This window comes from Helianthus annuus, chromosome 1 (assembly GCF_002127325.2).
Source record: "Helianthus annuus cultivar XRQ/B chromosome 1, HanXRQr2.0-SUNRISE, whole genome shotgun sequence".
NCBI classification, from domain to species: domain Eukaryota; kingdom Viridiplantae; phylum Streptophyta; class Magnoliopsida; order Asterales; family Asteraceae; genus Helianthus; species Helianthus annuus.
Window position 1 is genome coordinate 58,211,898 of NC_035433.2, and position 72,089 is coordinate 58,283,986.

At 37.7% G+C, this 72,089-nt stretch overlaps 1 protein-coding gene, 2 long non-coding RNA genes and 1 pseudogene across 3 annotated transcripts; 1 reads left to right on the forward strand and 3 right to left on the reverse strand.

The window, feature by feature from the left end:
• Positions 1-25,887: 25,887 nt before the first annotated feature.
• Positions 25,888-30,646, reverse strand: LOC110867038 (increased DNA methylation 1). The gene is made up of 2 exons (XM_022116186.2): positions 30,362-30,646; positions 25,888-27,802 (listed from the first exon to the last, which is right to left on the reverse strand). The coding sequence occupies exons 1-2, from the start codon at positions 30,446-30,448 to the stop codon at positions 25,907-25,909; spliced, it is 1,983 nt and encodes a 660-aa protein (XP_021971878.1). The 5' UTR covers positions 30,449-30,646; the 3' UTR covers positions 25,888-25,906.
• A 4,787-nt stretch (positions 30,647-35,433) lies between these two features.
• Positions 35,434-38,352, forward strand: LOC110867031. Its single transcript, XR_002551453.2, has 5 exons — positions 35,434-35,606; positions 35,969-36,147; positions 36,217-36,401; positions 37,458-37,531; positions 38,006-38,352. It is a non-coding gene; the product is annotated as an uncharacterized LOC110867031 (long non-coding RNA).
• Positions 38,353-51,645: 13,293 nt separating this feature from the next.
• LOC110867024 lies at positions 51,646-54,209 on the reverse strand (annotated as a pseudogene).
• On the reverse strand, positions 51,711-54,616 carry LOC118481253. The gene is made up of 2 exons (XR_004865079.1): positions 54,305-54,616; positions 51,711-52,629 (listed from the first exon to the last, which is right to left on the reverse strand). It is a non-coding gene; the product is annotated as an uncharacterized LOC118481253 (long non-coding RNA).
• Between the last annotated feature and the right edge of the window lie 17,473 nt (positions 54,617-72,089).

A 72,089-nucleotide genomic window follows, 5' to 3' on the forward strand; every position in this document is an offset into this window, starting at 1 on the left:
ATGTGCAATGTATGTCCTTTTATAGTGAATTTCCAAGCACAAGATCATTACAACTCAACCTACAAGGGAGTATGGATGATCAGCAGGTGGCCCTTGGTGCTAGGAGGCAAGTAGAGGGCGCCCATGCTTCATTTATTGCACTTTTGATCGTTCACAACTCCAAACAACAAGTCTGTCCAAAGTTTCTGCATCTGGGTGGTTCACGCGGCCCGCAATAGATTTCATGCAGCTTGTACGCGAGCCGCATGAATCTTCATGTCAAACGCGTATCCACAGGTGGCTCGCGGCCCGCTTCAACTTATTGTTTCACTCAGGCGGGCCGCCTGAGGCCTGTTTTCAAAGATTTTTAAATCTTTTGTAATGATTAACCGAATCTTTGTAATTAATAACCTGACCTTTCGGGTTTGAAGGGGTAACTTTGCGATTTGGCCCTCGGTTAATTACAGTTAAGGGCCTCGTGCCATTTACCCGCACTGTCAAGTCCCCGGTTAATTTAATTACTATCCGGAAAGCCTTAACTTTCATTGTTGACGCTTTTAACCCTTCTCGTACGAATTTAATCATAACTTTCTCGTTTTAAAATAGAACTTCGCGGAATTTATACAGTACATTCTAGTGAGCGTATTTTACTGTTACAAAGCCTCGGGTTCGTCAAAGGGTCACTCAGAGGTATAATTAAACATGTTGACACAGTTAACCCCTGCAGCTTTGTAATCTCTCACTTTCTTCCGCGTTTCGCTTCCGTACGATCCATGATTTATTCGTTTGAAGGTACGAGCATCGTTTAGGGTTACTATACAGTATATTTACCCTTTGTTGACATTTATAACTCTCGAATTTACATACTTTCAAGGTTTGCCAACTTTAGTCCTTTATTTAATATCTAATGCCACGTGTAAACTAATGACACGTGTTAACACATTATTGGACACAAAATTTCGAGGTGTTACATCCTCACCCCCTTAAAATAAATCTCGACCCGAGATTTACTCAAACAAATAAGGGTATTTCTCTTTCATCAAACAAATAAGGGTATTTCTCTTTCATCCTGGCTAGGTTTCACTCTTAAGATTCTTTATTTAGGCAGATTTAAATTTAAAAGGAATGATTTCGATTTATTTCATATATAGTAATAACAAAATGAAATTTATAACATAACATTTCATAACTTCAAATACGATTACACGATGCCCTAAATGGGACTTTTAAACAAGTACATACCTACATAGAGGTTAATAAAGAGACAAGTCCACGCAGGGACCAATACAAGATAGGTGTCTGCGTAGGGGCTAAAAGATAAGTCCACGTAGGGACTGAAATACGATAAATGTCCACGCAGGGACTAAATTGCAAGTACAACATTGCATAAGGAGACTAATGGTCTCGTTTCTTCTTCTTGCCCTTCAACAGGTTCGCTAGACCCTTAAGGAATCCCCTGTTGTTCTTTCGTTCTTCCTTGAAATCTTGTTCCACACGACTTAATCAGTGGAGGATCTCTTCTTGTTCAGGAGGAGAGAAACGTGGTTGTGGTGCCGGTTGCGGAACTGGAGGTCTAGGAGGTGCTGGATACCCATGAGCTGAGTAGTCCGGTATCCCTAGGTTTCCAAAAGCTCCGTCGGGATAGCGGGCATTATACCTAGCCGCTATCACATATGGGTCGCGATCATAGTTGTAATTGTAATGCGTGTGCGACGACGGTTCGAACGGGTTGTATGCCGTTGGACCCGTGTATGCAGGTATTGGGTGGTCATACCCAAATGGTGGCGAAGATGGTGCAACTGGTGCGTAGTTCGCCTCTTGTACTGGACTTGAAGGTCCTTCTTCAGGTACTGACGGAAAGTGACTAGCACTCGAGTGGCGAGGGGTGCTGAAATGGAATTCCCCTCCTCGGGTAGACATCCGTGCTCCTGATCTTCTACGCCTTGGCGGATCTGTAATTACTGGTTGAACCTGTGGCGGTGGTGGTGGCGTAACGGCCACGAACCGCGAATCCTCAGAAGGATCCTGTTGTTGCTGTTGATCATGAGGCGAGTAAATATGTGAAGGTGTAAAGTACCAATTACATTGGTCAAACCTCGCCTGGTAGCTATCGGGACCTTGATAGGGTGTTCCATGGAAGGATGACCCATCCGAGATCTCGATTGGATGAGTGGGAGTTCCCCTTGCAGGCTCGACGGGGTCTGTATCCTCGTCCATATCCACTGCATTATCTTCAGAAAAGTGATCCTCTGGTCCTATAGGGTTATACCCTATAGGCTCTTGGACATAATCCGCCGGGTTAAACTGTCCTACGAAGAAAGGTGATGGATCGCCGTAAGAATGGTGCGAAGCAGATCGCTGCGAACCAGATCGCTATAGAGGTAAAAAGGATGGTTGAGGGTTATTGGGATTATTTTCCGAATCTGGTCCAAACGAATGATGGTATGAGGGTGTTGAGCTATGCGAGGTAGAATGTCTCGCATGTTCAAAAAGGTTTCTTCGTCTCTGTGGTTCTTCACTCCTTGTACTGGAAGGAGCTCGCGTGTTCGAAGGTCCAGCTTCGTGATCATTGTGATTAATGATCGTTCCTCTGCCTCTTCGTCCTCTTCCTCGTCTGATTGCAGGTGGCATATTCCTGCTTTCAAAACTTTAAATAACAATAACAATAAAAAGACAAACTGGAATAACAAATTCGAATTTGTCCTATGTTCTTGTCTAGACTCAAGTATGTGCAATTGTGTAACTGAGATTAAACACAAAGGCTAGTGTTTAATTCGCTCAGTGTTGGCTCTGATACCAACCTGTCACACCCCGATTTCCACGTGTCTCACCGGTGGGCCCGGTAGGGGATTACCGTGACGTAGTTGGCAACATTATAGTCAAACCACACAATATAAATGAATGCACAGCGGAAGCAATTAGATAATATATTTCAACTTAAGTGTAATATCAATGTATCACCATTGTTGAAATAATAATCCATAGGGGATCAAATAGAAATAACAAAAAGTATTGTTCAACAGACTTCAGGCATCTTAAGCTTGCGAGACTTCTAATGATGCTAAGGAGAAATCCCAGCCAATTACGCCTAGTACCTGCATTTAGTCTTTTTGGGGAAAATACGTCAGTTTACACTGGTAAATACATTCAACCGACACTTTTGTAAAATGTTTTAATAAAATTGATTTGAATGCACAAGGCACAAATTCTTTTATAACATGGGAGAATTATTTAAATATATAATCTTGTAAAGAATTACATGTTTACTATGCGTTCGGTCGCCCGGATCTAGTCCGGGTTAAAGATTAATAGACACACCACATAGCATACAACCGTAGCGGGTAACCAATGGTTATACCTTTAAATCATAGACACAATGCCGGGTGTACGCCTACACCCGGATGTCAAGGTCGTGGCCATTTTATACAATGATGCCAAGGATATCCGGGACATGGTCATTAAGCCCCCAAAGGCTTTAAGCCAAGAAAACAGTTTTTAAACGGGTCACATTGATAATACCCAACTACTAATGAGTTGGGGTCAATTACCCAACCAAGCGGTATTTTAGATACCGTAACCCAAGCCCGTATAACGGAAAATAAGTTAAAGTATTTACCTTTGCAAGTATAATCCTTAATTGAATAAATCACAGATAGCTTTTACTGGTCTCCTATTCTGGAACGAAGGTTTTAAAATAACCTATTAGAATCCTAACGGGTCTTTATATTTGCCGTAGCTTAGACCGGTTAGTTTCAAAGGATAGTTACGGTTTAATCGCGTGAAAGGCGAAAACCGTGAATGGAGTGTGATTTTGACCCAACAAGTTTGAAGACTTGTTTTATTTGGGTATAATAATCATACTCTGGATTTTGGGGTCAAAACACTTAGGTTTGACCCGTTTCGGCTAACTTATGTAAACTAGTTACATAAGCCGAACCGTGCGCGCAATAGGCGCAACGGGTAACCGTAAGAGTCCTACACTGTTTTCCTAAGTCAACATGCCTTAAAGAGGTTGTGGTATCAGTAGGATACCTTTCGTAATGCCCGTAACGAGTTTAAGTTCATATTATGCCCCGTAGGGGTATTTTGGTCTTTTTAAAGATTATAAAAGAGGTTTTAGAGTTCTACAGGAAATCAGAGTTTCCTGAACAGTTTATAAAGTCTAAAATACTTTATTTATTATTTAAAATCAGTAGCAACTGGAATCGGGTCAAAAGACCTTGTAGAACTCAAGTTATGGCCGAAAAGGGCATATTCGGTATTTACCGAACCGTTGCCATAACCGCAGGTTATGAGCAGGTTAAAAATAATTAAAATCTTTAAAAATCCCAAAATATTATTTTACAACAGTGAGTAAAAGGTTTGGTGTCGAAATCCGGGTTTAGATAGGCGTTATGCTAATTGCGCTATTTAATTACTAAAGTTTCGTAATTTGCGATATTTAGCATAACTCCTATTCTGGACCTCGGATTGACATGAAATTTTAGGGACATGCTTAGAAATCAGTAACCAAGGTCATGATCCTTTCATGTGTCCGAAATTCTCGTTTTAAATTAAAAAGGGCGTTACGGTCAACTTTTAAGCATTTAACGGAAATGTGTAAAAGACTCGGACAAACAATGAACCGGTCACAGAGGGTTATACCATCATGTAACCTGGTCCTAAGAGAGTCCTAAGGCATATCTAAATAAAATTTTAACGGGTCAGAACTGAAGTCAATGCAAAAGTCAAACTTTTGCGACTTTCGGCTCCGAACCGGGTCAAAACAATAAATGGTCGGATCAAACAAGCTTAGACTAGTTTATATACTTATTACCATGTTTTATGAGTGTTCAAACAGGTTACATATCATCTACATTACAGATTATGCAAGAAATCGCAAAATGACATTTCTGTTGACTTTTTCTAAGCACGTTTGACTCGACATTTGGTCTAGTTAGAGTGGGAATCAGAGGGTGCCCTTTTAGGGGTTTAATGCCCACATGATTACCATTATATAACTATCTTTGATTCGACAAACCACTGGACCATTCGTGATTTATCGCAAAGTCAATCGTTAATTACGACGGATTGACTTTTAGGCTAAAACTATTGAAAAATGAAACCACAAAGGGTTAGGCAACTTACAGAAGCTTAGTGCACGACTAAGAATGATAGAGGAAAGCTTAGGAGCTCCAGAAGTGAGTTAGAATGCAGGTTTGAGTGTGATTTCACTTATGTGCAATGTATGTCCTTTTATAGTGAATTTCCAAGCACAAGATCATTACAACTCAACCTACAAGGGAGTATGGATGATCAGCAGGTGGCCCTTGGTGCTAGGAGGCAAGTAGAGGGCGCCCATGCTTCATTTATTGCACTTTTGATCGTTCACAACTCCAAACTACAAGTCTGTCCAAAGTTTCTGCATCTGGGTGGTTCACGCGGCCCGCATTAGATTTCATGCAGCTTGTACGCGGGCCGCATGAATCTTCATGTCAAACGCGTATCCACAGGTGGCTCGCGGCCCGCTTCAACTTATTGTTTCACTCAGGCGGGCCGCCTGAGGCCTGTTTTCAAAGATTTTTAAATCTTTTGTAATGATTAACCGAATCTTTGTAATTAATAACCTGACCTTTCGGGTTTGAAGGGGTAACTTTGCGATTTGGCCCTCGGTTAATTACAGTTAAGGGCCTCGTGCCATTTACCCGCACTGTCAAGTCCCCGGTTAATTTAATTACTATCCGGAAATCCTTAACTTTCATTGTTGACGCTTTTAACCCTTCTCGTACGAATTTGATCATAACTTTCTCGTTTTAAAACGGAACTTCGCGGAATTTATACAGTACATTCTAGTGAGCGTATTTTACTGTTACAAAGCCTCGGGTTCGTCAAAGGGTCACTCAGAGGTATAATTAAACATGTTGACACAGTTAACCCCTGCAGCTTTGTAATCTCTCACTTTCTTCCGCGTTTCGCTTCCGTACGATCCATGATTTATTCGTTTGAAGGTACGAGCATCGTTTAGGGTTACTATACAGTATATTTACCCTTTGTTAACATTTATAACCCTCGAATTTACATACTTTCAAGGTTTGCCAACTTTAGTCCTTTATTTAATATCTAATGCCACGTGTAAACTAATGACACGTGTTAAGACATTATTGGACACAAAATTTCGAGGTGTTACATCTCAGCTTTGAATTTCTCAATCATCTAAAAAAGTGTGGAATAGTTTCACAACCCTCTCCACCTAGCACACCCCAACTTAATGGCGTGGGTGAAAGGTGAAATCGAACTCTACTTGATATGGTTCGATCGATGATATGTAGAACTAACTTGCCTCACTCCTTTTGGATCATGCTCTTATGACCGCTACCCGCATTGTCATTTTGACTCCGACTAAAAGATAAACAAAACCGCCATATGATATATGGCATAAGAGTAAACCGGATTTGGAATACCTTAGAGTATGGGGATGTGATGCATACATCACAAGTGATTCTGATGATAAGCTCGATCCTCGAGGCGAAAAGGTTGTTTTCGTCGGATACTATAAATGAAGAGGACATTATTTCTACCATCCTGATGCAGATGTGATTTCCATCAAACGGAAGGGACACTTTCTTGAGGAAGAGCTTCTTAATCGAGAAACTGTAAAATAATGTGGTTGATCTTGAAGAAATTCAAGAACCACAAACAACCGCTGATGTAGTCGGACTGTCTGATCAATAAGTAGTTGTTTCCAATGAATCAGACATAAAACACAAGCGTTTGTAGAAGTAGTAGAATTCGCAAGAATCTGGTAGATGTCTATGGCGTCTAAAAGGTCCCGAAGTCTTATTAGTAGCTGAGTCTAATGACGAACCTGCTAACTACAAATCTGCAATCTTAGATTCGGAATCTGAGAAGTGGCAAGAAGCCATGAATGTCGAGATGCAATATATGCATAACAATCAAGTATGGGACTTGGTTGAGCTACCCCCCGAATCTCGGGCAGTAGGGAGCAAATGGATTTTCAAGAGAAAAAACAATATGCATGGAAATTTACACACCTATAAAGCACGGCTAGATGCGAAGAGTTTCATTCAAACTCAAAGTATTGACTATAATGAGACCTTCTCGCCTGTTGCGATGATTAAATCAATCAGGATATTGCTTGCCATAATTGCGTATTGCGATTATGAAATATGGCAAATGGATGTCAAACCCACCCTACTTATTAGACATATCTCTGAAGATGTCTATATGGTTAGGCCTAAAGGTTTCGTCAATCCTAAATATCCAACTAAGGTGTGTAAACCCAATAAGTCCATTTATGGACTCAAGCAAGCATCTCGTAGCAGAAATCTTCATTTTGACCAGAAGATCAAAGAGTTTGGTTTTGTCAAGAATGAAGATGAGGCTTGTGTTTACAGAAAGGTTAGTGGGAGCACCATATCATTCCTCATCTTGTATGTGGATGATATAACTGATCATTGGAAATAACATTCCTATGCTTAACGAAGTTAAACACTTTTGGGATCTTGCTTCGCAATGAAAGATCTTGGAGAAGTTGCTTACATTCTAGGAATGAAGATTTATAGCGATAGATCTAAGCGGCTTCTAGGGCTAAGTCAAAGAACGTACATACACAAATGATGACACGCTTCAAGATGGAAAACTCCAAGAATGGAGGTGTTCCTATGACTAAAGGAACCGTGTTGAACAAATCGCAATCTCCTTTAACGGACATTGAAACCAAGCAGATGGAAGCAGTTCCATATGCTTCAGCGATTGGTTCAATCATGTATGCTATGTACTAGACTTAACGTCTCGTATGCTTTAAGCATGACCAGTCGTTTTCAGCACAGTCCTGGCATTGCCCATTGGACTGTAGTAAAGAACATTCTAATGTACTTAAGAAGAACTAAAGATATGTTCTTGGTGTTTGGAGGAGTGGAAGAGGAGCTCACTATAAGGTGTTACACTGATGCTGGCTTCCAAAGTGACCGAGACGATTCTTGCTCACGATTAGGATTCGTATTCACTCTCAATGAAGGAGCTATCTATTTGAAAAGCTCCAAACAGAGTGTAGTGGCGGATTCAGCCATCGAATCTGAAAGAATAGCTGCATCAGATGCTGCGAAGGAATCTGCTTGGATGAAGTAGTTCATCAACAACCTCGATGTGGTTTCAAGTATTCTGAAACCGATCTAGGTATTCTGTGATAACACAGGAACCGTTGCTCAAACCAAGGAGCCTAGATCACAGGGTTAAGAACATTCTAAGAAAGTTCCACTATATACGGGAGATACTGGAATGAGGAGACATCTTAATAAGCAAAATAGACACAGATCAAAACCTAGCAGACCCGTTCTCTAAACCGATGACTCAGGACAAGCTATCGGTCTTAGATTGGATAACAATTTGTTTTTGATTTAGTATTTGGATGTACGAACATTCAAACAGTTGTACCTTTGAATTCACCGTTGATTTACTAGCTGAATGCAAAGTTTGAATCTTACAACTGTGTTCGATTTTTGTACGTTTAATCCATGAATCTTGTATTCTAAATTATTCGTAGTCGGTCAGACTCGTGGGAACGACTCTGAATTAAGACTATTCTGACTTTGGACTCAAGGAGTTGACTTCCAAACTTACAAACCTCATTATGAATGACGTTGGATGTAACTCGCATCAAATCATCTTCATGGATCATGGTCATAAGATGTATTTGATTTAGGTATACTCATTTAGTATCCTCTGACCTGAGATACATACTAGAACTTTCGTTTACTAAAGACTATTCTTTGATCAGTGTCCAACGCTGTCGCGTAACTGCCAGTCATAAAGGCATTGGTTGGGAGTGGTTCTGAAGTTCAGTGGGAGTTGTATGTAGTCAAGATGGGATTCTGTACTCTTACACCTTGGGCAACGAACTAAAAATCCACTTAACCCGTTTAACTGGTAATTACGAACAACATACGAGACATATCATAATTATTTATGATCATAAGCGGGTATTAACGGAGAGACGGGTACGTGGACCGGGTGAGACAAGAACACTCTTGCATTGCCACTTGTCGCGCACCTAAATCTCGGCCAATGGTGTCACACCCCAACCGATGGCGGAATCATCGGGGCATGGCACTGAGCGAAACAGATTGTTCAGAAGTTTCCATAACAACTATTTATATAATCCAGTTAAAGATACGTCCCATACCGTAACCCGAATAAACAAACATGTCATTACAGATAATCATCCAAACAAGAAATTCCATTCCGACAACTCAGATTCAAATATTATTACAGCAATTGTTTATCTGATTCTAGACCCCTATTCTGTTGATTTTCTGGCTGTATTGCCAGAGGACAAGATCTACAGACAACTATGCCCCAGACACTTGTTCTTGGCAGACAACCATTTGTTGGGGGCTTCTAGAAACTTATTCTAGCCTCGCTTTCCAAGCAATTAAGCATCCTAAATACATGTCACATACGTTAAAATAAAGTCAATACATATAATGTAAAGGTGAGCATACAAGTTTGATAATAGCATATAGAGTTTGAATAGTTTACGCATAACCAACACATACACAGAGGAAAACGAAGCATGTTAATTATCGACATGGATCTATCGATACCAATGACCGTGGGTTGACCGTCCGAGACGGTTCGCAATACATGATTACCACCATAATCCATGAAAGTAATTGTCCTTAACAACCCCCGTGTGAACGGGTGCTGAGTCCAAACTATAGTACTACGTCGTTAAGGCAGGTAGACAGCATTCCACGTGTAAACACAATCAACAGGCATTCATTAAGTCACGTAATACATGCATATTGGTTAGCGTTCAAATAGTTTGAGTAGTATGATCGTTTGTGTTTTGATATAAGCAACGTATGTAACACCCAAAAGTGCTAAAAGCAAAAAGGGATCGAGTATACTCACAGTGATTGATTATGGATTGAAGGGAGCGCTGAGCGTAGGGTTAACCTGAATAGTTCGATAGCACAACAATGAGTAACGTGGAAATGTAAACAAATGTGGATGGATCGAATAGGCTGGTCGATCGAACGGCAGGTTCGATCGAACGGGCTGTTCGATCGGCTGGTATGTCCGTTTGGACAGTCCTGTTCGATCGGCCGGTAGGCTCGATCGGCTAGGCCATTCGAGTGGATTGTTTCTTCCTCTGGTGTGTTTGTGTTTGAGGATTTGAACTTTTGAAGTTTTCGTTGTAGTATATGAGAACACTAAGGTGTTCTTACCTTTCAGGTCGATCGATCGAACGGTCCGTTCGATCGGCCGGCTTAACCGATCGGCTGGGAACTTTTGAAGTGGTTCTCAACAGGATGTCGCTCGATCGAACAGACTGTTCGATCGGCTGGCATTCTTTACTACGAACGAGTTGTAAAATCAATCAAGTGTTGAAGCATAGTATCTCATGATCCGAAGAGTAATGTTCAACAATCGAGTAACATATTCGATCGAACACCACTTCGTCAATACCATACCTCAGGAAGTTTGAAAAGTGAGACGCCATGTGCTAGCCGATCGGCTGGCCCGGTCGATCGGCTGGCATGTCCGATCGGCTGGGCTGTTCGAACAGCCTAGCCGTTCGGCCAACAAGTCTGACACGGTCGGCCTTTCGTCTAACTCTTGGCTGTTTAATTACTTGTTGTCATATCGAGGTAGTTTGATAACGAGTTGAACTATGATATCCTCCGTTCCTGCTCGTTTCTTCGGCTCGGGCAGGAATCACCCAGGTCCGGCCGGTGAACGGTTCGGAACGTCGGTTTAGAGTTTAACCCATCGTCGGCGAACCTTGTATACAGAATCCGAATCTTGAACCTCTTAATTGTTAGAATGATTAGTTAGCCGGTTCAAGCTCCGTTTCTACTGGTTTTAAGGTTTCGAGTGTAAAAGGTTGAAGAAAGTTAGAAATTATTCATAAAAATGTTAAGATTCTTACAAATCTTAGTTTGTTTATGTGGAAACCGGTCAGATCTAAGCTATTCATGGTTGGATGAGGCCAAAGTTTGGTGTTCTTCAAGAACACCATGATGACATCACCCAAGAACACTTAGATCTTGGTGATTTCACGGTTGGAAATCCAGTTTTGAAAGATAGAAAGGTGTAGAATCATGCAATGATCAAAATCGTACAAGAATTAGAGTGAAAACTTACCGGAGTTGAAAGAAATCTGAGAAGAGGTGAAGAAGAAGGCTGGTTCGGTCAGAGCTTTCCAAAAATAGAAAGTGTGACAATGACAGCCCTATTTATAGGCTCCAAAAGAGGAAAGTGGCAGCCGATCGGCCAGGAGCTCCGATCGAATGGGCTGCTCGATCGGCTAGGAAGATGCTAGCCGATCGGCTGGTCTGTTCGATCAGGGTGCCTCCTGTTCGATCCGCGACCCACTTTGAGTATTTCGCGACGATTTTCGAGGTTTCGATTTCGATGGACGACGATATGAATACGATAGAGTTCCTTGTCAAATTACTTTCAGTAATTGGGACTATATCTAACATAAAATCATATATAAGTCACGCTTCGATGTCGGTTTCGATTGAGTTCGATTGTTTTTCGAGTTTCGATTCGATTTTCGATTGATTCACTTGAATACCACACCAAACATATAAGTAAAACACGCACAAGTAACACATAAAGCACACACACACGTAATACAATACCAAAGTTCACATAATTCGAGTCTCGAGCTTGATTGATGAATCGATTAGCTTGATTATTGATTGATTAACTTTATCGCATTGTTACTTCCTACTATTCACAGTCGCAAATCGGTCGCATTGATTAAACATTCGATTACTTCGGTTCTTTCTGATTACAACACTTACTCCACAGAATACAACCAAAACATAATATAGACTATCTATAGTCAAAGAAAGTCAAAGTTGACTTGGACTTTGACTTTGACTTTGACATTCGAAAACACGGGGTGTTACAAATGGCATTGCATGCAAAGAATCTTACACCACTTGTCATGCACCACCCTTTTGCCCAATCAGAATACATGCAATTTTGCATGTCTTGACACTTGGCAATCATGCAAAAGAGGTCCATGTCTATTTAAATAGTGGGTCTTGCAATTTGAGAGATAAGAGAGTTGGATGAACACAAGGTTGCAAAAACTCTCTCAAGAACACCCACATACAACCGGCCACCAAGCCAGCCGCGGGCCGCCACCGTCGCCGCCCCGCTGCCTCTGTCGCCTGCTGCCGCTGCTGATTGCCGCCGGCTGTCGCTGCTTAGCGCCGCCCCCTTTGTCGCGTCTCGTTGGTTCGTTTACTAGCACTTGTTCATTGAACCTCGGTGTCTCGACCGGTTAGTTATTAACCGAGGTATATCTTTCTCATCGATAGTTAAATATTTTTTTTACCGTGCTCGTATTTGCATATAACCGGATCCTGTCGGGTTTCGTTCTGTTGATCATTAGTTTTTTTCCGCTGCGTTTTATTAATTAACTCGTTTAATTAATTAACTATTATTTATTGAACCGGGTTTTTGATAAATAAAGTTTTGACCGATCACCACGGAAACCCAACACTAATTATGCTTTCTTTAGGGAAGGAAAAGTTGGAGACCGGAGGAAACATCTAACAAAATTAGTCAGATGTTGGATCAAATTACGAAAGAAAAGTTTGATGGTTTGGATCTCGTACTAACTGATTGATTGTGACAAATTGGGGTCACACAAAAAATCCACTGTTAGAAACAAATTATGATTTCAGTAAGTCTTATAATTGTTCCAGAATAAAAGTTGAGTGAGAATGTAATAATAAATTTGTAAATTGAGTGAGAATGTAATAATAAGTTTGTAAATTATATTATTGTGGTGTATGAAACTATAAATACATGCTTTTAAAGATGTTAAAGGGAGAAGTTATATAACCAAACGTAAACATCAATTAGAAATTTTTTTAGTAATGCAATATCAACTGAATAAAGGAAAAGAAGGTTTTCCGAAACACCCTGCGAAACCAACATCCACATCTGCCGTTACACATCCTATGGACCACCGAGGAGCATCGTCACATAACGTAGCATTTTTTACGGCAATTGTTTATTCTTTTGATCTTCTTGGCTGGCCAACGAAACGTCAAGGCAGTGATGGACCCAGAATTATGTTTTCTTTGGGAGGGGGCAATCGAGGAGTTTTACCAATTTTTTAGGAGGGATCGGGAGTAATATGGGGACTTGACCAAATTTCTAGTCCAGAACGTCTTTGATGTTAATTACAACTGTTCCATGAATGGTAAAAAAAATCTAAAACCCTACAAATCTGATGACTGAGATATTTTCTCAATTGAAAAAGATGGTGTTGCAACGTTAAACGTAAAAAACTAGTTAAATTCCCCCGCACGTTGCGGCGGGTATTCATTTGGTATGGGTTCGATTGATTACGACATTGGTACGGTATCGCCACTCGGTATATCAAGCGAAAGATAAAACCCAAAAAATAAAGTCATGATATGACCAAAATAATATTGATATGTGTTTTACATTGGTCAAAAACCATAAATTTGAATATCAGTAACGGTTCTGATAATAAGAATACCGATATCGACGTTATACCGTCAAGATCGCCAGGGCATCAATGTTGCTAAGACATTATCTTAAATGTTATATGAGGAAACTTAAAATAATAAAATAATGGAAACTTAAAAAACTATAACATTATATGAGAAAACTTAAAATAATAAGATAAGGAAACAATAAAATAATAAATTAATGTAGTAAAATAATAAAATAATGAAAACTTAAAAAACTATAATATTAAAAAAATCTTGAAGTACTGTTCATCATCACTTACTATTAGTAATATGTATAAGTGTATAACTAGGGTTTCACCCGCGTTGCGGGGCGTAGGTCATAAAACCGTGCTATGTAGTAAGCAAACAATGACCAAAAACAGAAAAATTGTAAAACACAAACGCAAATTTATACCGCTGCGTGACGTCATATGTAAGCAAAGACAAACGCAAACTTATGTGATAAGTTGACGTAAAATGTATATAAACTCAAATTTATAGCAATAAAATTTTAGTTTAAAAATAAAACAAAACTTACATCGCCCAAAACTAAACATAGAAATATGAGTGTGTGAAAATGTAAGACCATAAAAAGACAAAAATGAAAGTGTGAAAATGAAATCATAAGGAGAAAAAGAAATCACCCTTCACGATTCTCCGTGGAGATAGTAAAATAAAGTGGTATTATGGTAATTAAGTGTGAAAGAAGGGCTTGTTTTTGTACTGTAGCTAAGAGCTACTAAAAATGTTTATAAACTAGCTAGTTTTAAGCCCCGCGTTACGGGTAGGGGTGTAAACCGTGCTACCAACATTTAGAGGTAGAACCGTGCTAAGTGGCAAGTGAAAAACAATCAAAACCGGGAAAAACGTTAAAGAAAAACACAGATTTATCAAATCAAGTAACTCACATGATGTAAAACGTAGATGAATTCGAAATTATACCGACAAGTATTAGAAAGTCGAGGGGTCAAAAGAAACTTTTAGAAAATGAAGGGAAAAAGGTGACAATTTTAAAACTTAAAAGAGGTAGAGCAAATTACTTTTTGAGTCATATGTGTTAGTGCTTTTAACCACCTGAATCCAAAATCAAAAAGTTTAACGCCCTGAGTCTCTAACCGCTTATTTTATAACATTTTGAGTCCAATATTTTTTAACACTTGTACTTTGATTTTGGACTTAAGTGGTTAAAACAAATAAAACACAAGGACTCAAAACGTTATAAAATGAACGGTTAAGTTTTTGATTTTGAACTCAAATAGTTTAAAGTTTAAACTACTAAAACACAGAGACTTAAAAAGGAATCAAGAAGGTAAAATAAACTTTAAGTAAAAAAGAAAAGAGTAAACTGCCATTTTGGTCCCTGTGGTTTGGCCAGTTTTGCGACTTTACTCAAAATCTCAAACTTTTTACATCTGGGTCCCTGTGGTTTGCATTTTGTTGCCATTTTAGTCCAAAAGTGATATTTGACCAGAATCCTCAAATTAAAACCTCCTGTTTTGTCCTTACCCTCAGGGGTATTTTGGTCATATCAGAAAAAATAATAACTAAATATTGATAAATTAAATCTGCCTCTCTCTCTAATATTTGTGTGTTTCAGCTCAACCTAGAATCCCCAAATTAAATCTGCCTCTCTCTCTTCTCTCTCTCTCTCTCTCTTCTCTGAACTACTACCACCACCACACCACCATCATCCACCAGGTAACCCACCATGACCACCACAACCCCCACGTTACAAATTGGCTCTACAAACTCCTCCTTTTGATTCAAACATGCTGATAAACACCATTCCAAAACTCAATTTAAAAAAATCATTTAAAAACCCAACATATTAGCACCACACTATACAAACAAACGAGCATCAGATTGAAACAAATTATTCAGATCCGGAACAAATTCAACAAACAACGAAATCGAGCATCAAAAATCCCAACAATTTCAACAAACAAAGAATTTTAGAAATGGAGAAAATCAGATCTAGAACAACCCGATTGCTCATCTTCACAAAACTTGCCGGTGGTTACATCTGGAGCATTCTTCACCTCCGTCTTCTTCTCCGTCTCCGTCACCAAAACCACCCTGTCTCCACCAAAAAAACCCACCAAAATTCTGGAGGCGGTGGTGTTGAAGAGGCCAAAAAACCGTCGTTGTGGAGGCGGTGGTGTTGAAGAGGCCAAAAAACCCACCAAAATTCTGGCGATTCGCAGCGAGGTTTGGTGGAGGAGACGATTTAGAAGGTGGAGTAGGGTGGAGATTGGTTGTAGGTGGTGGTTACTGGTGAACGAAGATCTATGTCGTCGCCGTTCTCATCAACTGCAACTCAATCCGGTGAACCACCACCTCCTTCACCTGCTCCGCCGGTTCTCATCACGGTGGTGGTGGTGGTGTTCGACAGAGAGGAGAGAGAGAAGAGAGAGATGGGTGTTTGGAGAGAGAAAGATGGGTGTCGTTTTCCGATGTCCGTTCTCATCACGGTAGTGGTGGTGTTGGCGGCAGTGGGATGGTGGTGGTGGGGATGATGCGGTGGTGGGGGTGGGGGTGGTGGTAGTTCAGAGAAGAGAGAGAGAGAGAGCTGGTGATGATGAAGATGAACTCAGATGATGTGTGTATATTAATATATATATATATATATACATATATATATATATATATATATTAATTTTTGAATTAAGAAAATGTTAAATGAAAATCAAAATGACCAAAATGCCCCTGTACTAAAGGACAAAATAGAAGGTTGTAACAGTAAAAAAGTAGGGTTTTTAAATTTTGGACTAAAATGGCAACAAAATGCAAACCACAGGGACCCAGATGTAATAAGTTTGAGATTTTGACTAAAGTGGCAAAACTGGCCAAACCACAGGGACCAAAATAGCAGTTTACTCAAAAAAAAAACTTAAAGTTTGATGGTGGCCAAAATTGGTTAGGTGAGGTGATAAAATATTAGTGGCAAACTTGTAAATAACATTCTATTTTTGTCTTAATAATACATAGTGGTGCACAAATCGGGTTTTTTTAAAAAACCGGGTTTCGGGTAGGATCGGGTTCAGGTAGGATCGGGTTTTACAAAATCGGGTTTTTTAAAAACCGGGTCGGGTCCGGGTCCGGGTTCTCTACCAAAAATGTATACCCTATATACCCGGGTTCGGGTAGGGTTCGGGTCGGGTTTTATAAAACCCGGGTATTATAATACCCTATTTCCGGGTTCGGGTCCGGTTCGGGTATTCATCGGGTAGGGTTCGGGTATGCATCGGGTTGGGAAAAAACCCGCACCGGGTATTAGAAAAACCCGACCGGAACTATGCTTATAAAATGTATCAAACATAACTCTCACACATAGACATCAAATCTATTGATAAACAGAGGCACAATTTATAGTTCTTCATGTGGTTATTCTTGAACTTTATAAACAGATGCACAATTTATTAAATACAAAAACTAATAATGATATTAAACAAACAAAGAAAATAGAAGGGCCAACATATATTGGCATATTTGTTTCCACTTGTAATGAAATATACTAAATAATTAAGTAGCGGTGGCAAATATCATTAGAAACCTAATAATTAAACAAGATTACATCAAAGTGCATACATAATTTTGTTAAATCATAAGAACTAGAAGTCTTAATGCATACATAATTAAACAAGATTACATCAAAATCGGGTTTTTTTAAAAACCGGTTCTGGGTATTTATAAAACCCGGTTCCGGGTTCGGGTTCGGGTATTTATAAAACCGGGTTTCGGGTATAAACCGGGTATAAAAAAACCCGGTTCCGGGTTCGGGTTTTAGATCAAATATGCATACCCGGTCCCTACCCTACGGGTAGGGTCAGGTTCGGGTTCGGGTATAAAAAACCCGGGTTTTATAATACCCGGTTCCGGGTTTTTTTTTTCGGGTCCGGGTCCGGGTTCGGGTTTTTTGTGCACCACTAATAATACACTGTAGACAAGAGTCTACCACAAATGTTATATTTAGTAAAGTAAAGTAATAGTAATGTAACTAGATTTAAAACTTAAAAGGTCTTAGACCATGTTCACAGCCCAATCTATTTGCCATCCGAGCCCACTTATGTTATGTTTTTGTTTTGGTTTTGTAACCTTTGGCCCAGAATCACAAATCCTTATTAGAACAAAACGGATCCATTTTATCAAAGGGACATGCTTCAGCTTTTGGTTAAATAAGGTTATGGATCAATTAAGTTTATCTTGGGAATGAATAATTAAGTAGTAACGTTAACTATATTAACAGATTTAGAATATAAAAAAAACTAGGTTAGAACCCAGTGTATTACACGGGTCGAATAAATATAATTTTATATACCAAATAATATATATATATATATATATATATATATATATATATATATATATATATATATATATATATATATATATATATATATATATCTTTAAAAACCTCGTTTATTACACGGGTTGAATAAATGTAATTTTATATATTAAATAATTAAACAATATATATTTAAAAATCTCGTTAAATAAATGTAATTTTATATATTAAATAATAAAAAAATGTTGTATTTTTAAGAACCTCGTGTATTGTACGGGTTGAGTAATTTAATTTTATATATTAAATAATAAAAAAACTTACATTTTTAAGAAACTCATGTGTTATACGGGTTGAGCACATGTAATTTTATATATCAAACAATAAAAAAGTTATATCTTTTAAACCCTATGTATTATATGGATTGAATAAATCTGATTTTATATATTACATAATAAAAAGTTAAATTTTTAAAAACCCCGTGTATTACACGAGTTACATAAATGTAATTTTGTATAGTAAAAAATAAAAATGTTATATCTTTAAAAAATGTCGTTTATCACACGGGTTGAATGAATCTAATAAAAATTTATATCTTAAAAAAAACTAACGGATATACTTGATATACGATGGATGGGGTGATTGTGGTGATGGTTCTTATAAATGTCACGTAAACATAGTGATTACCGTATTTGAGTTGAGAGTTGAACATGAAAATAAAAGTATAGAACCGATAAACATTGATTAATATTTTTGTTTACCCCTTATAAACATTTTTTTAAATAGGTTCTACCATTAACTACTTTAGTTTAATAAAATAAAGAGTTAATTATATAGTTAGTCCCTTCTAGGGTATTAACTTTTCATTTTGTAACGTTTGGAGGTATTAACGTTAATTGTTTGTTAACTATTAGTACTTAAGTATGTTATTTTGTGCAAACCACATGGACTAACTATGTTAATACCCTAGAAGTTAATACCTCCAAATGTTACAAAATGAAAAGTTAATACTCTAGAAGGTGATTTTAAACTATTAGTACCTAAGTATGTTATTTTGTGCAAACTACAGGGACTAACTATGTAATTAACTCTAAAATAAAAAAAATCGTTTACATTATAAATTATTTTGAAATCTGATAAATATTTTAAAATATTAGATTATCTCCTATACGAATTGTTTGAATTTATATTAAACTAGTTATTTTCCGCTCGCGCGTTGCGGCGATACCCAATAACTACAAAAGGCGTGTCAGCAACGGCAAACAGATACCGAATATCAAAACATAAATAAAATGACATGGTAGGATAGTCACTCCGTCATAAAAAACGATTTTAAATAACCTAATATATAATAATAGGACTCACACGCCCTACACGTTGGAAATTCGGTTGTTTTCAGTTCAGTTATTACGGTGCTAACACGTTAAAATATGGATGAGCTCGGTACCGGTAATGGCAGTGAAAGTACCGATCAAGAAAATCATCGAAATTAGGTACCGGCATCGAAAATGCTCGGTACAATACGGTATGATATTTGAAGGTAAAAATCAATAAATACAGGTATGGTGCTAGACCGGTGTCGAACCGAAAGTAACGATTTTGAAAACGCCAAAAGGTGGGTACCAAATTGGTACCGAAAATGATTTGGTATAGTAAATTTGGTACCGATACGATACCGGTTCGTTTACAGGATTTGATACGATTTGCTCATCAATATTCTAAATATCCAAGTTAATTTACATGCTAGAATTCATTCATTACAGAAAAAGACAAACAAGAAAGCAAAAATAAGTTGTTGTGTATATAAAACCTCATTCAAACGAAATACAGTTTACTTACTGTGTGTATGAAAAGTTATCTAAACGGTGCAATTACTTGCATTGCTGCGTTGCTACAGGATTTGATGAGCTCGTTACCAACCGGTACCGAAAATACTGGTACCGAAATCCCCAAAAGTGGGTACCGGTACCGAATATACCTAGTATGGCACGGTTCGGTACAGGTCGGTATTGGTACGGCACCGGTATTTGAGGGTAAAAACCGGTGAATACCTGTGCGGAACCGGTACCAAAAATACACCGATTTGGTAAATTTGAGACCGGTACCTATACCCAATACCATTTGCTACTTGCATTGCTGCGTTGCTACAGGATTTGATGAGCTCGTTACCAACCGGTACCGAAAATACTGGTACTGAAATCCCCAAAAGTGGGTACCGGTACCAAATATACCTAGTATGGCACGGTTCGATACAGGTCGGTATTGGTACGGCACCGGTATTTGAGGGTAAAAACCGGTGAATACCTGTGCGGAACCGTTACAAAAATACACCGGTTTGATAAATTTGAGACCGGTACCTATACCCAATACCATTTGCTCATCTCTTAATAATTTAATAATCTAATTGTAATATTAATTTAATAATAAATCCATTGTAATATTAATTTAATAATAAATCCACTGTTCATTCTGTTTCTTTTTTATCATATATGAATTTAATTTTATAACTATCTTTTAATCAATGTTGTAAAAGTCGCTAGGCGGTCCCTAGTCGGCCGACTGACTGGGGAGTTGGGAGTAATCGGAGTACTCGGGGAGTACGCGGACATGGTAAATATAAAGAAAATTAATTGTTATATATTATTTATGTGTTAAAATAAGCATGATTCATGCCAACTGAGTATAATTTAAAATGAAACATGTTTAAAGTTCAAATATTCTGAATACATGTCCGACTAGTCTGAGTACAAGGCCGAGTAGTCCGAGTACAAGGCCGAGTAGGCCGATTTTATCCGAGTTTGACCGATTAAAAGTCAACAAACCACGTTGACCGCCTAGACCGACTAGGCCGACTACGTCCGACTGCGTCCGACTAGGTGCCGACTAGGCGCCGACTAGGCCGACTAGGCACCGAGTACTCCTGAGTAATCCCGAGGCCGACTAATTGAGACCGTCTAGGAGGAAGTCGCCTCGGAGGGGGTCCGAGGACCGAGTATTCGCCGAGTACTCGGCCGAGTAATCCGACTTTTACAACACTGCTTTTAATTTATATTAATTATCTATAAAAAATAGATGGCTTCAATGAATGACATGTGTCCTTATTAGTTTCTTTTATTATATAGTATAGATATGTTTATAAAAATGTTTTTTTTCTTTAAGTGGTAACGAACTTAATGGTAAAATCTTTGAACGAACCCTGGTTGATACGTATGTAAACCACAACCAAAGAAAATAAAGAGATTCGAAGTTAAGGGGATTTAGAAGGTGACTTGTTCTAGTGGTAAAGCGGCTTGTCCTCTTTAGTAGAGGTGCAGGTTTAATTCTCGTTTGTACCATTTTCGACGGACATCTGGGTGAAATGAGGAATATCCAGGTGTTTGAACCTTTCGAGGGGCAAGTGTTTACGGATTTTATCCGGTTTCCGCGCATCAAGGGGGTACAGTCTCACGGCGGTCGAGGAGTTGACCCTGGACATTGCCCCGAGCAAGGTGAGTTTACACGTGAAATTCTTTACCGTTCAAAAAAAGGTGCCTTGTATATAGGTCTTAATCTTTCTACTAGTATAGTATGGATAGTTCTATTGCTTTCACATATCGTGATCTGATCTCTACTTTGGATACACTTTTTTTTGGATATCCCTAAACATTTTTGTGAATATCGTGATCTAGGTTTTTCTCTCACTAGTATTCGCTAGATTGTTTACTGCTTTGGATACACTTTTTTTGGATATCCCTAAATATTTTTGTAAATGGTGTGATCTAGGATTTTCTCTCACTCGTATTCGCTAGATTGTTTACTAAATGCTATGACTAATATTCTAACACTCGTTAGATTGTTTACTAATCGTTTAGTTCGATGATACTAATGTTAGACTATCCACTATCACAACCCAACCCAACCCAACCCAATTTTTTATTAAAAAACTAATTTCTCTCTCTTCCACCTACACAACCCAACCCAACCCAACCCAATTCAAATTTTTACCCACATTCATAACCCAACCCAACCCAACCTAAACGAATATATTATTAAATAAATATGATTTATTGAGGGAATTATTAGTTAAGAAAAAAACTAAAAAAGAAAGATAAAATTAGTGGACCAATTAAATTTGAACATGTGTATGATGTTGGGTTGCAACCTAGGTTGTCATGGCAACTAGGTTGTGTGGACTTTTTCTAATAAAGAATTTTTTTTTTCATTTTTATTAAATCCACATGGCAACCAACCCAAAGAAATGGTTGCAATAGTGGGTAGTCTTATATACACTGAATTGAAGTCTTAGTATATTGCAGTAAGTTTAGATTCTTTGTTCTCATTTTATTCATGTTCATGACATAGCTTATCATAGCTTATCATTGTGGGTATGACCCCTCTCGTCACTAGATCTTTTCACTAGGAATGAAAGTCGTCGTCGCTTGTTTAACACCAAAACTAACATAAAAGATGTCACACACCCCATTCATAAAAAAGGCCGTCACTAATTAATGTGACACCCAAGTGAATAAAATGCCACTATTAATCTAGCACTTCGATTGACAAAAAAAGTCATAGGTTGTCCCTGGTTTAGCAACAAAATATAAAATAAATACATAACGGTTACCAAATGATTTACACGATGGACAAAAAAGTCATAGGTTGTCGCTAGGGGTGCAAACGAGCTGAGCCCGAGTTTGACCAGGCTTGAGCTCGAACTCGATCAACTTATGTGAGCTCGGGCTCGAGCTCGGCTCGATTCGAGCTTTGTTTTCAAGGCTCGAGCTCGGCTCGTTTGTATTTTCTCAAGCTCGAGCTCGGCTTGGGCTCGGCTCGTTCATTATCTATTAATTAATATATTAAATAAAAATAATATAAATAATAGACTTTTTAGTCTCGGGAGCTCGATAAATGAAGCTCGGGCTTGGGCTCGTTTACTAAATAAGCTTATTTTAGGTTCGAGCTCGGCTTTTAAACAAGTTTGAATAAGCTCGGCTCGACTCGGCTCGTTTACACTAAGGCTCGATAAGGCTCGACGAGTCTAACGAGCTTCACATGCGAGGCTCGAGCTCGGGCTCGATAAACAAACGAGCTTTATTTTAGGCTCGAGCTCGGCTCGGGCTCGATAAGGCTCGGCTCGTTTCGAGCTTTTTCTGGAGCAGATCTCAAGTAGCTCGCGAGCCGCTCGGCTTGTTTGCACCCCTAATTGTCCCTGGTTTAGCAACAAAATATAAAATAAATACATAATCGTTGCCAAAATATTTACATGGATGTACGTCTTGGGGGCACACAAACACACCAACCTACATATTAATTGGAACTTGAGCTTCACCCTCTTCCCTAATATATTGATGATGTCGCGATGTCATTGCAAACAAACTCAATCGTTCATGATTATTGTATCCACATGGAGCATGGGGAATTGTTTTGGTTGTGAAAGTAAAACCCAAACGGAGATTGATATTTAAAGTAAAGCACAACAATTATTTACCATTACTTATTTTTAACCGTTTAGAAATAGTATGCTTGTGTTGATGCATTTTCACCACGTCTCTTCGCTACCCATTGTTACCTTTAATTCGGCTATTCTTGATTATGGTTTAAAAGTATACAAACCCTAAATATGCACTCTTTGTTCACTTTAAAAATAGTTTAGAGGCAAATCTCATAATCTAGTGATGATGAGGGGTTTTATCCATCATTATATTGTCGTGCCTTCGAGCGGGTGGAGATTGAGTTTCCACGCATTTGGGGAGAGTCAAGAGGCTGACGGCAGTCGAGTAGTCGACCTTGGTGGTTGGGACGTTGTTCCTTACGTTCAAAAAAAATCTATACTATATAATAAAAGAAACCATTTTTAAGACACTTGTCATCATATTAGGCAATGTCTTATGGATAATTATTATTTTAATTAATCTCTTCTAATTAGTTATAGATAATCCTCATACTAAATATTATTTAGTTTAATTATTACTATTATATTTATCTATTTACTTCAAATTCAAACTTAGTTATCTAATTTGATATTAGAGTAAATTACGATTTTGGCCCCTGTGGTTATATCACTTTTACCCTTTAGCCCAAAAAGAAATTTTTTTAACATCTGAGCCTTCAGCGTCTTTTTTTCAAACCCATTTGGACCCCAACTTTTTTTTTTTCTTACCCTTTTGGCCCCTAAAAAGTAAATGGATGGGGTTAGTACATAAAATTATTTATTATTTATTCAACTCGTGTAATACATGATGTTTTTTAAGATATAACTTTTTATTATTTGATATATAAAATTAGATTTATTCAATTCGTACAATACACGGGTTTTTTAAGGATATATATTTTTTATTATTTAGTATAGAAAATTACATTTATTCAACCGTGTAATATACATATTTTTAAAGATGTAACTTTTTTATTATTTGGTATATAAAATTACATTTATTCAACCCGTGTAATAAATGAGTTTTTTTAAAGATGTATTATTTTATTATTTGGTAAAAAATATTACATTTATTCAAGTCGTGTAATACACGTGGTTTTAAAGATATAATATTTTTATTTGGTATATAAAATTATATTTATTCAACCCGTACAATATGGTTCTTATAGATATAACTTTTTATTATTTAATATACAAAATTATATTTATTCAACTCGTGAAAAAATGAGGTTTTTAAAGATATATTATTTTATTATTTAGTATATAAATTCATTTATTCACCTTACCCGTGTAATAGGGTTATAACCTATTCTTTTATATAAAGGTATTGAAAACTGATATTTAATAACATTTAAGGGCCTTGCAAAGTTCTTAAATTATCCATTAATGCATAAGACCATGTGTAGTTGCTTCCAACAACTCATAAAATTTTGAATAAAAGTAGACTTGCATTTGTCTTTAAATTTAATTGTCCAACTAATCTCTATTTGAAAATTATTTTTAATTTTGAAGACGTTAACATTTAATTAATATACCTTATTAGTCACGCATTAGTCATTATTTAAAAAAATATATAAAATTGTGTTTAAGAAAATTTAAATATCCGATCCGCGACGCTTCGTCTTTTTGATGTTTTCGGTTTATTTATGGTTTAGACTGTTTGTTTCATGAGCAGATGTCTGAATGGTTCAGACATTTGCCTCTGAACGGTTAAGATTTATAAAGAGTCTGAATGGTTAAGACATCTAATCTGAATTGGTCAGACATTTGCCTCTTAATGGTTCAGACCTCTTACTGGTAAGTAAAATGAAAGTGTGTTGCTATCTTTATGAAGAAAACGATTATGCATTGTTTTTTATAGAAGTTTTTAAAGTAAGTTTCGGTCTCAAATTATAGTATAGATACCGAAACAAATCTTTCATTAAAAGATTTATGAAAATACCGTTAAATAATATATTTTTTTGAGGCCACCCGTGTAACACACGGGGTCTTAAGCTAGTTCTTTTATATAAAGGTATTGAAAACTGATATTTAATAACATTTAAGGGCCTTGCAAAGTTCTTAAATTATCCATTAATGCATAAGACCATGTGTAGTGGTAACTTGTTATAATGCCTCCACCATGGGGTATTATCCGACACGTGGCAACCCAGTCAGCATGGGGCATTATAGCATAAAATGGTGTAGTGGGGATAATGCCCAAATAATGCCCCTTCCAATTATTAAAAAAAAAAAAAAAAACAACCTAAATGCTATTGGCTAGTCAAACATGGAAAAAGCAACCATTGGATGGGCATTATAGCATGCAGCATTTTCATTATAACGCCAAGGGTCAATTTTTTGATTTTTTTTTTTTTTATTATAACGCCTAGTGTAGTGGATGGGGGGCGTTTTGGGGCGTTATTTTTCAATTTTTTTTTAAAAATCACGTCCCACTACACATGGTCTAAGGAAGAGGCCGAATGTCTTGAAAATAAAGTGAGATTAACGAGCACGGGAATTTTCATGAGGATACACCTTAAAATTTTAGGAGCATGAAAATAGAATTCTAGGCTAAACATATGTACTTTTCAACCCATAAATACATGAGTTGTGTCACTATAAACAGGATTCGTAATCACACAAATTTGGACTACATCAATATAAGTTTCATAAGAATTTGTGGAATCATAAAATAATCTCTACAAATTACAATAACCAAAGTAAACATCAACTTATCCACATTTACTTCAAGATTTTATGACATATTATGGTACCCGGAAAATCAACTAACTTATATTCAACAAGATTCATTCTTTCAAGTTCCGTCATCACTTTGAACCCAAACGACTCAGTCCAAGTACTAACCATCTCTGGCACCGCTGGCAAAACAAGCCTCTCGACCCCTAACTCTTTCATTTTCCTTTCGATCTCATCGATTAATACCCGGCACATCCCTAATCTCCGGTACCGAAATCTTGTTGCAACAAGGGGGATCTCAGCCACTTTACAACCGTGAACCCGCAATGTAGCCACCGTAATCATCTCATCACCTCTCTCAAGAACTGCGGTGAAGAACCCTTTGAAATTCGACCGTTTAGAAGATCTACTAAAGATCAAATCTTCAATCAAATCATTATCCGACCAACGATGTTTTACGGGTTGAAAACACTCGTGCATTACGTCCAACGCGACGTTTAACTTGCTGGAAGTTTTGGCGTACTTGTTGTCATCGGTTTCGAGCTTCAACAGTTTCCAACTTAGGTTGTCCGTGGCTAACATGACCGTTTTTGAAAAACTTTTAAGTGTAGAATATATTCGTTCACAATTCTCCGAACATAACCATTCATTTTGATCAGCATTGGTGTTAGACACTGAAAACCCTAATCTTTTAACGCAATCTTTGTGGAATCGACGCTCACATTGTCCACACTTAAGTTGTCCATGATCATGGCTACCTTCCGTTGTGAAATTACTAATTTGACCTTCATGACAAATTCTACAACAGCAAGAAGGGCAAAACCAGTAAGCCGAATCCGGGATTTGGCTCAACCCAATGCAGGTTGAATGGAAAGAAGATGTACAAGAATCACATAACACCAACTCTCCACCATCGTTGCAAACCGAGCAGAAATCGTCGTTACATGATACGCTATCAGTCGCCTTTTTCGATTGAGTCTTGATAAACACTTTGTTTTCGCGTTGTAATTGAGTTTGGCAATCGACAATCGACCTTCCATCTTCGAGAAATATGTTGGCTGCTGGTCTATGATATGTACTTCCAGCATGAGCCTCAAATTTACTTAACAAAAACAACTGATCACAACAATCACATTGAATCCCCTCGTCATAAACCCGCCCTTTCGCCAAAATTCGACCATCCTTTTTACAATACGACACTCTTGCGCCCCTCGACAAAATGTTATACTCGATTAGCAACGAAAGCACACACCTCCTACTACGGGTAGACGATGAACTCTCCACCTTTCGAATAAGTTTCTTGGGCTTCAAATCATTCTTTTTCTCACCGGCTTTCATTAATCTTTTCAAATCTTGAACCCTAGTACCCGCAATTCTCTTCTTTCCAACAAGATATTGGTCTCTTTGTTGTTGCAGATATGAAGTTTCAACATCTTCCATTCGAATCTTTTTCTTCGGTCGATTATTACTCACCGAATCATCATCGCTTTTCTCTGGTTTGCCTTCTCCTTCTTTAGGTTTTTCGACTTTCGAACAACCAGATTCCTTAAATCTTTCCAAATCTTGAACCCTAGCATCATCAATCTTTATGTTTTCAACAACATTATTCACAACTGATTGGTCTCTTTCTTGTTGAAGATATAAACTTTCAACATCCTCCATTCGAATCTTCTTCCCGGGTCGATTATCAGTCCAAGAATCATCTTTTTTCTCCAGTTTTTTATCTGGTTCTTTAGGGTTTTCAAGAACATGAATGTACTGACCTTGGTGGTCAAGAACAGACTGACATGCTGTTCGGAGGGAACAATATGATCTACCTGCAGGAGATCGATACCGCAGTTCTCGACGGTCCGGATTAATCTTATAAGTGTAGAAGAACAACCAGCCGATTGAAGATAGATGTTTTTTCGCCTTTAATATCAAATCTTTAACATCTGGATTCTTGCTTGTTATGTATCAAACTGGTAATCAGGATAGATCGATAAAAGAAAGGAAGGAAACACAGAAGAAGAGGGAAAACCCTTATCAATTCATCGATAGATCCATTTGTTACAACACACCCAACTATATAGCCACTAACTAACCAATAACCCCCTACACTATAGAACAATTACATTGAGGCCCCTAGTTATTTTGACACGTAACAATACTTCCCTCCTATAAGACTTTTGACCTCAAAAGTACAAAATAACAACCCAACCCATTAATCAAAAGTGTCAAAAACAAAAGAGAATGTTTGACCACCAAACTCTTGCTCAACTTCATGTTTTGTTGGAAAAAGATAAAAATCTTTTGTTGAATTGTCACCATCCTGACTAAACCTTGTTCCACAGTAGCCATAATTTGACTCCATAACATGCCTAATTTGTTCTTTTTCATAGTTAGGCATAAAACTATCAAATCCCAAATATGACAAGTCTTGTGGAACATCATGATATTCCTTCATAAAACCAAGTGCAAATCCCAAGTATGACCAGTAGCATATTTGTTCCAGCATTGTACCAAGAAAAGAATTCTTAGTCATCAATATCCCAGTTGTGCAATATAAAGCAAAGTCCTTAATGTTACCAAGATGATTCTTTGTGTGCTTCCAAACTCTATTTTTAAGAAACTCATATTGCCAATTCAGCAACTTCTCTAAGTGGGTCCATACATGTATATAGTGACAACAACATTTCATACACACACAAGTTCCCATGATCAGCCTATCTCTCAACATGTAGTTTATTCCAATATAACTTTTTCCCACAAATACCCATTGACCCATATTGAACTTTATATTTGTTAATCTCATATCAAAGTTGTAGTTGTATCCCAACATCCAACATGCAATTAAAACCATACTATCTTCCCACAGTAGCAGCAAAAATTGATGGTTCAGGCCAACATTATACGAGTAATATCTGTTGTCAGTTGAGATATAAGTAATCCAGCTGGTCCTAATTGATTCACCACTATCAGTTAGTGAAACTACTTCTTTGACTACGCAAAACATCTGTTTCTTTGGAATACCAAGTATAGACGCAACATATTCAACAGAACCGGTTTGATCCTTATACAAGTAATGGGCATCTATATGCCAAGGAAACATGCTCAACATCTCTAAGCTTGAATTAAAACTTTTCCTAGGCTTCCATTCATTATAATCACCAACCTCCCAGACCTTGTTTCTATCTATATGTTCAACAGCCAGTTTGGACCCAATAGTCTCACCAGTCCTAGCTTCTATTTTACAAAACCAACCGGTATCTATCCTATTTAACACTACCAACCGGTACATTTTTTTTCTTACTTGAATCTTATTTGTGAATATCTTCAAAGTGCTACTGGAACCATCCAGAAAAACATCACTCAATTTGCTAAACAAGACGATATCATAGAATCGAAAAAGAATTGAATGCTCTAATATAAGATCACAAAGAATTAGTCGCCCAAACCTATAGTCTTCCTTCTCATATTCATCAATTTGACGAATTATCCCACCGTATTTAAATTCTTTCATGGTTGATTCACTAATAACATCATCCTTGGCATCTAGTGAATCTTTAACATCCTTTACACCTACTGAATCTTTAACATCAACCACCTGTTCATTTTTTATATCTAAATTTTTATCATCAGTTACATCATCTACAATCATTTCTTGAATCTTTCCATTCCTAAAAAACTCATTATCCTTCATCAACTCATCAAGAGTAATTTTAATATCAAACTCCAAATCTTTTTTATAAAAAGAAGAAGTAGAATCAAATGGAGAGAAAGAATCTTGCAGACCATTAGAATCAATTTTTAAAGCCAATGAAATCACATCTTTCACCTTAGTGCAACTATATTGATGCCATTTAGCAAATATTTTCCTAATTCCAGGTTCTAAACCACAGATGAATATGTATATAGCGTAGAATTCAGACATTTCTTCCAGATTTTTAACCTGATCGAATAAGATTTGAAACGAATTGCAATATTCTTCAACAGTACCTTCTTGGCTAGTTGCCATAATCTTCTCCAATGCGAATTCCATGTTGATTTGCTACTGAACTTAAACCCAGAACTGATTTATACTTCAAATGGTGCAGTTCTTGAAGAAATTGATTTGAAATTGGATTTGTTGTTTGTCGAATCGAACCCTTGATTCCACTAAATCTCTTATGCAAAGAAATTTGATGTTGCTGCCCAATTCTAGAAACCAAAATCACGAATGCTGATTTTGTATCCCTAATTCTAGGGATTACTCACGATTGTAATGATATTATTGCTGCCTAACCCACCCACAAGTCAAGAGGATGATTGCTCTGATACCATTGTTATGTATCAAACTGGTAATCAGGATAGATCGATAAAAGAAAGGAAGGAAACACAGAAGAAGAGGGAAAACCCTTATCAATTCATCGATAGATCCATTTGTTACAACACACCCAACTATATAGCCACTAACTAACCAATAACCCCCTACACTATAGAACAATTACATTGAGGCCCCTAGTTATTTTGACACGTAACATTGCTTCTGCCTGATTTAGCGCCATGTGAACAGTAACTGATTATGGCTTCTGGGTTGTGTTCCGGTTGGTATTTCACATACTCCATTGAAGATGGAGATTGAAGATGCAGATTCAAAGAGATGGAATTGATGATAGGCTAAATTATGACTCTCGGGATACGATTAGGGTTTTTAGGGTATGAAGATACTAATAGATATTTAAGTTGTAGCAAGTTCACATTAACCCCTGAACGTCTTTCTATGTGGCAGAATAGACCCCTAGTAATTTGGTGATTACGGATTACTGATGATCCTATTTAATTTTAAATGGAAGATATAGTAGTATTGTTTTAGTATTCTAACATTTGAATTTGAAATAATATAACGAATCTAAATGATGGATACGTCAATTTTATTAAAATTGACGTAGATATATTGATATTTTGTTTCCAAGTTTATCTAATTAACATTAATTAGAATAAAACCAATTTGCAAAACATATATGCATCATATGTCTCCTTTTTTTTTTCCTTTCCACAAATTACATTTAGCTTTAGTTTTATGTTACTATAAATTTAAGATTTAAGTTTAAAGTTATACAAATATTTCAAAAAAAAAATATATATATATATATACGATCTAAAATGCGTGTAAATTTAATATAACTTCAATTAGGAGAATCCCAATTTGACTCCAAGCCATTTAAGATGTCAATTTATTTTTTTTAACAATAAAGGTTCAGACACCCAGGATCACTCTAGCAAATAAATCATCTTTCCGTCTAAAGAACAGATGGTGGTGACCCAACCGACCCTCTCAAGAGAAAACTTACAAGGGAAAATATCCCCTGACTCAACCTAGTAGAAAATTTGCCACACGAGACTTTAAACCATGACCTCCTATTTGTGAAGTCATTAGCAACCACTCAACTAGAGGCTCGATGGTGATGTCAATTTACTTGGTTAAAAATCTTATTAAGGATAAATAGAAAAATAAGCCCATGGTAGTGTAGCTTCTAACCTAGACGCATTAGATGTTCATTTTAGACGCCTAACTCCTCAGCGGCTCCTCTTCATTTTTAGACGGCTCCTCAACATTTTAGACACTATCTCCATTTTTAGACACCTCCTCTACATATTTAGACGTCTCCTCTATATTATAGATGCTTTCTCCACATTTTACAGCTTAGTTGCTACACGAAAAGCCACAGTACATTAGCTTCTAACCTAGACGTATCAGACGTTCATTTTCATAAATTGACTTGGTCAATAGTCATTTTTGTGATTTCCTTTGTAAAACCATAACATCATCACATATAAGTTGACTTAAAAGTATCAGGCAACCCGCAAGTTAACTTTGGTCATTTTCTCTGCATCTTCACAGTTAACATGCTTTAACAGCCATTTATTTAGTTTACAATATAACAAATCGTTGAACAATTGCCAATGAGCTAGTGGATGAGTGGTAAGGTAAAGACATAGTGTTTCAAGTGATCCAGGTTCAATTCTGCCCTCAGCATTTAGTTTCTGCGACACCTGGTGATTATGGGAGACTAGGTGAGTAGGTGGTGATCGCTAGTTCAATCCTTGACCTGAGCGGGGTTTACCTCACCGCACTGTCGTGCCTTCGGACGAGTGTTCACGGGCTTCGGCCCTAGGTGAGGGTTTTCCTCGATTCGGAAGGCGAGTGTATCTCGATTTGCTGAATTTCGGCACTAGCTCATTTGAAGGATTCGTTGACCGTTCAAAAAAAAATCGTTGAACACCCTTTGGGTGATATATTTTCTAGATAAATTGTCAAGGTATTTATTAAAAGTTTATGAAAATCAGGTAAGAGCTCAACTCAGTATGATTAGTAGAAAGGAAAAACGTAAGTACGATACAATCAGTCTCCTATATATATATATAGACATGAGAAGGGATGAGCTAACCACTAACTAACTCAAGTATATCAACCAACTCTTAGACTCAATACATACAAATATACACTAATATGCCCCCCCCCCCAAGCTAAACTCAACTATATTAACTAACTCTTAGACTCAATACATAAATATACACAATATGCCCTTTCAAGCCAAGCTAAAAGTGGCACAACAACGTGACGCTTGGACCAAAACAAGATGATGGCAACCTACTGTCAGCAGACTGGTAAGCTGAACAGTCGTGGGCACATAGCGAACACACAGAGTCTGAGCTAATACCATGTCTTCGATAAAGTGAAATCAATCTCAAAATGTTTTGTACGCTGATGAAACATTTGACTGGCGACAAGCTATAGGTGGCACCAATATTGTCACGCTAGTGGACAATATGTAGTAATATGAAGCTCATATAAAAGTGACATAATGCATCGAATCTCAGCAACAATATGAGTTAAAGCACGATACTCAGCATCTGTACTAGAACGTGCAACTGTAAGTTTTTTCTTAGAGCTCCAACTAATGAGGTTGGGCCCAAGAAAATCACAATATTCATTAGTCGAACCACGATCATCAGGGCATACAACCCGATCAAGACTATCATATCATCGAATACACAATCATCCATCCATGAGAAATCATGCCCAGAGAAATTTTAAAATATGTTTAACTGCAACCCGGAAACGATAAGTAGTAGGTGTCTGTAAGAACTCAAACATAAATACGTGTCACCTAGGGCTGTAAACGAACTGAACGAACACGAACAAGGCCTTGTTCGTGTTCGTTCGTTAAGGAAATAAATGTGTTTACGAACGGTTCATGAACACTTACCGAACGAGATTTTATGTTCGTGTTCGTTCATTAAGGAAATGAGCGTGTTCGCGAACGGTTCATGAACACAAACGAACACAAATAAATTTGGCGAACGCGACGAAGGATAAAGATAGATGGCCCAGAGAATAGCACTCGAACTTGAATCCCTTATTGTGGAACAGAGGTCGATTGTATTCGTGGATGTAAATAATGAGAAATGAAAGGGAAATGATGCATAAACAAGGTGAAAGTGGGTTTCCTAGTTTAGTTGTTAGGGAAATAAAATAAATAAAAGTTTAATAATATAAAAAGTACAAATAAAATATAAGAAAGTACAAAGATCTTCAATTAAAACACAAACATACGAACATAAACGAATGCAAATCAACGAATGTTCACGAACACCTTACCGAACGTTCACGAACACAATTGAACGAACGAGACCTCTGTTCATGTTCGTTCAGTTAACTAATCGAACGAAATTTCTTGTTCATGTTCGTTCGTTTAATAAACGAACAAACATAAACGAACTTCCCGCCGAACGGTTCACGAACTGTTCGCTGAACGTTCGGTTCGTTTACAGCCCTAGTGTCACCTCTTCATTGTTTCCTACGCATTTTAGGTTAAATATGTTGTAAGATTAGTTTTGTTACAAATTATTAAAAAAAAAAAATTAATATTATACACTAGTTTCTCTATTTCTAGTTGACTTGGCATTATTTTTGAAATAAACTGTATTAAATATATTTAAGAAAATTACATAACAATGGAAGGTAAACGGGTAACAAGTTGCGCCAACACGTGTTAGCGTTGAAGTATTGGTCCATCCTTAAATACCGGTTAATGGTCCCCTTATTTCCAGTTGATGATCCTTGTCCAGTTTGACGCAAGGTTTGTTTGGATAACTTTGGGGAGCATGCGATCCATTGCAAAGAGCTACCGGGTTTCAAATACAGACATGACTTGGTTAGGGATGTCCTATGCGATGTGCTTAAGCGGGCAGGAATCTCCGCCAAAAAAGAGTCCCCTGCGAATTTCCTGACTGACCCACTTGAAGGGAGGTCCACTCTTCGAAAGCAGATGCTCTTGTGTTTGGTTGGATAGGTGGAAAGCACGCTTGTGTGGTTCTTACTGGGGTGTCCCCCCCTTGTTGGGCTCAGAGAAAACCGTTTCGTGGCTGGCCAGACTGTGTTGAAAACAGAATCAGAAAAAGTCGCTAAGCATGAAAAAGCTTGTGTTGAGTATCAACATGTCTTTATTCCCTTTGTTTTTGATACTTTTGGGTCTCTTGCCCCTGAACTAGTCAGTTTCCTAGGTAAAGACTTTATTTGAATTATCTTATTAATTCCTATATGTGCTTTAGTTTGTTAATAGTTACTATATTTCATCATTTTGTGTCATCACGTTTACCGCTACTAGTTTTACTATGTTTTTTTTATGCCACACATTATGTTAATTGGTCATTTGTAATAGTATGCTTTACTTGTAAAGAATTGGTTTTTGGACCTAAGGGTCTCACTCAGCGATCCATATATAATGGATCCATTATGGTTTTTGTGTAGTATGCTTTACAGTTTGTATGTTAGAACTGTAGACTCGTTTCTCCACTCTTTGTTAGCATTCGTGCTGATCCCCATATAATGGATCCATTCTCACTAAAAACTTGAGCATAGAGTTCAGAAGTTTCATGCTGAGAACGTAATTCAAACCTAAAAACATTAAAATCTCATATATACGATGTGTGTGTATATAAAAGCAGTGATGGACCCAGAATTTTTTTTCAATGGGGTCCATTTTTTTGGTATTCAAAATTTTCATAAAAAAACGTTAAAATTTTTGTGTCGGTCTCGTTCGGGTCGGGTCAGAACGAGGTTTGAACTACATTTAAAAAAAAGAAAAAATAAGTTATACAAGGTTTGAACTACACCAGCCTTCCTTTTCTTTTTCTGTAATAGATCATCAATGCTTGACATTGCAACACTTTCCACCATACTCCTCTGGTTCGATACCCGACTTATTCTATCTACATAGTTTAGATCGGTTTTTGCATGTTCTTCATGACAGACATCAGTGTTATAGAGAGTGATAGCTTATGTCGTGTTTTATAAATTTAAAGCTTGATTAAAGGGTAAAAAGGTATTAAAAATATATTAAAATATCCGTACACACTACAAGAAATATGAGCATTAGCGACGACCTTTTTAGCGGCGACACCAAGCATGTCGTCGCTAATGGTCATAATCTGAAGCGCTCACATAATACCAAGTCCTGACCGTTGATTAGTTGAAGGATCTGACGGCTAGGTTTTTTTGTCGCCTCCCCTGCCAAACAAAAAACAAGCGCCAAGATTTCCCCCCTTCCCTCAACCCTAAACCCTCACTTTCTACCCCCAAATTCACTCTTTCTCTCCCAAAATTCCCTTCCTTCTCTACCTCCACCACACCGTCACACCACGCCGCCGCACCACACCGCAAACTGCTGGAGCACCGCCATCTGCATATGCCTCCATCTCCGACGCGACTCCGAAACTGGTACGTGCATTCCGACTTATATTGTAATTTTAGTGGATTTGTTGGTAATTATAGCAGATCTGTGTCGTTTGACCATTTGAGGTTCTGATTTCAAGATGTTTGATTTTTTTACTCAAAGATAAGTGTGGTTAGGATTGTGGGTTGGGTTTTTTTTTTCTTCAGATTATGCCTTTAAAACACTACGGCTGGGTTTCTTATGCAAATTTGAAGTAGGTAATAAGTTGGTTTATCTATAATGTGAACTTTATTTGTTTAGAAAGTAGGTGAATGGTTGATTTAGAATAATGTTTAAAGTGTGATGAATTCTTATATTCCGGTTAAAAGAAACTGAACTTTGATTGAATTCTGACCGTTTGATCAAGCTAAGTTGAGATCTCAGGCGTTCAAAATACCCTAAAGCTTCTAGAAGCAACAGTTGGGAGCGGTTGTAGCTCCTGATTTGGCTCCGGTGGTTGTCCCTAAATCTTCTCATAAAAAAACCACCCACTCTTCCCAAATTGAAGTTCCTTTGGCCTCCTCCTGAATGAATTCGAGTTTCAAGGTCATTTAATAATTTCAAATATTCATCACATTGATTTTATTCTTACTGACTTTTTGATTTTGATTACAGAATTCTCTGGTATATATTTTGTGAATGGTTCAGTTCATGTCGTTGCAGAACGCCAACAGGAAATTTTCGGACACAGAATACGCAGGTATATATTTTGTCATTGGTTCAGTTCACGCCAGTTCTGGCGACTCCAGTTGCGGCTACCAGAAATCGCTTTCACGTCCCCTGCTACTTGTTCCGCTAAGGTCAGATTGTTTGTTTGATTGCTTTGTTCCGGGTGCTGCTGTCTCTACTGTTGTTTGTTTAATTTGTTCAATTTTTTAATAAGTTCAATTTGGTGGGTTTTGAAATGTGTCATCAAGCTAGCTCAGGTGGTGTAGATGGACCAACTCAACTTTTTAATAAGTTCAGTTTGCCGCTCTCGTCTACGAGTCATAAACAATGTAGTCATTGTTTCATATGTGAAATTTTTTCAACATTTTACTTCTTTAAAATCTTTACACAAACTGACAAGGATGGAATATTAAAAAAGACTTTAAATTTGTCTTAAGTGCTAAGTTCAGTCGATTTCGTTCTCTTCTCCATGTACGACCTAAAAGGTCTATTTTACAACATTTTGATGCATAAAAAGTCGCAATGTGCGCTAGGTGCGTGCCTAGCTGCGCTTTAAATCGTTTTTTGTGCGCCTTTTGCGTCTCAACATCATCCTTTGTGTATATTGTGTCTTACTTACACAAAAACAAAGGAACTTCCGCCTTAGGTCACCTTTCGCTTATTAGACACGCCTCTTAAACACTTTTTAAAACTAACGTATAGTAGAATAAGAAAACTAATTATTTTGATATGTATTTTCCTATAATATATTAGTCTATATACTACTGCTTAGTTAACTCGACCCGAAAGAGTTAAAATTTTTTTGTTGAACATCGTCTTTCCTACATCGTTTTCCTTCATCAGCGAATATAAGCTGCAAGACACAACATAGAGCAACAAAAATCAACATAGATACCAGCGAAAGGGTTCAGTTAATTCAACCCATTTTCTAATGCTTTAGCAGCCCATGGCCTGCATTTTAAAAAGTTCAGTTGGTCCATCTGAGTTACATGATCCAAAAGGGATGATATGCGGTTCAGGTGGTGTGGATGGACTAGTTGCACTTTTTAAATAGTTCAGCTGGCTGCTTTCGTAAGTCCACTGCGGGTCATAAACACGCAACATTTAATGTGATATGATCATTATCTTATATGTGATTTTGGGTAAGGTATATATAGCGGTCTGTTGATATTTTTGTTTGTGGTTAGGTCCGGCTCTTGCTTCTAAGACGTTTCATCTTCAATTTCGGTCAATTACTCCTGATGTTATAAATGGAATGCAGGTACTTTTTATTCCTATGTGCAAAAAGTGTTTAACTCTTTCTTTAAATTGTGTAAATCTAGATGTTATAGGTGGAACAATGGGCAGACCGGGTAACGGGTCAAAACGGGTTCCGAGTTGCTAGAGGTGTACAATAAAAGTTGGTATTAGGGCCGAAACCGGAACCGGTTATACCAGTTTGGGTTCCCATCGTGAAAATCGGTTAAAAAGCCGAACTGTTTTTTTTAACCGGTTTTTTTTCTACACAACAATAACCTGTTCGGTTAAAAACTGATTTGTACACCTCTACGGGTGGCCTGCAAACACTTTTATGTCTATTTTCTTAAAAAGAGTAATATGTTGTCTTAGATACTAATTTTGATAGTAATATGTTGTCTTGGATACTAATTTTAAGTTAGAACTGTACATTTGCATCAAAGTTATAAAGAAACTCAAAATTAACATTGTAATTTTTTCCATGTGAGTTCTCTTCCAGCATAAGAAAATGGATTTGAGGAGTTTGGTGTAGCAGCCATTAGCATTCATCAGTTGGGAGCAATGTAGACACAGAAGGGAAAGAAGAAAATCGCAGTATTACATAAAGTAGATTTTGACGAGCTCTGAGTAGTAACTATACACACTCATACCCATATAAAAAGGAAAGATTAGAGAGTTAGAAACAGAAACAACAGAGAGAGAGATGCATAAGGGAAAGTGATTACGATCTCTCTTTGATTCGGTTCGGTTTCGTTTTTATGTTTTAATTTATTCTAAGGATAAATATAGTGACTTCTTGTAAGTATGGTTATTTTGTGGGAAAACTTTTGTCCTTTGGATTGCTTATTTCTTATTGTTATGCATATGTAGAAAAAATTATTGATATTAGAGTTATTGTAACTTATCGAACGCTTTGTCTAGCCGGCTCAATGCACGAAACGAGGAAAAAAACTGTTTCTTTTACTTAGTGACGACATTTGTCGTCGCTAAAAGCCTCAAAAGTCGCCACTAAAGTGATACGCTTTTAGCGGCGATGACATCAATAGCGGCGACAAATTGACAATAGCGACGGGGCAACAGCGGCGACCTTTTAGCGACGACAAGTCGCCGCTAAAACTCCAGTTTCTTGTAGTGACAAGCTCCGACAAGTCACCTTGTGATGCTCACCATTAGTATCAACATTTATATCAAATGTCCCATTTAGTTCATTTGGCACAACATCTTTCGTCCATCGCTTCATGATGTTCTTCTCAGGGAATTTCTTCACTTTGAACATCTTAATAACATAGAAAATCACATCTTCACCTTTCTTGAATACCACCTATAAAACAATCACAATAATTTAATCACGCATGTTACACATACTAATCACGCATGTTACTCAGAATAATATAACACATTATATAGTTTTAAATAACACATGGTTGTGTACAATAATCACGCATCCTGTATTACCTATAGCAAGCCATCTACATAAGCTTTAAAAGATATTCTAAGATATTCCCCATCGGTTTTAGTCTCCATAGGTAAACAATTGTGCTTTATAAACACAATTGTTATGTTTTGTTAAGAATTTATTTTGTGATGTTTGAAACAATTATGAAATGGATGTAATGTTTGTGTTGCGTGTTAAATGGAACTTATTGAGTGTAATAACTATGTTACAACGTGTAAATCCAACCAATGAGACCCCTAATTTAGTGCATTTTAGTATTCTGAAAAAATGAAAGGTAATTAAGTTAAACTAGAATTACGACCCGCCGCAATGCGGCGGGGATTCTTTAGTTATAACTAAGTCGATTAAGGACATGCACGTTATGTTGAACTTGTCGAATGAGAAAAAATAGACGATGTAAAAACGTTCACCCACACACGCACGTTGCGTCGTGTTAACTCGCAAAATTTAGAACAACACGTAAAAACGTTAAACCAAAGACGCACATTGCGATGTGTTAAGTAACAAAATTTAGAACGAAGCATAAAGCGGAAAAGTTTGTGGAAAATGAAAACTATAAAGGACCAAAGTTGAAAGTAAAAAAAAATTGTGAGTATAGATTATAAAAGATAAAAAGTTTTGGGTTAAAAGTAAAAAAAACAAATAGTTTTGGGTTAAAAGTAATTTATGAAATACTTTTGTGTGAAAAGTAAAAAAAATCATTTTTTTGAAAAACCCCCAAAGCCAAGGTTACAACAACCATGTGCATAACCATTTTTTTTGAAAAACGGCCGGGGCCATAGACGTGTCATAGCATCAATGTCATACCATCGCCAACGACCACCAACAATGAATTTGTGGTGAAAAAATTAGACTAAAACGTAAAACATAGAAAATAATAACTAAGTCGATTTAGGACCTGCACGTTATGACGAACTTGTCAAACAGGAAAAAAAATAGACGACGTAAAAACGTTGAACTACACACGTACATCGCATCTTAGAACGAAGCGTATAACGGAACGTGAAAATGTTGAACCACACACACACATTGCTCTGTGTTAACTTGCAAAATGTAGAATGAAGCGTTAAACGAAAAATTTGTGGAATATAAAAAGTTCAGCAGACTAAAATTGAAAGTTGTAGGTCCCTTTTCTCGGAGGATCGAGAACAAACCTAAACCTTGTTATACAAACTCACTAGCGAGTGCGGAATCCAAGCTAGCGAGCAAACCGGGATGATGCAAGTAGAGAAACAAACACACAAGAATTCACCGATTAACACCACTGTATTAATACGTATGAAGGTTCCGGTTACAAGCACAATGTTTACAAATCTAACTTGCAAACTCTCACTATGTGTGTGTGTGTTTCGGACAGAATGCTCTCAGCTCTATCTTTTGTCTGTGTGCATCTAAAATGAAACACAACACACTGCATGGGTATTTATACCCAGCCCAAGATGTCTGGTCCGAAGGATCCGATAGATGGTCTGAAGGATCATCTATCGAGTACACTTCATTCGAAAGATAAGCATTGACCTCGAAGGATGATCCTTCGAGATCTAACATTCGAAGCATATCTTTCGAGCACCTCGAAGGATCAACAGTATCCTTCGAGGCTATCCTTCGATACAGACAAACATCTTTCAATATTTACCAACTGTTTGGCCAAGTCAAACTAGGAGGATAGTTGACTTGGTCAAACTTACAAGTCTAACTTGGACATCGTTTACATATAGACCGAATACAGACAAAGTACAGACACAAGTGCACCAACAAACTCCCCCTTGGCTGTAGCTTTGTCTTTATCTTCTATAGTTGTAGACTCGTCTCGAACTTCGACGGTCTTTGGTCTTCGAGTTACCAGAACTCTGATGTCCTTTCAAGTCTTCATTGTCGGAGGATCTTCAAAGTCTTCACGTCTTGAAAGCAGAGAGTGTATCAACAAACTACCCGTATCATGTAGGAAGTGTGTTGACAAACTCCCCCTTAACATAAGCTCCCCCTTGAGTTATGCTCGTGAAAAAACTTTATCTTTATGAAGTGAGATCCTTGTGGTGTTGATGATGGCCAGCGGCAACTCGATCATCTTCATCTTTTGAGCGCCTTCTCGTCGTGTCTTCATCCCGAAGCTTGTCATCGACCATGTTCTCCTATCCTTTAGAATCTGCACATGCAAGAAATCTAAACGCATAATGAGAACAACTGCTTGGAATATAGTTCATCATAAACAAGTGACACACGAATGACCATGTCACAATCAAACACCGTCCGACAGTTTGAAAGTTTAATAAATTTGTCAATTTTTAGTTTAACTTTCAAAACTTGCAAATTTCGACCGTTTATGAAGATTTAGTCAATTCGGTTTTCGGTCAGGTTTCAGGTAACGAAGACTCGAGCTCCAACATCGTACGATCGAAAATAAAGCAGAAATAAAATCTTTTTGGTTTTTATAAAGTTTATATTAAAACACACCTAAAATCTTTTTGGTATTTTTGAAATTAAAAGACAACAATTTAAAATCCTTTGAGTGTTATCAAACGACATCACCGCTAATGTCGTGCTGATATGCACCAAACGACGAAACTGTTTAAAAGAAAAACAATAAAAGTTAAGCAGTAAATAAATATATACAGACATTCTTTTTGCGAGTTTCGAGGGTAAGAGAATCATATCAGTGTACGGTCATGCCAAAACACTCTTGTTGTTCAGTTAGTTAACATTAAGATAAGCATCCTATAACAATTATCGGTATTGTTGTCCACTTAAACTCAACTTATCAGATGTAATCATGGCGAGGGGATACGTTAAGGTATGATTTATACTTACCGACCGGTGTTCATCCACATCACGACACATTCCCGTATCAAGGTATGCACGAGAGTTCATCTTACCGGTGAGTATACCGATTATCATCTGTTTGACCGTATAAATTGTGAGATACTCACTTATTTTGATTTGAAAACAAGCCCTATGTGATATAATCACTTATTGATGAGGAACTTGATTTTCGTATGCATGAGGGCACAGGTGCAAGTCCGTGAACAGGTCAGTACTTCCGTACAGCAGAGAGACGAACTTGACACCCGGATAAATGTGATATTTTATCACTTATTTGATTTGGACATGTGATTGTTTATCACTTATTGAGGTCGAATGCAGTATGTAATATGTACACGTATGTATAGTATCATGGAAGATCTAGACTTGCGTCCCCGTTATTTTTCGGTAAAAGATACAACCATGATACCCAGATGATAAGCAGCATAAAGACCGAATATCTCAGAACCTCGGCAATCTATCAAACGAAATTTCGGTACTAAGACCATATGCCAATGAGTGGTTCCCACCTGGTCTTCAGTCGATTAAGATTTATATCACCCTGCACACTTTAAAATGATTGTGAGCCTACCGATACATCTTATATAGAGCTGCTTATCGTTTTGCATTTAAGGTTTAAAGAGGTTTGGATAGACCACTGATGTACTATCATTTTCTCTTTTGCTCGCCAGGAAACTCATTTTTGATTTTCTATTGTTTTTGTGTTTTTGAAATTTTTCGATGTTTTTGGATTTTCAGATTTTTGGATTTACTCCCCCTAAAATCAATAAACTAAGAGAAATTTAAAACACAAAGATATTTACAAAAATGATTTTCCGATGTTGGTTTACTCTTGCTTGACCTTAATGCCATTTACCAATAATAAGAAGTCAAATCTAGATTTGTCAAAAGCTTTGGTAAATAAGTCGGCACGTTGGTCATCGGTGTGGACCTTAACAACATCGATTAGCCTTTTCTCAAAGCAATCACGTATGAAGTGATATTTGATTTCGATGTGTTTGGTCTTTGAATGCTGCACAGGATTTTTAGTGATATCTAAAGCAGCAGAATTATCAACGTAAATAGGAGTAGTTAGGAATTCAAAACCGTAGTCCCGCAATTGTTGTTGGATCCAAAGAACTTGTGAGCAACAACTTGAGGCAGCAATGTATTCAGCTTCGCATGTTGATGTAGCGACACACGTCTGCTTCTTGCACTTCCATGTGACTAGGCGATTTCCTAAGAACTGACATCCAGCCGTTGTGGATTTACCGTCGATTTTACATCCGCCAAAATCAGAATCACTGAATGCGACTAAGTCAAAGTTATTATCCCTAGGATACCACAGACCGGTGTCGGGGTAAGCCTTCAAATAACGAAAAATCCTTTTGACAGCTGCAAGATGTGAGGCCTTCGGGTTAACTTGATATCTGGCAAGCAGGCACGTTGGGTACATTATATCTGGCCTTGATGCTGTGAGGTACATAAGGGATCCGATCATCGCGCGATAGTATGAAGGGCTAACAGGTTCACCCTTCAAGTCAGGAGTTATTCCGTGATTAGTTGGCAATGGGGTACCAATGGGCGTTGCATCGGACATCTGGAACCGGCTCAAGATGTCTCCAACATATTTAGTCTGATGGATGAAAATCCCAGACTCCGTTTGTTGCACTTGTAGGCCCAAAAAGAAATTCATTTCTCCCATAGCACTCATCTCGAACTTATCCTGCATGATGCGCTCGTAATTCCTACACAAAACATCATTAGTAGAACCAAAAATAATATCATCAACATATACCTGTACCAGAAGAAGATCACCATCTTGTTCTTTGATGAAGAGAGTACAATCGATAAGACCTCTTCGAAAACCGTTCTCCAGCAGATATGTAGATAAAGTTGCATACCAAGCTCGTGGCGCTTGATGAAGACCATATAGAGCTTTGTTGAGCAACCAAACCCGATCGGGATGGACAGGATCTTCAAAACCTGGAGGCTGTTCGACATATACCTCTTCTTCAACCACACCATGTAGAAATGCACTTTTGACGTCCATCTGGTAAACCTTGAATCCTTTGAATGAGGCATAAGCCAGAAAGATCCGAATAGCTTCCAGACGTGCAACAGGTGCATAGACTTCGTTGTAGTCGATCCCCTCTATCTGACGAAAACCTTGAACGACTAAACGAGCTTTGTTTCGAATAACCACTCCACGGTCGTCTTTCTTGCATTTGAAGACCCATCGAGTGCCAATCTTCTTGTAGTTCTCAGGTTTTTCAACAAGCTTCCAAACTCCAAGCTTGTGAAATTGCTGTAATTCTTCCTGCATGGCTTCAACCCAAGCACTATCTTTCAATGCTTCTTTCCACGACTTTGGTTCTTCTTGTGACACGTAACACGCGAAGGACCAGTCATTCTGTTGGCCAGATTCTCTTATAGCTGAATACAAACCAGCATTCCGGTTGTTTCTCAGCTAATTACGCGTCTGCACACCGCGATGGACATCTCCTATAATATTCTGCTGGGGATGGGTATCGTGAATCCGCATTTCAGGATTATCTGGCACACGAGCATTGATACCCAAATTGGTAAGATTAAGATCAACAACCAACTCCACACCAGGAATGTGGGTAGAGGTGGATGCATTCCCTTCAGCAGTGTCTACATTCTGCGTATGAGGTGTATCTACTGAAGCACCTTGAACAGGAGCAGCTGGAGCTGAAGATCCTTCGGCTGCATCATGATATTCATCATCTTCAGAAGAGTCATTATAATCAGCAGCATCTTCAAAAACCTCATTTTGAACCATGTTGTTGACTGACGAAGAAGCTTGAGGGTCAACAACAATAGGTCTAACCAATGGCGAGACAGCAGCGTTGTCACTTTCCAGCAACATCCGAGCCGCTGCTGATTCTTCGTCAAAGGTTGGCAGATTGAAGGAGTCAAATAGTCCATCATAATCGAACATCCACGGATCACCCGGAGCCCTAACAGGACTCGTGTACCTTTGAACCCTAACTTCGCTCCATAGCTCAATCTTTTTGGTAGCTAGATTCCAAACACGAAAATTCGGAGTAGCATATCCAAGGAAGAAACCCTCGATAGCTCTTGCACCAAACTTTCCATCCGGCTCAATCATAGTACATGGAGCACCAAACGGTTCAAGGTAAGAAAGATCCGGTTTCCTTTTCTGAAGGAGTTCGAAGCAAGTCTTGCCATGTCTCTTAACTGTAAGAACTCTGTTCAACGTGTAGCAGGCAGCCGATACAGCCTCTCCCCAGAATTGAATAGGGAGTTCCGACTCTACTAACATTGTTCTTGCAGTTTCTATAATCGTCCGATTCTTCCTCTCAGCGACACCATTTTGTTGTGGAGTATAACGAGAACTGTACTCATGAAGAATGCCTTTAGACGTACAAAACTCATCCATAACTTGATTCTTGAATTCCGTTCCATTGTCGCTTCGGATCCTTTTCACTTTCAACGTATAGAGATTCTCCAACATTGTAAGAAGATCCTTGAGGATGCCAGGAGTTTCACTCTTGTGTGCCATAAAAGATACCCAAGAAAATCTAGAGTAGTCATCAGTAACTACTAAACAATAAGCATCACCAAACGTTGTCTTGTGCTTCATAGGTCCAAAAAGGTCCATATGAAGACGTTCGAGAGGCATGCTGACAGTGTTGATTTTCTTCAAAGGGTGAGACTTCTTTGTTTGCTTCCCCTTTTGGCACGAGACACAGATATCTTGTAGATGAAAACTTCTCACAGGCACACCATTCACAAGATTATTTTTCACCAAATGGTTCATCTTTCTCAAGTGAATGTGTCCCATTCTTCTGTGCCAAGATATAGACTCCTTTTCTGTGGCTTTTGAGACAAAGCAAGTGACTTGTGCAGATGTAGTAATCGCCTGGCTCATATCGAGAATATAAAGATCATTAACTCTCGGAGCCGATAAGAGAATCCATTCTTGTGGAATTTTGAATCCAGGTTTCAGCACATAGCAGCCAGCGTCATCAAAAATTACTGAGAACTTTTTATCGCAGATTTGCGACACACTTAGAAGATTGTGATCAATTTGCTTCACATAATTGATCTTATCAAAGCACACGATACCATTGGAGATACTTCCTTCTCCAGTGATGTACCCACCTTTATCACCCGCAAAAGCAACATACCCTCCTCTAATATTTCTCACGTCGTATAGGAGCCGTAAGTCGCCAGTCATGTGCCTGGATGCTCCACTATCAACAATCCAATGACTATTCATAGTTCCTCCTAGAACATCCTGCACATGTCAATTAAACACATCAGTTGAGAATGGGGACCCAAGCCTTAGTGGTCTTGGGTCGTCCCTTGGCATCACGAAACGTGAGCTCAATCTCTTGATGATTTTTAAGAACAACTGCTCCCCCTGAATTGTCACCCGACTTAGGTAACCATGTTTGTCTGTGCCTACCAGTTTTTGAAGATTCTGGTTTTACAGGTTGTGACACACTTGGTTCCTTTTGCACTGTTTTAACTTCAGATTTTAAAGCTTTTTCAACAGTTTTCATGTTCTTACGTCGTTGTTTAGTTTCTTGTTCTTTTACAGTTCGTTTATCATGTTTAGGTGAAACTGATCGACGTTGAAGGTGAACTGATTCAGGTGGACCTTTTTCAACCGATTTCTTCTTTGGAGCATTTGGGCAGTTTCTGATAATGTGCCCAATTTCTCCACATTTGAAACAAGTTCTCCTTTCAACAGACTTAGGAGAACTTGATCGACTACCAGATGTTGAACTTGTAGAACCTGAGGTACTTGCTCTTTCATCACACCCGTTTGTGTGTTGGGTGTAATTGTTATCACTGTTACGTTTTAAAATCTTGACTTGTTGTACAAAATCAGTGTTTGATTTGTTTTCAAAAGTCTCAATTTTATCTGTACCTCTTGATGCTACAAATTTAACATCTTTTCCTTTCTTCATGTAACGAGCTCCTTTTGATTCAACCTTAGCCTTTGGCTTTGGAGCTCGTTGTTGTTGTTTACCTTTAGAAGCAGTAGGTTGTTGAGTGGTTGGAGATTTTTGATTACCAAACTGTTTTCTAATCTCAGCCTTAGGAATTGGATCACATTGTGTTACCACAATTCCCGGAAGTGTTTTTCCCAAAAATTTGTTTGTATTGTCTTCAAAGACTTTGTCAATCAAAGATTTATTTACATTTTTAATTGGAAAAACATGATCTGAGTAGATTTTATTATCTCCAACCAAAGTGTACAACACATTACTGCTTTTAACAGTAGACACACCTGTCTCATCAACCTTGACAGGATCAATCACTTGCTTCTTAACAGATGGAATCTCAGGAGTATCAGGATCACAAAGGATGTGATTCTCTCGTGGAATATCTACTCCTTTCATCTTGCTAAGTGATTTATCCTGATCACTTACAGCCACTTCTGATTCATCATCCGATGTCTCATAGTCCTCGATAATTGGAGGACTTTGCTTCATGGATGGTGAAGTTTCTTGTTCCTTAGAGGCTGTGTTTGAAGAATTGTCCGGTTTGAACCCAAGGCCAGTAGTAAACTCCTCAACATCAAGAGGCACACTGGGTTCATACCGAGGCATTTCTTCCTCATCAGGCATCTTGGTATAGTTGTTCATCAAGGGGGGCGGACATTTGTTATACCCTATGCCTTTCTGATTTCCCTTTAGTTGTTGAACATCGATGATGTGATCAAGCACAAATTGGGAGTTAGAATAACTATCCAATTTCTGTTTGATCGCATCATGTTCGCATTGGGCAATGGCTAATTGCTTTTTAGTTTCTTCCACAATGTTAATATATTCATTTATACTCACTTGCTTGTGGTAAACTACTTTGTTAACCTCGGACACATTTTTCTTTAAAGTTTCTATTACAGATTTAAATTCTTTTTCATTCCGAGTTAAAGCCATGTTTGCCTCTTTGCATTTCGACAGTTCAATAACCAAATTCTGGTTATGACTATGAAGCTTTTCTGATTCAAGCTTCATCTCTGCACATGATTTACAAATACTAGGAGTAGGAGGTTCAGAAGTTACCTGACTAGTAGAGGCTGAACCATTTGCCATAAAGGCAGTTTGAAAAGAAAAAGCTCTATCTTCAGAAAATAGCTTTTCCATTTCCGTTGATGTAGCAGCAGCCTTCCTAATCAGAATTGATTTCTGACATTTAAGCTCATCAGCTTCATTCAGAAGATCCTGAATATCTTCACCTTCTTCCTCATCAGGCTCTGAGTGATTATCCCCAGAAACAGAGCCTTCTTCGTCTGAACTTCCAGAATAACCAGAACTGTCATCACTCCCAGAAGATTCTTCTTTATGAACCTGCTCGATGACTTTAGCATACAAAGCAGTTCCACTTCCCTGATCACCTTCCCCAAACTGCACTGACCAGTCACAGCCTTCATCAGCTTGAACAGCCAAAGCCCGATTGTGATTGGTAGTTCCAGGCTGTCCCTGATTGTTATTCACTGCCACCATCCTCCGTTCACGGTTTTCTTGTTGGGCATTCACATTCGTCTGGTTTCTGAAAGGGTTGTAATTGCCGTGTTTCGTTGGTCGAGTGCACTCACGTTTAAAGTGCCCTTTCTCGCCACAGTTAAAGCACGTGACGGCATTAATATCAAACCCATACTTCGTGTTTTTCTTTCCTTCCAACGAAGTTCTTCCAGTTCGAGCCATGAAATCTTTTGCCCTTCTAACCGCACTAGCAAAAGCCCATTTAATATCCATCAACTCCATTTCTTCCTTGTCGATCTGATCATAATCTTCATTGGTCATATTGATGTTTCCAAGCTGACCAGCTACCAACCCCACAGTATGCACTGACCATGGTGTTGATAATCTCCATATGTTCCTTAGCAACTTCAATACTAAGGTGTGAAAGATTTGAGTTGTCGACTCGGATTGTGTGATGACTTTGGGGTTGAGGTTGAGGATTGCTTGTATAGTGAGCTTGCTGTTGTTGTTGTTGAGGTTGTGGTTGTGGCTGTGTTGGAACAGGAATGTAAGACCTCGGATCGAATTGAGGTTGTGGTGGAGCAGCTGTTGACTGAGGAAACGGAAAGGAACTTGAACTTGTATTCGACACAAATGCAGTCTGCAGCTTAGGTTGCTGTTGCTGAGCTGCAGCGGATCTTGCCAAAGCATCGAATCCTGGAAGATACATTTCTGTATTCTGAGGAGCTGGAGCACGCCTTGCTTTCCTAATTTCTTCATCGTTTTTATGTTCCAGCTTTTGAATGAACTCATAGATGTTGACTTGATCTAGAGTACCAGTATGCTTCAACAGCTCAATGAAAGAACTCCACTTTGGAGGTAAGGCGTCAGCAAATCTACTCACCATGTCTTGTTGAGTAGAGACAACTCCATAAGCACACATCTCACTAATCAAATGATAGAAACGTGTGATCATATCATTCAGAGTCTCGTTTTCCAAAAACTGAAAGGATTCAAACTCTTTCTTCAACAAATCATGCCGAGATTTTCGAGCAGCTGCATTGCCTTCTCCTCTAGCAACTAAGGCATCCCACAATGCTTTCGTGGACTTGCAATATGAGAACTGATGGTAGATGTCTTTGTTGAGTGCTTGAGTAAGTGTGGCAAAGGCCTTTTTCTCCAACTCATAAGCCTTCTTGTCATTTTCAAGCATATTGGCATAACCCTCTGAAGTTGACGCAGCAGTTTCAAGATTAGTATTGAACGCATTGATGAAACACGTCCAAAGATCAGTGCTTTGCCCTTGAACGTATGTGTGAAAACGGTTTTTCCATGATGGAAAATCGTTCATATGGTTCAACTTAGGTGGACGATTGTTGCTGCCAGTTTCACTCTCACTAATCAGAAGGTTCTGAAGACTTTGATTTTGATTGGATACCAAAGCCCATTGACTTGGACTGATTGATGGCTGTGGAATCATACTCTTTGCCCAATCTGCAGCAGTGACTAACTCTTGATTGGTTCGTGAGTCCAAACTCCAATCCCATGGACTTGTACAGCTCATTTTGATATAATATAAGTACCAAACCTACACACCACAAACTGTTAAGTGCAAAACAGATATGAACTGAAAGATACAACCTGTTCGAAAGATCAATACTTGTTCGAATGATCAACAAGGTTCGAAAGATCCTTGTTGAGTTTCGAACAAAGACTTCGAAGGATTGACTTCGAAAGATTGACTATACGAAGGGTCCTTATCTTTCGAAGGATGATTTCGAAAGATTCTCCTTATGTTTCGAACACAGGCCTCGAAAGATGACAATTGTTCGAAGAATCAACAGTGTTCGAAGGATCACTGTTGATGGCTCGAACAATAACCTCGAAAGATAACCTTGAAAGATTCACCCAACACGAAGGATCCTTATCTTTTGTAATGAACAGTAACTCGAAGGATGTATCTATCGAAAAGATTCCTTGACTCGAAGGATAACACACTGACTTCGAAAGACGTTCGAAGGATGGTTATCTTTCGAATCTCCTTGATCGAAGGATGATCCTTCGAGCTCGAAAGTTATCTTTCGACGGCTGACACACTGACAAAAGTACTGATGGGTTGGTGAGAAAAGTGACAGGTTGGTGTACCAACTTTCGGCAGAAAGGATATGGTCTGCCAACAACTTTTCACCAAACTTTTTGACTTTCAAAAAGTTTACTAAAAATAGGCAACCTTATCCTCAACCAGTTCACCGGAATGATAATCGGAATATGACCGGAAAAATCAAACTCACTTAAAAACAAGTTTTCAAGTTACCCAACCCAACCTTGAACACTCCCGAAGGTTTAGAAACCGTTTTTCAGTTTAGAAAAGCAAGAAAAACCACCAAAACGGGTGCTAAACCTAGTGTCCAAACACACCAAGAACTCGAACAACCCGGTTTTAAACAAGGTAAAGAGCCAAGCTCCGATACCACTTGTAGGTCCCTTTTCTCGGAGGATCGAGAACAAACCTAAACCTTGTTATACAAACTCACTAGCGAGTGCGGAATCCAAGCTAGCGAGCAAACCGGGATGATGCAAGTAGAGAAACAAACACACAAGAATTCACCGATTAACACCACTGTATTAATACGTATGAAGGTTCCGGTTACAAGCACAATGTTTACAAATCTAACTTGCAAACTCTCACTATGTGTGTGTGTGTTTCGGACAGAATGCTCTCAGCTCTATCTTTTGTCTGTGTGCATCAAAAATGAAACACAACACACTGCATGGGTATTTATACCCAGCCCAAGATGTCTGGTCCGAAGGATCCGATAGATGGTCCGAAGGATCATCTATCGAGTACACTTCATTCGAAAGATAAGCATTGACCTTGAAGGATGATCCTTCGAGATCTAACATTCGAAGCATATCTTTCGAGCACCTCGAAGGATCAACAGTATCCTTCGAGGCTATCCTTCGATACAGACAAACATCTTTCAATATTTACCAACTGTTTGGCCAAGTCAAACTAGGAGGATAGTTGACTTGGTCAAACTTACAAGTCTAACTTGGACATCGTTTACATATAGACCGAATACAGACAAAGTACAGACACAAGTGCACCAACAAAAGTAAAAAAGTTATTAGGTTAAATTGAAAAGATAAAAAATTTTGGGTTAATAATTATAACCCAAATAGTTTTGGGCTAAAAATAATACATCAAATACTTTTGGACTTAAAGTATAAAATCAACATTTTTTTTGAAAAACTCCCCCAACATGTTGTACAACTCATAATGCACAAAAAAAATTGATAATTTATAGTGTATAAATAACATAGTTAATATATATATTTAAAAATTGTGGGTCACTTTACCCTATACTGAAAGGATGGGCCCGCCCCTCATTCCAGCTTGATATTAACTAGGATGTATTCCGCCGCGTTGCGGCTGGCGAAGTATGCCTCATTATGCCTTGCCAAAAAGAGAAGATAGTGCATTGCCAATTGCAACATCGAAGGACAATAATTGAAACAGAGAAAACAAATAATAAGAAAAAGTGGGAGTAACTGAACATAGGCATCAGTTTATGATTGAACTATCACAATTGTTTGGCAGTTTATGATTCTTTAGTCAAAGAGGTAGCTGTTGATTCATCCTGAAGCTGTGAACATGGTATTACTTTTCTTCTGTACAAGAGATCATGTTGCATGAACGCCGCCTTCGAATTGTAACATGTACAAACCAGAAAATAATCAATAGTAAGATTGTAATTGAAAGAAATTGAAAAATTATCAATAGTTAAGGAAGGTGATTGCTTACACACCAACACCTCGTTCAATAGAAAATTCTATAAGTAGAAAATGGTTCCTCCTTTTCCCTGTTTAACATAACATCAACCAGTAAACGAAGACTAATGGGCAACACTTAAATCTTTTGTCATATGCCTTTCACATTTGCTTGTTCCAACACCTTATCTTTTTTTTTTTGCTCCCGTAACCCATCAGAATCTACTAATATTTATCAAGGGTAAAAAACTTATATTTGTTCTTTCATATATTGTATATGGACCAATTAATGGTTCAGGCTAACACAAATGTGATCAAATCAAAAAGATCTGAACGGGCCTAGAAAAGTCTAATTAATTAAGTTAAAAAGGATGTTTGCGAATGCTAACCGGAAGATGACGGAACCCTAGTTGTCGAGTATGTCCTGTATGACCAACTGCTCTTTACAGTTGTCATCCAATAAGCCCTACAAAACCACCAATCGCATGAACCCCCAAAATTGTGAAGGCGCAGCCGTCATCTAACTTCCAGGTAGAACCACCCAGTCGAGCAAACAGCTACCACAAACCTAAGCGTAAGACTGGAACTAAGGATGCGCCGGAACAGTTGGCCGTACTGTTTCTTCTCACTCTAAAATATGGCGAGAATTTGAGGTTACGTATGAGAGTTGAGTATATGTGCTGGTTGGGGGGAAAAATAAAGAGATGGTCGAGTCGACATATGTGCTGCAGGTGGTGGGAAAAAAAAACAAAGTAAAAGTGCTATCAACTAACAGCCGTTAACGTCAATTTACTATTCCTCTGTCATGTTTGAAATTAATACATACAAGTCTCGGTACACCGCCATCTGGCGGTGGCGGTGCTTGTCGTTGTAACTCCACTTGAAGCAAAAGCTCCTAGAAAATTTCGGAAGCACCTTCAATCACCCTTTTGATAAGATCCCTTGTGAGGTTTTGAATTCCAGCACACGCGGCCCCACCAAAAAGACGGTTAAAATCCAATCTTAACCTGTTTAAAGATGCAAAAATGTCTAATAATTTCAATAACTTTATCGGGTCCTTCTTACTCTCGGTGACCGTTTTCCCAAACTGGAGGAACGCAAGCATGCCCGCTTGTGCCGCTATATTTGCGAAACAACCCCGCCATACATACAATCCCAACTTCTCGAAAACATCGTTGCAAAGCTTATATTCAGCCTCGAATAAATGCTTAACCGCAAACTCTAAATGCTTACTCCAATTCGCTATGTAACCCTCAATGTTCTGCACGTTATTGAACTCCGAAACTGAAATCTCCAAATAATCCAAGTTTAGCGCCCGCAAACTTGCTCTAACAATCGAGCTACGAACATCCACGTAGACAGATTTGCATTTTTCTAGTCTGTTGTTAGCAATCAATCCCCCGATAATTTCTTGCAACTTTTTAATTACAGGAACCGGCAACGGAGACGGGGAAATACATGCTTGTTCGTCTTTCAAAGGGGACGAAGACATAGGTAAGGGGATACTATTTTCAGTCAAAAGACGACGAAACTCGCCTTCTAATCTATCTAACGCAGCCTCTAAAAGCCCACCGTCAAGCCGACCCTTTTCTTCATTCTGCAACTCTTTTAAATAATCTAGTGCTTTTTTCAAACTAATCGTATACCGTTTATCAGCCACGTTATTATCCTGTAAATACTCAACGATATCATCCAACCACTCAATCGCCATCCCACAATTATCCGACAAAAACTGCAACGCCTCCTGCAAGTTATCCAACACCTTAAGATACCCCGAAAGATCCGACTGCGGATCCGACGACTTTTCCAACCCATGTATCGCATCAAATACCTTCAAAACCGCAGCTGCCGGAACAACAGCCTTGTTAATATGCCCACCAACCGCATCAAGCGCGTCCCTTTGCGCGCGAATCGGACACACCGCAGCTTCCAAACCCGGTAACCGTTAATTAATCTCTTCTAACCTAAGTCCAGCTTTTTGCAACTGTAACCCTAACCCTTTACTTTTCTCCAAATTACCCTTCAACAACTTTCTTGCAGACATCAAATTCACTATACCCTCTTCACCCACTGACCCCATATCAACACAAAATGTTACAAACCCTAAATTCAATTTCCCCAAATGAACCCACAACAACCCACATTAATTACAGATCTACCACACACCCAACTAACGTCTAGATACAAATCAATGAATCAATACAGAAACAATATAATTGAACCTCAGGAGACCAAAAAGAACTCAAAAAACACGTAAAGATTCAAACTTTACAACAGAAGAGCAACAAAAGAGTGAAGAACTTACGATTTGGGTGAAGAACAGTGGTGGGTATTTTCAAGATCGATGGAAAATGTAAAGGTGAAATGCAATCGAGTGTGAATAATTGGATTTTGGGTTCGTAAGTGTGTGAAATTAAAGAAAACTGGTTTGCGTCGGTCATCTTTACCAACAGCTCTTGCTCCATACCCGTTCTTTCTGTTTGGGGACAAAAGTTGCAAACGCCGAGAAAGACCTGTGGCGTGAAACTGAGTTGTTATCAAACTGTGGTCAAATCCGGTTAATTTTGGGGAGATGGAAATCAATTTGGCGGAAACTACGCAGGGGGGAAATTAATTAACGGCCGTTACCGTCAATTCACTGTTGTTCGGTTATGTGTTGAATTAATATATATATGAATTAGTTCCTTATGTATAATAGAATATTCCAATGAGCAGGAATTATATATATCCCAAGCTGATCATATATATTGTTGCAATGATTTAATCTTTAATCTCTAGAAGAAATGAACAAGAATGAAATAAAACAGGATTTCTATATAATCTTGAACTAGTTTACAACCCCGTGTATTACACGTGTTAAATGACGAAAAAATATAAATTATAAACTTGTATATAATCCTTATTAATGACATGACTTATTTAGATAAAATAGTAAAACAAAAGAACAGTTATATTTTCGCTATTCAAAATAATTTTTTAAGTTTTCACTTCTCTTTTGAGATACTGCAATCCATTTTATTATGTCTTAAAAAGAAGTAACACTAAAAAATAAAAAAAAATAATGATCATAAAATTATAAGTATTTTTAAAAATAATTATAAGTTATGAGGTTATGGTAAATGAATTGTAATTAAATTCTATTATGTATATTAATGATATAATAAATACTTTGATATAAATACTATTTTTAGATATATGGATCATGAGAGAAGATACGAATATCATCATTATATAGAAAATATTACATATTAAAAAAATCATACTAAAAATAAAGTATACGTTTAAAAAGGTAGGACTAAAGTTTTTTAAACTATAAATGTTAGCGTCTACAACAACTTTTTTAATTAGTAGTTGACATTTAAATATTCAAATTAAAGTTTTTATAATATTATATAATGTCTTTATTTAGCATAATGATAATGTCTTTAGTTGCGTAATATGATTGAAATTAGGTTTAATATTTAAAACTCAATGTTTTTAGGAAGTTGGACCATTTTTAAGATGAAAACATATTGATAGTAACATAAATTTAAAATTGGAAGTAAATATTGAACACGTGTATTACACGGCTTAAGTAAATATAATGTTATATATTTAATAGCAATATATATATATATATATATATATATATATATATATATATATATATATATATGTCTTTTAAAAACCATTTAGTGTTCGCTTTAAAGATAATTTGGTACTTTATTTAGAAAATCCGCTTGTAATTTTAGTCTTCTAAGTTATATACTATAAGTACTTGTCCATGTGATTTGATACTTAGTAATTATTGTTTAGGGCAAGGATAAATCGAAAACCCACTCTAGTTGACTAAACCCTGAAAACCCATTAATCACCATTGATCAACCTAAATGAATGGCTGAGATTCACTTTGAGCCATTAGTTTGTTTTGTTCCCCTTTTTCTCCATTTTTTAATACATTTATTGTACCTTAGGGGTAATATGGGAAAGATTAATTCAATCTCTTACAAAGAGACAAAACTCTACATGGATCCAGACAATCACTACATCACTTTTCATTATTTCAAAGCATCAAAAGACATTCTCTCTCTTCCAAAATCTTCATCAACCCTTCTTCATCTATACCCAAATCACCATAGATGTTCATCTATACCAACAATCACCGGAGAAAAATCTCTTAAGATATTCAAAATCGCCGGAGAAAATCAACGATCGCCGGAGAAAATCAACGATCGCCGAAGATCTTCAACAGTCACCGGAGAATTTCAACGATCCCCGCCGGAGATAATTAGCCTAAAAACGAGGGAATTTCAGGTGCGTCGGTTCTTTGTTGATTTCTGTAATGGCGTTTCTTTATGTGTTTGTTTCTTTAAAAACCATGAAAAAAATGTTAGATTTGGGTAGAAAAAAAGTGTTTTTGTGAAATTTTTATGGCTTTTGTTTAGCATTAATTGAGGGTTTTGTTATAACACGGATTAATATCAAAAAAAGGGTTTTCAAATCTAGCTTATAAGTGTAAAAGGGTCGTTTTGATGATTTGAAAAGGGGATTTTATCATACTACTAAAAATGGGGTTTCTATGGATTGTTTGGTTGTTGTTAAAGTTCAACACATGTTTTTTTAAGCGTTACAAAAAGCTCAAGTAAATTGAGGTTTTTTTTTTTTTTTTTTTTTTTTTTTTTTTTTTTGAGAGGATTATGATTATAGATGGTGATTTGAATAATGTGAACAAGTTATTGGAAACAGTATCGGATTCTCTTGCATTCAATATCAATGACAAGAAATCTTTTTACCCTCTTTGTTCCTCTTTACTTTCTTTTGAATAATCTCACTTCTTAATTGCTTGGATACAACAGTTGTTTGGGTGAATACATGATCAAAAATTGTTCTATTGGGAAGAAAAGATTACATTTATGTTGACAATTAATTTAAAATTGTTCTATTGGGAAGAAAAGATTACATTTATGTTGACAATTAAGTTAGAACCCCTTTTTCACAAACAAAAGCGGGTTTCTAAAAAAATGGAAAATAAAATAAAAAAGAAACTAATTGGTATGTAACATTAAATTGTTAGATGGTTTCTTACATTTATGTTTGACAATTTATTTTGTAACAGTGCTGGAAGGCAGTGAATCAGACACACCAGCAAAGGATTTGAAAGAAAAGAAAAAAAAATATTTTTGTAACTTAAGTATTTTGTTTTTTAGGGAACAAGTGTGTTGTATGCGTTGTTAGGTTATATAATAATGTTGCACCTTAACATTTGTGGGAGCAAAATTTTGTAACTTAAGTATTTTATTCATAAAGTTGTTTTACGATACTTTTTTTTTTTAATTTATCGGTGTTTGTGCCATCAGTGTTGTATATAACAAATAAATGTAAAAGCATTAGGTGAAAAACTGGATATACACGTTGAATAAGGTTACATTATATGTTACTTTATATGTACCATCTTATTAAGGTTACATTCTACAAATGAGCAATAAATATTATATTATATGTAACATTTTACAGAAAAAAAAATGTAACCAATGAGGAAAAATGTTACTTTATATGTACCATCTTATTAAGGTTACATTCTATAAAATGAGCAATAGGTATTACATTGTATGTAACATTTTACAAAAAAAAAGTACAAAAAATAACGTTACATTTTCTGTATAATTTCAAAAAATGTAAACACCCAGTATAGAAGAAAAAATGCTTGTTTTTTTACCATTCAATGCATGTTATATGTTACACATTTTTAGAATGAAATAGTTGCATGTTATATGTTACATATTTTTAAGAGAATAAAAGAGTTGCATGTTATATGTTACACATTTTTTAGAATGAAATGAAATAGTTGTTTGTTATATTTTACGTATTTTTAAGAGAATAAAAAAGTTGCATGTTATATGTTCAACAAAAAAAAAAAAAACTATTCAAAAAAGATTAGTAGATATGGCTGGATATATTAACTTAATATAAAAAAAACACTTAAACATAGAGAACAAAATAATTAAAACATAGTATGGCTAGCCTAAAAAACACATAATAAAAAGAATACACAACACTATTGTCGTACATGTGCCAAAATACATATATGCCCTCAACACCCTTTTCAAGACTTGAGACGTGGCACACTGGTTTCCATCTAATGGGGGCTGAGGGCTGGGTTCGATTCCTCTTTTTATGTTGTGATTATTTTTTATTAACTCAATCTTGCTAACTACAATCACCACATTTATTGTCATTAATAACAATGTTTTATTGTTATTATTTTGTTGGTATAAAGAAAATTTCCGAAAATGCTCGTCAAAATGGTGAATTATTTTTCTATATACTAATTTTCTTAATTAATATACAACGTTGTCGTGAAAAAAAAAAGATATTCAAGCAACCATCAACAAAAGCACATGATCAAACACACAGAGCAAAAATGTACAAAAATCTCAGTGAAAAAAAAAATGTAACACGGATACAGCAAAAATGTACAAAAATCTGAGGCAAAAATAAAATGTAACATGGTAAAAACAAAACCAAAAAATCCATAACATATAAAATTCTCAGATTCAACACAGCAAAAGTCTACACAAATCTCAGGGGGAAAAATGTAACATGTTAAAAACAAAACAAAAAAATCCATAACATAGAAAATTCTCATATTCAGCCAAACATCAACAAGTACATACTACCGAAAATGTCATTAACATACTAACAAGGATAATCCAACTAAGTACCACCTATTTCTTAATCACAACAAACAAATCAGTGTCGATTTTGACAATCTTAAGTTTCCGGATCTTGGTTTTTGTTCCTCCCATTTGACCAGGCATTTTCTTCCCTTTGTACACACGCCCAGGCGTTGTTGCTGCTCCGATTGAACCAAGAGCCCGATGACTCTTTGACCCGTGGGTCATTGGACCTCTTTTGAAGTTATGCCTCTTTATACCGCCTGGAAAACAAGATAACAAAGGCCCAGCCCGATAAGAATACAATAAAAACAATCATACATGTCATGGTCTGTAACCTAATTACCTAAATCAACCCATTTATAAGTAAACGAGTCATAAAAACCACCTTTAGCACAAACTACCGAGACTCATTGCCAGACATGTTAATGCACGATTCGATAGGTGAAAAAAAAACTCATACAAAAAGTAACGAAATATAGAAGTGACTGAACTTAAATAGCAAGTGAATATCATTCTTTCTGTCTCATAAAATTGCAACTTTTTACACAAATGTGTAGTCAAATACTGGTACTAATCAGGGGTGATCATGGTCCTGTTTGGATGGTTTTGACGAAAGTTACTCGGATACACCCACAATTGTTTCTCATCATTTAATAAGTGAATTGTTGATCAAAACATTACAGCATATAAACTGTGTTCTAGAGATCAAAGCATAGGCTGTTAGCAACTAATCGTTTGATTAAGCTTTCAAAAGGTAAATTTAGGATCGATTAACAGTTAAACCTCAATTTTCCCAAAATTGGTTACAATCTATAAACAATTCAATTAAAAAAAAAAAAGATTTGAGACAAAGAAATAACCTTGAAACCCTTTGCCAATGGTGGTACCAGAAACATCAACCAAATCACCTTCCTTAAACAACTCCTCCAACACCAGCTTCTGATTCGGCTCAAACCCATCAACGGACGGCAAACGAAACTCCTGCAAATGCCTCAATGGAATCACCCCAGATTTCTCCAAGTGACCCATCTCGGGTTTAGTCAGCTTCTTATCTCGGACCCTCCTGTTAGATTTGGGGGGGTGAGTATGGTTTCTTTCTTTCACTGCACTCTCTGGTTTGAAATAAATGAGATGTGAGAATAGATCAATGAATATCTAAAAAGAACAAAAAGAGAAGATGTTAGGAACATGTGAGAGATACACAAGTACAAAAGTAATTAATGAAAAGGATGACAAGAAAAGCAATGTTGAAAGGTTGTCTGCGTGTGCAGACTTACAAATGAAAAAGGGGTCACACAATTCTCAAAAAGTAAAGAAAGAAAATGTCAAAATTGCCCTTGTCTCCTCTCAACTAAAAAGCAACGTGGCTAAATCTGATCCACATGTGAGAGTTTTCAGGGTTTAGTCAACTGGAGTGGGTTTTCTCCTTATATCCAAATAATATATTTTATCTTAACAAATATATATGGTTAGGGTAAAATAAAAATTTTGACAAGTTGTGAGAACTTAGAGAACTTGGCCTTACAAAAGGTTTTTTGAATTTTTTTACAGAGGGTGTGAATGAGTGGTTAGAGACTCTAGACGTTAAACTTTTTTATTTTGGATTCAAGTGGTTAAAACCACTAAAACATAGGGACTCAAAAAGTAATTTACTATTAATTAAATTTGAAATTATACGTTTGATCTCTAACTATATTAACTAATATTATACTTATTATATTATTTGATACATTTATATTTGTTATAGATAATTATTAATTAAATTTGAATTTATAGTTTATCTCTAACTATATTAAAAATTAATATGTAATACTATTATTAAAAGGGAGGAGGCACCATAGAGTGACATGTGTACAAAAAGATTTTTGTTTATTGGTATAGGAAGATGTTTTTGAGTACATGAAATTGAACTACAAATGAAATTATCTATACTAATCGAAGAGGTGTGTCTGAACCATCACTTCTTTTCCTTGATCGACGTGTATGTTGAAGATGTCTGATGTATTGCCGCGCTTCTAAATCGATGCGTCCTTAGGGATGTGTCGATTCCCTTATGATGTAGGTTACAATCTTTCATCTTGTCGCTTCCAGACCTTGCACTTATTTAACTAATCTAATTACAATATAAACTAACTACTTACTAATTACATAACAACTTTCGAACTTAAGGATGTGAAAAGATTAGATCTTCATATAGTCCATCAGATGAGGTAAGATGAGGTAAGATTTACTGGGTATATATGATTGTTGTTGTATAGTTATCAGTTGAATTGAATATGAAAGCAACATGTAGCCCATTCACTTGAGTTGAATATCTGAGGTTGTAAATAGGCTAGAAGCTAAGTTTGAGATAATATATTAATTCTTGAATATTTATTAAGATCACTAGGCTATCACCCGGGAACATCCCGGGTTAGGAGAATTTAGTTTTCGATAATAAAAGGTAAACAAACAACATATTGAAAGTCGTTAGTATCTTCTTTCCCTTCTGACAATAATTTATTTGTTTCGTTTCATCAGTATCCTAAGTTTGTCTACATGTGTATTCATAGTTTTTGTGTAAAGCTTATTACGTTTTAATTGTTATTGAGATCTGAGTTAAAAGTTGTTTCGTAAACCCATAGAAAATGTTATATTGTTTGTTTTTTAATTATGTTATATTACTCTTTTGAAAATTGCGCTGAAATCTGTACACGACAGATCATAAGTTGATTAAATTGAAAGGAGAAAAAAATATGATTAAAAAGGATAGATTTATTCATAGATATAAAAAAACATATAAAGATCAAACAACCACGTCAAACAAACTGAAATATTCAAAATACCCATTGGTAAAAACGTAAAAATCATAACAACTGCTTTAAATTAATAGAGATTTGAGCTAAGTATATTTTTGCTAACTTTCTCTGAATTCTTGAAATTACTTGGAGTTGAAGACTTGTAGACGTCAACCAATTTACGTTTGTTGATTTTATTGATATCACAACTGGTGTTAACATCATCATCCTTAACACTTGGAATGTGACTTTCTTTTTTGATAAATTCTTTATGGTTTCCCTGAAACAAAGGTCAAAAATTAAATATGAATCATCTATTGAAATAAAAAATACCTCACTAATCTTCATTTTTATTAGAATGTTTTCTAAACCCATACAAAATGTTTTATTGATTTATGTTTTTTTTAAATTATATTAGAATATGTTGTTACTTGAATTTGCAACGAATTATTACATTAATAAAGAAATTATAATCAACCTCTTTTATGCAATCATATGTAGTTGGTTTTAGTTTTTCTTTTATTGAGATTCATAAATTAATGTTAAATAGAGTGCTTTGATCATGGTGATCAAAGCCTTAAATAACAAATGTCCAGGTTGATTAATAATAGAATGCTATAAACTATAAATATTAATGTATTAATATGAATACTTTGATTGTATTAAAAAATACCTCAGTAATCGTATATCTAACAATATCTAAACACATTCAATTCAAACTTTAGATTTGTATATTCGTGTATTTTAAATGCTTATTCGTAATTCTGACCAGACAATACAAAGGCATACACATAGCGAGAAGATTTGGTGACTTTGGCAGTAAAGTCCCTAGGGTGGTGGTGGTGAGAAGTCATGGAGAAGTGGTGTTGTACGTTAGCGTCTTTGAGAGAGGGAGGATTTGAAAAAAAACAATGAAAACGTGGACATATAAGATGGTGACACATGGACCAATTAAGGTGAACCACATTCACCCAACTTGCATCCGCATATCAGTGTTTAACATATACCGATTACAAATTAGAAAACGAAAATTGTAAATTAATTAATAGAATAGTAAATAATAATCTTAATATTTGGTCTTTCATTTAGTCTATAGATATAGCCACCACTCTTTATTAAATGGGACTTTAGTTTCTTTTCTTGAATCTAAATATAGCGATGATATATGCTTAGGCTGGATGGTGACTATATATGCTTAGGCTTGATGGTGACTTTGGAATAAAGTCCCTAGGGGCTTTATTGTGTTCCGTCAGCGACATAGCACCATGTAGGTTTTAGGGCAACAATGACGCCCCCTTAAACATCGACTGTGTGCTTTAGCGTCTCTTTTAAAGAAAAAAACAAAACAAAAAAAAATCTGATTGGCTCACTCAAGGTGGCTCCCACCACACAAGTCTTTGGCGTTAATGGTTTTCTAATGGTTGTCAATAAGCGCAACATTTCTCTAATATAGTTTCTCATAGAATGAGATTCATGTCCTAGTATAAAAAAAGATATAATAATATTTCAAAATGTTGTTGTTATGGGTGAAATTCTGAGCCCATATCCTGGAAAATATCTTGATATATATCTTGTTTATTGTATCTGTTTACATCCGGGATGCTGACTCGGGATATTGGTAACATCCTGAATGGTATCCTCAGGATCACTAACGGATTAAATGCAGGTACGTGGGTTAGAAGCTAGCAACGTTCATGAAGACCTTTTCTACTGAAGACTCGGTCTAAGTCGTTCACAAGAAGCCGTTGAAGCCGCATTACTCGGTCTACAACGTTCACATTGGAATATTCGGAGCATCCCATGTTTATAGAAATTTTAGTTTGTAATTCGTTACTATAAATAGTGGGTATATCAGATCAACTAGGACATCACATTCACACTCTCTACACTCTCAACACTTGCTCTCTCGCAACTTTCACAAAATTCGTTGTAACACTTAGCGATCTGATCTATATCCTGCACTGTATCCTGAAGTTTAAAGCAATAAGAAGAACTAGGCAGCTGCGATTGTCAGCTCCCGAGGTTTTATGCCGACGATCTAGATTGATCAAGGGCTTTCCTCGTACATCTCGTGTCATTTACTTTACTTTATTGCTCATTGTTTGATCGTAGATACAGCTCAATATCCTGAGCCGTATCCTGAACACTGTTTTTCCAAAGAACCTAACAAACATATTTTCAACACACTTTTTAGCACACTACCTCACTCAACTAATTTGATCACTTAATTGCTTCGGTAATTTTTGACCAAAACCATTTGGCGCCCACCGTGGGGCAAGTGGTGCTCTCTTTACTAAAAATCTTTGTGAAATCGTTAATCGGTTTTCTGTTTTCAAAACTTTTTGCCACATTGTTTACAATGGCCTCAAGATCAAACATGAGCTCTTCTACTGTGTCTGCTACAACTTCTGCAACAGTTGGTTCGGTGCTTCCACCGCCTCCTCCAAGGATGCCAGCCTCTACACAATCTCAAGATGTTATCCCTACTCGGAGTGTTCAGGGATCTGCTCCTGTTTTAGCTTCTAACGATGAAATTCTAACCTTGTTTGGAAGTGTGCAGGAACAAATGAGGCAGCAACAGGAAACAAACCAAATGCTTTTAAGGGAAATACAACTCCTGAAGTCTGGCTCGAGCAGATCTGCTGAGGATAATGTCACTCCATTACATCCCAGAGTGTTGAACTTTAGTTCAGCTGTGTATGCTGAGGATACAGGGGGAATATCATGCCCAGCCTTCCTCAGAATCATACTCCTGAAATACCCTCCTCGGTTAGGATATCGACTGTGAGGAGCTCAGGATATGCTTCAGGATATGGGCAAAATCCTCTAACGGGTAACATATCGAATAATAATAATGCTATTACCGCTAACAGTGTTGGATCTTTGCAGGATACAACTATAGCGTTAGAATTATCCAGGGAACTTCAGAAATTAAAGGATATGATATCCAGTGTACCTGGGGTGGTGCAGCCAATTCCTGAAGTGTCCCAGGATAGCCACAGGGTATCTCGGTTTGTGCATCCTATATGTGATGCTGAAATCCCAAAAAGATTTCAGACTCCGAACATGAAACTCTACGACGGAACCACGGATCCTGAAGAGCATATTGCCCAGTATAGGGAAAGGATGGAGATCAACCCTATCCCTCCAGATCTCAAGGAAGCCTGCTTGTGCAAGGGTTTTGGTTCAACCTTGACAGGATCGGCTTTGAAATGGCTCCTAAATGTTCCTCCACATTCGATTACATCTTTTGCTCACTTAGTAAATTTATTTAATAGTCAATTTTCTTGTAGTAGAAGCTTTGAAAAATTAACAAGTGATCTCTACAGGATAACACAAGGGCCTCAGGAATCCCTTAGGGATTATGTGAACAAGTTCAGCCGGGAATCACTAGACATTCCTCATCTTGATGTTGCAACGGCTGTGCAAGCTTTCAAGATGGGGCTGCAAAAGGATTCTCAATTCTATCAAGACCTTGTAATGAACCCATGCAGGAACCTGGATGAAGCCCGGAACAGGGCTCTAAGATATATTCGGTTAGAGGATGACAGAAAAATGCAAGAAAAGATGAATGCATCCTCGACATATGAATCGACTAACAGGAAATCAGAATCCTCATATAGACCATATCGCTCTAAGCCATATGGCAGAAATGATAACAAGAGAGTGAATGCTGTAGAAGACGAGGATCCTGAAGAATATCCTGAATTATCTGAATATTGTTTTTCTGTTAATATACCTGAACTAATGTATTCTATGCAGGGTTTGGGAGATAAAGCCAGGTGGCCTCGGAAGAATCAACAAAAAGCAGATTGGAAAGACAAGTCAAAATGGTGTGCTTTCCATGAAGATTTTGGACATATGACTGAGGACTGCATCGCTCTGAGGAAAGAAATCGGCTACCTTCTAAGCAAGGGATATTTGAAAGATCTCTTAGGGAAGAAGAAAAATAAGGGTCAGGATACTGAGAAGGATCCTGAGCGAGCGGCATCACCTCCCGTCGATGCCAAGATAATCAACTTCATTTCAGGAGGATCCGACATTTGCGGAACTTCGTATTCGGCGGCCAAGAGACATGCAAAGGAAGCTAAGGCCGAGAGGGGAGACAAACCTATCAGGATGACTACGCTCACAACTGACAAAGTGATCACTTTTGATGCAGATGATAGGGATACTGTCCAGGATCCTCACCATGATGCTCTGGTAATAACATTATATGTGGCTAACCATTTTGTACGCAGGATATTGGTTGATAATGGCAGCTCCGTCAACATAATACAACTGGAGACTCTGAAGAGGATGAATGTGTCTCCGATGGATATCACTTCGAAGTCTACTGTGCTCGTTGGTTTCAGTGGAGAAGCTAGGAACACAGTGGGAGAGATAAGGCTGCCAGTATATGTTGAAGGAGTCAACAAGATGCAACGTTTTTGTGTGATGGATTCTCTATCATGCTATAACATCATCCTAGGAAGACCTTGGATCCACGATATGAAGGCCGTTCCATCAACGTATCACCAATGCATCAAGATCCCTACCCCTTGGGGGGTTGTCAAGATCGACAGTGATCAGCAGGAGGCGAAAGAATGCTACTCATCCTCGATGAAATCCTCAACCAAACCTAGTGCAGCATAGCAATTAAAGACGCGGGCCCAGGATATCGTGGAGGATCCGGAGCAGGATGTGAAGAAAATTATCCTGGACCAGGATAATCCCGATATTTCGGTGCTCGTGGGGACCAATATCCCTCAGGATATTGAAGAACAATTAATTAACTTTTTGAAATGCAGGATGTCAAGGTTTGCATGGAAGCATGAAGATATGACAGGTATATCTAAAGACATTATTACTCACAAGCTTGGAATTGACAGGTCATTCAAGCCTATACAACAAAAGAGAAGAAAATTCGCCCCTGAGCGGAATGCAATTATCCAAGAGGAAGTTGAGAGATTATTGAAGTCCAGGATTGTTTTGGTCAAAAATCACACAAGGATAATGCAACCAAACTTTATGTAAATGGGGTATGATGCTTGGTTTATAGAAAAAGTAAAGGATCACTTCAGTGTGAAATATGCAAAGACACGATGATTTATGTGAGGAAAAAGCCCTTGATCAATGTATGATCTCCGGCATAAAAAACCTCGGGTGATGGCAACAACCGATCACCAAACTTCAATATAAGAAAAATAGTTACAACTTTGGATGATAATGAGCTGAGTACAAGGATCACTATAGTTTCGAGTGTCTAAGCGTGTGAGAATTGTGTTGTGTGTTCTTCCGAATGAGGAAGAGTGTTATATATACAAGTGTAGGTGACCTATTTTAGGTAAAAAGACTAATAATCAGCTCATTACCCCTTTAGAAATAAAAGTAAATCTAGCCTAAATTATCGCCCTTAAATCATGCCAAGTTTCCATATCCTTTACAACGTCCATCTCCGATTAAGCACATGCTATAGTTGTAAAGACGTGTCCTTTAATTGTGATGCTAAGAGCGGATCCTGCTAGTCATTCCTGCAAAACAACATTAAATTCAATGAAAGCAACTGTCAGCATGAGGATCCTATGATGGTCTGTGATCCTGATCCTGGAACTCTGCTGAGGATCACTATCTGCCAAAGAAACAAGGATCACTGGTAAGGATCACATGTGAGGATCATGTATTGTAAAAATCCAGCCCTAACAATTGCCCCCAAAATATAAGGAGTTTATTGTAAATTAACGAGTTATATTTTGTTCTGATCTTATCTTCAACGGACAACTCGGGTAACTAGCCGTTATAACCGGACTAGCCGTTGCGATCATTACGTCACTGAAGTGACATCCCTGCGAATCATGATTATAAATAGGAGATAGGGTAAGGATCGATTTGTATTTAAATTCAGGATATACTCCCTTTATAATCTCCACCGAAGATTGATCAGGTAATCTCTTCCTTTCTTTCTTCCTTTTCCTGCTCTGTTTTTTCTGCTCTTGCTCTGTTTTTGTTCCGCTACAAGTATGTTGCTCCGAAATTCTCCCCATAAGGATCACGAGAAGAGTAGTCCCATGAAAAGCCAAGGGATCATTAAGGACTCTCCTACGGAGAGATGCTGCTTTACCGATGCTCATGTAGATAGGATTCGTCATTGTTTTCCGGCGGATGCTGTTTTCAAGTCATTCACATCCACTGCTTTGAGTGACTTTGTTTCTGACGCCTGGGTGGCTTTTCCTGCAACTCCGTTTACCATAGGATATTCGTATCCTTTTCCGGCCTTCACCCAATCTTTCTTTTCTTTGACCGGCATATCTTATATCCAAGCTATGCCGATGATCTGGAGGGTCTTGTATACCTTCGAGAGGATCATCGAGCAGGAGGGGATTGATTTAGGGATGGTAGAGCTGGCCGAGCTTTATGATCTTACCACGTTTGGTTCTTATCGATACTTGCTGAAACGGAAGGCCGGGGAGGATCACCATGTTTTAAAGGTTACCAAAAATGATACAAACTGGAAGCGTCGTTTCTTCTTTGTGAGGAGGGATACCCTCCCTGATGGGAAGGATCTGCCCAAGGAGTGGGCCACCCATGGTAGGATAGAGGATCCTGGAAGGATCACCATCAGACTTGTCTCTTATGATGAGGATCACTAATGTCTTTCTTTGTTTCTTGTTTATTGTGCAGCTATCTCCATTGCTCATCTCAAGTTAACCCCTGCTGCCAGAGAGAGGGTTCTAGCTTTCAAGAAGCTTGATCCTGAAATCAGAAGTTTTCAAGTCACCGTCCAAGAGTCACAAGAAGTATCCTCCGCATCTGCCACTATGTCAAGTAAGTATCCTTATTAAAAAGTAAGTTATATGTAAGACTGTTTAGTTAGTAAGGGAACTTATCTTGTTTTGATTCTGTAGGCGCTGGGAAACCTGCTAAGTCTGCCAAGTCTGCCTCCAAGTTCGGGATTGATGAACTTGCCAATGTCAAGTCTTCAAGAAAGAAGACTTCTGTTGCCAGTCCCTCTGCTTCGGCCCCTAAAGCACCTGTTAGGGGTAAGGGGAAGAAGAGAAAGACTTCTGAGGATCTCCAAGGATTTCCCCTGATCCGCCAACAGTTCCTCGACTATGTCAATGAGGTAAGGATCATTGCCCCTGTTGGTTATCCTTCTCGAATATCCTGCTTGTGTATTCTGCCTGTATATCCTGCTTCTTTGAGGATCACCTGATCCTGAACTTACCTTTTTTCTCTTTTGCAGAAACTTGCTGAGATTGAGACCTACCTTGGCCATGTCGAGGATCAGGAAAGCCAAATCGCCGACCTCCAACAAATGGGCGTGTTAAAGGATCTCAAGATAGCCGATCTTGAGAAGGAACTCCGGGCTACAAAGGATGAGGCTGCTCAAAGGCTGATTGACATGGATGGCGAGAAGCAGGAGATCATCCAGGATGCCAAGGTCTCTGCCGCAACTGCCATGTACAAGATACAACTACAAATGGCTGCGGAGGCTCAGGATCCTGCCTTTGACAAAAGCTCATGGGACGTGGAGGGTTGGAAGGCAAGGTTGGCAGAGCTGGAGGATGAGGACGAAGCTGAGGAGATCCCAATGCTGGAGGGCGGTGATGCTGACAAGGATCAGGGTGGAGAAGCTGGTGGTGATGTAGCAGCAAAGGTGTGAGCTGCTGGATTGGGCGATGATGGATATTTCGAGACTAGGCCGGAGCCCAATTTTTTGAGTTTGGTAGTGGTTTGTTTGTGGTTGTTGATATTTGAAACAATTATGGTTTGTAATTCGAACAATAGTTTTTAGGGTTAAGGATCATGGATCCTTTGGACAATAGGTAGGATTACAAAAGGTGGAGGGATCCTCTGTTTGGGGGATGAAGCCTTTGTGATCCTGCCGCCTTTAATTTCCTGCACCTGCTAAGACCGCATAGACAATGGACACCCTTTGCCAACCCATGTGGACGGGCCACGTTTTGCTGGTAGAAATGTGGGTTGGCAATTTTGACAACTTTTTGAAAGGGTTTAAGATCCTTTTGTTAATAATATAACTTTAATCTTTCTGGCTTATCTCGTGTTGTTATCCTTTATTTATCTTCTTATTTTCCAGTTTGTTTTAGAAACATATTTGTTAGAGTATCAAGAGTTGAGCAAACCATGTTTAATAAATTTAGGATATGATCCTAGATCAAATATCGTATCATTGAAAATTTTCAAGGATCATAGGCTTAGTTGTCAAAGAGTAAGGGTTGTTCAGTATAATCAGAATAGTCAAGGATCATACCTGAGGATCCAAGTTAGGATCATAACCTTTAATCAAGATAACTGTTAGGGCTGGATTTTTATACGTGATCCTTATAAGTGATCCTAACCAGTGATCCTTGTTCCTTTGGCAGACAGTGATCCTCAGGAGGACTTCAGGATCAGGATCATGGGACATTATAGTGATCCTTATATTAACGGCTACTTCCGCTCAATACAATATTGTTGTGCAGGAACATCTAGCAGGATATGCTCTAGACATCATGATCCAGGGACGCGTCTTCACAAATATGGCAAGAGCTTAATCGAAGAAAGACGTTGCACAGGATATGGAAACTAGGCTTGATTTATGGGCGGCTATTTAGGCTAGATTGTATCTCATTTCTAAAGGGGTAATGAGCTGAATAATAGTTTAGCTACCTAAAATAGGTCACCTACACATGTATAAATACCACTCTTCCTCATTCGGAAGAACACACGACATACAACGCAACTCTCACACACTTAGACACCAAAAGCAATAGTAATCCTTGTACTCAGCTCATTATCATCCAAAGTTGTAATCATATTTTTGTTATATTGAAGTTGGTGATCGGTAGTTGCCATCACCCGAGGTTTTTTATGCCGGAGATCATTCATTGATCAAGGGCTTTTTCCTCGTATAAATCATTGTGTCTTTGCATCTTTATCACAGAAGTGATCCTTTACTTTCATAATTAACCAAGCATCATACCCCGTTTTCATAAAGTTTGGTTACATTGTCCTTGTGTGATTTTTGACCAAAACAGTTTGGCGCCCACCGTGGGGCAATTGGTGCTTCATTCATAAGAAAATCTTTTTGTTCGAAATCATTTCAAAGAGTTACATGGCTTCATCATTGAAGAACACGTCCACGGCGATGTCTGCAGTCACCTCATCACAGATCGCTTTGCCTCCTCCACCTGCAGGATCTCAGAAAAATACTGAGAAAAGATCAACTCCCACTTTCTCTAAACCTTTATCTTCTTCTGCTATGAATTCTTCTATTCCCAGTACTAGTGATGTATTTGCTTTAATTTTGTAGATGAAAGATCGTATGCAGCAACAGGATGAGACTAATGACAGGATCTTCAGGGAAATTGGAGACCTCAAAAGACAAAAGAAAGCGGCAGAGGATCATTCCCCACTGATGCCCAAATCCTTGAGCTTCGATACTCCAATGATCACTTCCCAGCCATCAGGGATCCCCGACGTGCAAATCATAGGGGAGTCAAGAGGATCACGTCTCAACTCGGCAGGAATGACTCAGACATCAGATTCACATTTTCAGCCAATAGGATCCTATCCTCAATACATGGGATCCTTCATGAATCCGGGAGCCTATCCGGGGGCACAGCAGCTTCAAGGATCCTACTTTGTTCCAGGATCATTTCAGGGCCAAGGATCCTCCTTTGTTCCAGGATCATCCCAGGTTCAAGGACCCTCCTTTGTTCCAGGATCATCCTAGGTTCAAGGATCTTCCTTCGTTCCAGGATCATCCCAGATACCAGGATCCTTACAGATGCCAGGATCCCTAAAGAGTTTGCAAACAGGAAGTCTAGATGTCCATCAAGGGGACTTCATTCCAATGCAGACCATTGCTTCCACTGGTCCCTCCGTTGTTCTGGAATCCCAGCAATATGGATTCCCTAACTTGAACCCAATGGGAGGTAACACTTTAAATAATTATCCTACCACTAACCATGGATTCATGCAGGATACAGGTACCAATCATGCTATGGCCAGGGAATTACAGAAACTAAAGGACATGATCTCAAGTGTTCCAGGGGTAGTCAAGCCTATCCCAGAGATTGCAGATGGAAGCCACAAGGTATCTCGCTTTGCACCACCAATTTGTGATGCAGAGGTACCCAAAAGGTTCCATATCCCTACCATGAAGCTGTATGATGGTACAACGGATCCTGAGGAGCATATAGCACAATACAGGGAGAGGATGGAGATCAATCCTATCCCAGAAAAATTGAAGGAAGCATGCCTATGTAAAGGATTTGGATCCACTCTTACAGGATCAGCTCTTAAATGGCTGCTAAGTCTTCCCCCCTACTCTATTACTTCATTTGCTAATTTAGTTAATTTATTCAATAACCAATTCTCTTGTAGCAGAAAATTTGAAAAATTAACTAGTGATTTGTACAGGATAACTCAAAATCATAATGAATCATTAAGGGATTATATAACTAAATTTAGTAAAGAATCCTTGGACATTCCCAACTTGGATATGGCTACGGCTGTTGAAGCCTTCAAAATGGGACTGCTTAAGGATTCATTATTTTATGATGATCTTGTTACAACACCGTGCAGGAATCTAGATGAAGTAAGAACTCGAGCACTCAGGTTCATCCGGCTAGAGGATGACAAGAGGATCCAGGAGAGACAAGTAGGATCCTCA

What these genes read in the sequence shown, in the direction of transcription:
- LOC110867038 (XM_022116186.2), bottom strand. Translation starts at nt 30,448, where the DNA reads ATGGAGTATGTGAAATACCAACCGGAACACAACCCAGAAGCCATAATC. An exon ending in CTAAATCAGGCAGAAGCAAT is followed by an intron (nt 27,803 to 30,361) that starts GTTACGTGTCAA and finishes ATAACAAGCAAG; the next exon opens with AATCCAGATGTTAAAGATTT.